The following is a 72,089-nucleotide window of genomic DNA, read 5'->3' as shown; positions in this document are numbered from 1 at the left end:
TCCTTGGGTCTAGGAACAAGAGTCTAGGTTTTGTTCCTTTCAATCTACTGAATATCTTCATTCATTACTTCTATCCAACTTTCATTATTCAAAGCATCTTTTATAGTTCTAGGTTCAAATTTTGTAAGAAAACACGTACCTTTCAGTTTGTTCCTTGTCAATATGCCTCCTTTGTGATCTCCATTATTTTTTCAGGTGCATGATGCCTTTGACAAATCTAGAAAGTGAAAGTTTCTTCCTTCTAGATTTTGGAGTTGCTTTACTAGATTCACCACGTTCAATGACTCTATGGAATTCTGATCTTTTCTCAGGTCTTACGGTGTGAGTCTTGGTTTCCTATGTTTGTGATTTGGGTTCCTCTAATTGTGACTTGACTTGCACTAACTATTGCTCAAGTTGCATTGGCTACAACTCGGGTTGCACCATAGACTTGGGTGAGTTAGGTAGCATTGACTACTGGGGTGGTGTTGTCTATTGTTGACCAATCATTATTTTCTTATACCTTGGGTAAAGTCTTCGGCTCATAGTAAACAATTTTTCTATAGTCTTTAGGTTCTTTGTTTCTTTTCTCTTCACTCTTTTCTGCAAATTGGTTAATTTTCATATGTATACTTTCTATAACCTTGTGAGTAGCAAGATTCAAACCTTTATATGCTTTTCTCTTATTGTAGTACCCTAGGAATACACCTTCATCACTTTTTGCATCAAACTTTCCATTCTTTGTTTCTTTCAAGATTTAGAATTTTCTTCCAAATATTTTAAAATAACAAACATTAGGTTTATATGCATACCATAATTCATAAGGAGTTTGATTTTTAACATTTCTTAGTTGAACTCAATTCACGGTTTGAACTACTATGTTGATTGCTTCTTTCTAGTATTTGGTTGCAACATTTTTCTATATCATCAGTGTTCTTGCGCAATCCATAATGGATCTATTTCTTCCTTCTTCTATACCATTTTACTGAGGTGTACTAGGTGCATATACTTGCCTTTTGATTTCTCTTTGATTGCAGAAGTCATTGAATTCATTAGAGTTGAATTCACCTCATCTATTTGACCTTAGACATTTTAGATTCTTTCCAATTTCTTTTTCAACTCTAGCCAGATACCACTTCAATTTTTGAAAAGCTTAAGATTTTTATTTTAGGGGAATCACTGTCATCATCCTAGAATAATCATGAAAAAAACTTGAAATGATTGTCTCCATTGTAGAACCCAATACCTATTGGTTTAGAAAGATATGTATGAACTAGTTCCAGAATTTCTTCAGTATTGTAATTCTTACGTTTGAAACTACTTTTGCCCATTTTTCTAATATGACATTATTTGCATATGGTCATTTAGGGCTTCTTTAGATTTGGAATACCTCTTACTCTTTTTTCTTTCTTATCATAACTATGTTATCAAAGTTTACATGACACATTCTCTTATGTCATAACCAACTTTCCTTTACATGTGAAAAAAACATGAAATTTTAGTGAGATCTAGATATAATAGATTACCTTTAGTTTGACTGCCAGTCCCAACTAGATTTTCTTTATTATCCAACAAATTGGTTTTCCCATTCATAAACTATACTTTGTATCTAATGTTGTTTAGTTGTACCACAATTAGAAGATTGTGTCTTAGTCCTTAAACCCAGTAAGAATTGTCACATTTAAGTCCATCAGTTAATTTAATGGATCATTTTCCTTTCATATAGCATGGTTCATTGTTTCCAAATCTAACACTTCACCATCATCTAGTGCTCCAAGTGTTCAAACTTAATTTTGTCACCAGTCATGTGATGAGAACACTGATCTATTATCCAAGCACCATTCTTGCTAACATGAGAGATAAGTGACATCTTTTCATTATCCTCAATATCCTCATCATCTTTAATAGCAATAAATACCATTTCATCTTCATCATCACAATCAGAATCTTTAATAATATAACAAGATTTCTTACCTTTATCTTTGTAGTCTTTGTAGCTCTTGAAATCTTTCTTTCCTTTGAACTTGTTGAATTTTCTGTCATCTTTTTTTCTTTTTTTGGATACCTTGCAACAATGTGACCAAATTCTTCACAAGAGAAACAAATAAATGGTATTTTACCTTTATATTTTCCTTTGCCTTTGGTAACCTTCTTGCAAGAACAAATTCAATAGGTTCAAGGTCATCCTCAGAATCTTCTTCTTCTTCACTGTCCATCAGTTTTCCTTTTGAATTTTCTCCCTTTCTACCAAGAGTTAGTTTAGCTTTGAACAATGATTCTATGTTGTTAAAGATAGTAAGATAGTTATCAAAGTTATCCAACTGAAAATAAGTTAATCTTCCCATTAGTGCATCCAAAGTTATATCATTTTTGGGATCACATCTCATCTCTTGAATAGCTAAAAATCTAATTGCATAAATAGGAAGAAGAGTTCTTAATATCTTGTTGACTACTATAGTATCATCTATTTTTCCTCCAACAACTTTGATTTCATTGATACTAGCTTTGATTCTTTCACTGTATTTTACAATGTTTTCATCTTCTTTCATCTTTATTTGATCAGACTAGCCTCTTAGACTTTCTGCATTGGATCTTTTGACATTATCATCTCCTCCATAGATCTTTGCTAGTTTTTACCACATGTCATAGGTAGAAGGGAAATATTTGACTTCATCAAATTTAGAATAGTTGAGAGAGGAAGCAATATCAATCAAAATTGTGTTATGATTATTCATGTCCACCATTTGATCCACTATTAAAGGCTTTAGAGGTGCCACATGTTGATTCTCTAAGAAGTGAAAACCTATATCTCCAATGGTTCCCAAAAATAGCTTCATCTGTTCTTTCCATGTCGAAAAGTTATTTATGTTAAGCTTAGGGATCTCTCTTCTATAAGACATCTTGATATTTAGCTTAGGTCTTTGAAACCTCTCTGGCAAGCACCAACAATTCTAATACCAATTGTTGGAAATATAAGAGGAGTAACTAAGAGGGGAGGGGTGAATCAATTACCAAAAAAAAAATTCAAATCCCTTAGATCTCAATACAAACTTCTCACTGTACTAAATTCTTGCATTGCTTGGTTAGAACTAGATATGCAGTATAACTCAATTAACAAAGTAGTCTTAATATATTAATGTGAATTAACCTTTAGTAAATTAGGTATAGAAACATAAATTATTAAGAAAATAATATGAACACATGAGACACCAAGATTTAACGAAAAACCCTGTTAGCATGAATGTTGATGATACTACATTGGGGGAGTATCCTAAGCATTAGAGAGTATTGACATGTTGCATTAATGGCTATGTTTGTCATTGATGTCACCATAGAAGTATGTCTATAAAGACTGGTAAGCTAGCATACATAGATCTTAGTTGTACAGATAATGTTTTGATTGTCTGGTGATGCACATCCATGGACATATTTGATACAGTGCCCTAATGTTAAGGTTCAATGCATAGTACCTGAGTGAAAGACATACACAAGATATGTTTGATTTATAGAGAATAGTACAGAGATAGAGAACCTAAGAATTAGTTTTTGATGTTTTTATTATATCATTTGATAGATATATAATTTGGAGATGCATGGTTAGCTAGTGACATAAGAGAGTCTGATGATGATGCAATGAATGTGCAAGCCCTAGTCTTGCATGTATGAGAAGTTTCATAGACTATGAGACAAAAATGCTATTGTAATTATGAATTAATTGGGAAAGCCTAAAGGCTGACTCAAGGAATTATTTTGAAGATACAATATAAAGAAAAGATATTTTCCCTTTTTGCATAATGTATATGGAAGTCATGATCATTGAATTGAGTACAAAGTGTGAAAAGGAGAAGAGTGTTTGGTGAATGTGAGTAAGCAATCCAAGCGATTATTGGATTCAAGATTTGTGATCTGGTTACAAGATTAGAAGGAGCAAAAGTTTGGTTGACAAGATAGAGAAAGAGGAAGGATTAGTACTATTCATTTCTATTATTTTGCAAGCAATAATACAAAGATCATTTGGACAGTGGGTTCATTGGTCTTGCCATTAAGCTATTTGGACAATGGGTCCATCTATCTTCCACAACTCATAACAAAGTTGGCACAACTCCTAATAGGGTAGAAATCTCCTAATAGGGATTCAAAGTCTCTTAACAAGGACTGATATGTACTGAATGTTTTCATAGACCCCTAGCAGGGTCCATCCTCTAACAAGAAATATTTATATTAGTACATTATCTTGTGGGTACCATCCCTACTAGAGATTTTTCCAAATGATCAAGGGTTTCCCTAGTTAACATATTTGGTGTTATTGTGTATGAGTGTTTGGTTGTGTTTTCTGATTATGTTGCTCATATGGTTAAAGTTTAATAAGGTTGTTAATTGTCATATTATTTGGATAACTAATTCACCGCCTTTCTCAATTATATTGGTGGACTATATATTCTAACAATTGGTATAAAAGATTTAGGTACTTAAAGTAAAAGGTTAATAACTTTAGGATATCAATAACAATTTTTTATAGAAAGGATAGTCCTAGATTTGATGGGGTCAGCTATGAAAGTTGGAGGGAGAAGATGAAGACTCGTCTGTTATGTATGGGTTTGAGTAATTGGATTTTGACTAACAGAGAAAAGGTAATTGTCAAAGAAGAGAAGATTGAAGAATGCAGTGAAGAAGAGAGAGATTTATTTATGTCTAACATGAGAGCCAAAGAAGCTTTACTATCATCTCTTCCAGAGAATGAATATAGTTAGGTAAAGTCACTAGAAACATCTCATAAGATTTGGACAACATTAGAATCTATTTTTGAAGGTGATATTGTAATGCCCCGCCTGGCGATCCTTGGAAACAAGGATTCAAATCAAGCCAAGATATTCTTTTTTTTACAAGTATGAATGCACAAGACAACATCATACAGGGATCACAAAGATCACAACGGAAGACTTCAACACAATCCCAGCAACCAATGAATCTCTGAACGCCACTACCCAACTGACACACCCAAACAAAAGCCAACAACCACCACAATAAGATGAGGGCACAAGAAATGACCACTCATCAACAAAACACCTAGCTGGGGTAAAATGCAGAATCCAGAAATTTGGCTAAGCCTGAAATCTTGAAGCCCTAAAAATTGGCTAAGTCTGGATTTCTGAAGCCCTGAAATTTCCTAGAATCCATAACTTATCTTTAAGAGGTCTGAAACCTATCTCAAACGATTTGTCACATATATTAAAATATATCTTAAGTATAAGGAATTACGATATATTTTAAACCCCGAAGGACTACAATAGAAATCCAAAAATTGAATTTCAAAAGAAACCTCCTGAATTCAAAATGCAACAACATAGGCTTGAAGAACGCCCAAAAGGGTATCCAGATCAACTCTCAAAAAGATCAGATCACGAAGAAAAGTGCCCGCTGATGGCACGCACAAGTTTTTCACAAATATCGTGCGACACTTTTTACTAAGGGAGGGCGACACTTCTCCCTTACTGAGTGCGGCACTTCTCAAGAAGGCGTGCGATACTGGAAAAGTATCGCGCGATATTTGTCATAAAGCTGTGCGACACTCTTCCAGTGTCGTACGACACTTCTCCACTAATGCGTGCAACACTTTATAGTATCGTACGACATTCTTTCTATGGGCGTGCAATACTTTATCAGTGTCGCACAATGCTGAACAAATGTCACCCATAGAAAGTAAAAACACTTCCAGAACTCAAAAACGGGGAAAAACTAACAAAAGAATCTCCACACCGGAGAGTACCGGATCCACAAAGGCTTGAGGAATGAACACTCAAGTGAAAGAACAACACAAAAAGAAGAAGATCAAACCATCTAAACTACAGTAGCAAAGAACACACTGAATATAAACATCACAGAGAACAAAAGCAACATCGCAATGTACATAATTACATCTCAGGAACAAAACAACCAAACTAAGTACGCAGTTCCTCCTAACAATGAATAGCATCATAAGAGCATCGTGGGTCCTAGCCATCCCCCGTGCGTAACATCCCAAGCCATTGACCAGATCGTCGGTACTGTCGTAATAGGGATGTCACTACTAAAAACATGCACAATAATAGCATAAGAAAATCTAACATGCTAGTGATAACGCATAAGATAATCCTACAGTAGATAACATCACCTATCACATACTAAACAGCAGTAAGCAACATATATATTGCTAAATCAAATAACATCATCTAATCATATGCTAAACATCATAATAAGGGAATGCGTCAAATAAAATAACATCATCTAAATATGATATACAAGCATCCCAATGAAAGAATAAATCACAAGAAAGCATACTCTGGAACCCGAAGTACCAAGTGAAAACATCTAGCAACGGTCGCACTAGGATAAGAGACTGTCTTTGTACACTAGTCCCTAGTAGTGGTGAAGGTAGCTACGCCTCCCAACCACGTGGCACCTGTAGGTCCACACCCGCCGTGCTAATGGAGATAATGATCCAACCACAAACACACAAAAGCACAACATCCAAGGCTAACACTCATGCCAGATAGTATGATGGCTGAACCAACAACCTAAGACAATGCAAGGAGTATAGGTCCTGGTCAGACACTCAATAGGCTACTATGTAGGGGCTAACATCCTGGAGAGTCGCTTGGCATCAAAAAGCCCAAGCTCGGATCGTGTGTCCTCAAACTTAAACGGGTGCTCACACATTGTGCCCTCAAACTTAATCGGGGGCTCACACATTTTACTTATCTTAAGTTTTATTAACAATCACACATTTTATTTAGTTATCACTTATTTAAAGCTTCCTCTGCCAACCCATGACGCCATGATCGTCGAGCTGTGAGATAGAAGCCCCCTCCAGATGCTACCCTACCCTACCCATGCTCATCCTACAAAAAGTGCCTGTGGGCATGCATACTCCCATCCCAAACCCAATGATCATAACTCCCAGCAAATTCACGAAAGATCGGGCCTCGCAAGTCACCCAACAAATGTACGCGCACTTACTCGTGTGTGGCGCACCACCATCACGAAGATCATAACACAAGGACAAGAATGAGAACACAATGCAAAGAAAACACCCAACTGAAAGCAACACGGGAAGGATGGATTCTACACGAATCCCAAAGCCAATAAAACCATACATCATTAAATCACTCAATCAACCTCAATTCGAGAGTATGGATTCTACACAAATCCCAATGATGCAACAAGACCAAACAACATGAACTCACTCAACCGGCCTCAATTCGAGAGTATGGATTCTACATGAATCCTAGCGTTCATGAACAAAAGCAAAGGTCTAAACGAAACCATAACAAGAAACAAATCACTCAACCGAACACAACTTCGGGAGTACGGATGCAACACGCATCCCAATGCAACATAAAAGTGCAAAAGTGGTCTGACTGATATCTAATCGGATCATCCAGGTCCACGACCCACACTGTGCCAAGAAAACTTGAGAAAATAGGGCGGCACGCAAAATGAGGTAAAAATCCCAAATTTTGGAAAAACTTCAAAATTAAAACCCATTTGGCCTTTGGGTTCAAAAACTCTAAAAATCCAAAAATAAATGGAATCAGACACCGTATGCAAAAACGGCCAGCATAACGGCGTAAAATCCCAAACCCTCATCCCAACAAACAGGAAAATGTTCAAACCCGCCCAACCGGGTAGAACTAGCATACAAAAATAGAGGGGAACACTAGTTCTTAGCTTCCAAACAAATGGCTACCAAAAACAGAAGTAGAAACGGAGCAGAAACAATAAAACAGGAAAGCCCTACCTCACAGCCAAAAGGGCAAAACGGGAATCTGAACCAGAAAATAAATATCTCGCAGAAGTAGCTGAAAATCGCAGCAATCCAAGGTTTCCCTGAGCTCGATCCAATGAGCTCAACCTCGCAATGATCCCACCCCCATAGCTCCCACAACGAACAAAATAGTAAATCCTCATGAAGAGGATTTTGGGTTTTACTCTCCAACTTTCCAATTTGAAAGTGAGAAGTGAGGAATTAAATTCCTCTTTGGATACTTATTCACTTTTCGGGTGAATAATCGATTAGGGCATTTAACCAGCCAATCTAGTTAAACCTCGAATCGGCCCAAACAAAAACAGGCTATTCCTATAAATAGGAATTCATCTATGGCAAAGCTGCCAGAAATTAAAATAAATCAATTAAAAAGCCCGAAAACCCAAAAACAAAGAAATCACCTAAACAACTTTCGCGACAATGCGAACCTCTAAATGCACAGACACGCTTACTAGTCTAATCACATAATGCAAATGAGTTCAAGTTTAATAATCACCGAAAGGTTTAAAATTAAACATTTTAATAAAAGATACGTCGACCATACAAGGACGACATTGGTAAAATATGAAAGGTTGAATCACTAACTCCATGTGCCACTGCCAGAGATATAAATCTTGCACACTAAACAACACGATCAAGTGCAATTGCATATAATAACATAGCCGAAGCAATAATGCGTTAAATCACCTAATTTACCCATTTAATTAATTATATTAAAATAATCTATTTACATCACTCACATTCACAAAAGGCATAGCAACGCAGGAATGAAGTAAATAACCATAGCATTAAATCCATCACATAACATAATCAAAGGTATGTCCAAATACCAGATAACTAGATAACATCATAAAACACACTATCATCTCAAAATGGCATCATCATGCAATATGATTAACTGAACAACATAGTAGTCTAATATCTATGATACTGGAATCAAAGAGTAACATTTCACCCTCGGGTCCTCTCAAATGTAAACATAACATGAGTAACAAATATCTCTCTAATCAAAAATAAAACAAGGTAAATGTCCGCAACACATAACCAAAGAATCCATCAAGAATAATCCATTCTAATTACTTAAGCATTTAATAATGATTGTTTACTCTGCATTAAAAAGGCATTTAAAACACATAAGCAAACATAGTCATAAACATGACTAACCACTACTACAGGAACCTAGTCCAGTGTACCATGGTAAAAAGTACACAGTGCAATCTCTGCACACATCTCAGGGTAATCATGGAACAACCTCATGATACCACATCGATCCTAGTAACCACTGGCACAAACCTCAGTGAACCAAAAGTCACATCATAATCTCAAAGATCAGTCAAAAGCATAAACAAAGCAACTGATATAGAAACATAAATCCAAACACCTCAATGGTGTAGACCACTCAGGGTCACAATCATGATCCATCACAACAAAAGATCATCAAGGTCGCATCCATCAGGATGACTTACAAAAGTCAAATGGGAGAGGCACTACAGATATACATACAAAAAGAGCAAGATTATAGAATTGGATATCTGCATTTCAAGATGCTATCATGATGGAAGATGAATCTTTAAGAAGTTGTATTGGTAGTATATCATTTATTATTGCACAAATCAAGACATATGATAGAAAAAAGGAAGAAGATGAGGTTTTGTGGAAGATATTGAAGACTTTGACACCACCATTCATGCAAGTAGCTTAGATGATTCAACTACTTATACCCTGTACTAAGGAGTTTACCAGGGAAATGTTGCTAGGAAGATTGGAAGCAACAAAAGTAGGTTTGAGACAATAAAGAGAATTGACAAGAGTGGAGACAACTTTTAGTGCCTTAAATGTTTGGGCAAGTTTGTCTAGAAGTAGTACACGAGATTTTTATTAGTAGCAACAGAACCAGATTTGATGAAGATAAAAAGTTTGAAGAAGGTATAACCCTCTTGTGAGAACAGAAAAAGAAGGTAAGAATATCTTTAAATGATGGACTTGTAATGAGTCTGGTCATTATGCATCTAAATGTCCTAAAAGAGAGAAAAAAATATAAGGGATTTTTTAATCCTAGAAGACCTAGGAATCATCTCTATGCCAATGAAGAAGAGGAATTTGATGAAAAAGGTCAGAGTGAAAGTGATGATGAGCTAGGATTTGTAGCTATTAAGGAAGATGGTCTTGATAAAGAAATTAGAGAAGAAAAGGATCCAATTCATCAAGTTGAAAAGAAATATGATTGGATAATAAATAGTGGATGTTCACATCACATGACTAGTGATATGAATACGTATGTTAAATTTAGGAACTATGGTGGAGGTATTGTTAGAGTTGGTAACAATCTAGCCTATCATAATACAGGAGTAGGATCCATTACTTTAGATGGAAAGACAAACACTAATGATGTTTACTTTGTTGATGGATTAAAGCATATTTTTTTAAGTGTTGAATAGTTGGTGGACAAAGGGTATCAATTACAATTCACAAAGAAAACTTGCACTATCAAGGATAAAAATGGTAAGATGATTGGAGCTAGAACTAGGTCCAGAGGTAATGTATTTCAATTGAATCCCACTAAAATGAAATGTTTGGTTGCAAAAGTGGATAACATTTGGTTATAACATAGGAGATTTTGTCATATAATCTTTGATAATATTGTGAAAGTTAGTAGCACATTTGCAGTTAGAGATTTGCTTAAGATAATAAAGCCTACTAATTTTGTTTAAAAATAATATATTTTGGCTAAGCAGAAGAAGGTATCATTTCCCAACAAGAAGTTCACAACCAAAAAGAAGTTGGAGAATGTTCACACAAATTTAAGTAGTCCATCTAGAACAAGAGGATTTTATGGTGAAAGGTATTTCATGATTTTTGTTGATGATTTCACTAGAATGATGTGGGTAGCATTTCTTAAAGAAAAGTCTAAAGCTTTTGAGAAGTTTAAGATATTTAAGAATAGAGTTAAGAATGAATTTGGTGTTAAGATAAAATGTTCGAGATTAGATAGAGGAGTGGAATCAACCTCTAGAGAGTTTAATATGTTTTGTGAAGAGAATGAGATCAAGAGACAATTATCTTCACCTAGGACACCTGGACAAAATAGGATTGTAGAAAGAAGAAACATATCAGTAGCAAAGATAGCAAGAGAAATGTTGTCTAAGAATAATGTTTCAAAGATTTTTTGGAGATAAGTAGTCAACACAATAGTATACACTATGAATATAGTACAAATCATAAAAGTTATGAACAAGACACCTTATGAATTATGATTTGGTCATTCTCAATTAGTTAAGTATTTTAGAATATTTCAGAGCAAGTGTTACATTAAGAGAGATGATGATATTGGTAAGTTTGATCCAAGAAGTGATGAAGGTATGTTTAGTGGCTATTAATTGGAAAGAAAGGCATACAAATGTTTTAATCATAGAACTAAGAAAATAGTTGAATGCACAAATATAAAGATCGATGATAAGTTTGGAACTAAGGAAAATATTTTAGATTACAATTCAGATGAAGAAGAAGATAATACTAGAATTATTAGATAGAATGTGGAGGTTTTCTTTGAGACTAACAATGATCTGCATAATGATGTACAAACTATCGAGCAATGAGGAGAACAATGATCTAAACCAAGAGATGAGATAAGAATTTAGTTGGAAACTCCTACCTCCAACAAAAAATGACAAAGAATCACCGTCTAGAGTAGATAATGAAAAACAATGACAAAGGTGTAATAAAAAAAAATAGGGTTAATGAGGAATTATGTTCAATTTCTCAAGTTAAACCTAAGAGTATAGATGAATCATGTAAAGATGATCATTGGATTCAAGAAATGAAGGAAGAACTAGATCATATTGTGAAGAATGAAACATGGGAATTAGTTTCTCAACCTAAAGAAAAGAATGTTATATGAACCAAATGGGTATTTAGAAACAAGATGAATGAGCAAGGGAAATTTCTAAGAAACAAGGATAGAATTGTGTGCAAAGGATATTCATAGCAAGAAGAAATAGACTATGAGGAGACATATACCCCTGTAGCCAAAATGAAAGCAGTAAAATTGTACTTGGCTTAAGCAATGAATAAGAAGTTCAAAGTATATCAGATGGATGTTAAGTGGACCTTCCTAAATGGAGAACTTGAAGAAGAGGTTTACATTGAGAATCCTAAAGGCTTCCCTCTAATAGAAGACAAAGATATGGTACACAAACTAAATAAAGCTCTATATGGATTGAAGCAAACACCTAGAACCTAGTATGCAAGGTTGGACAAATATTTGGAAAAAATTAGATTTGCTAAAGGTATGACCAAATAGTAACTTGTATTTGAAAGAAAGTGAGAATTGTTTATTTATAATAGTAGTATTTGTTGATGACATAACATTTGGAGGTAATGATGAAGAAAGTGACAAGTTTGCTAAAGAAATAAAGAATGAGTTTGAGATGACTATGATAGGAGAAATGAAGTTTTTTGTAGGGTTGAAGATTATGTAGAATAGTGATGGTATTTGTATGTCACAAGATAAGTACTTGAAAGATTTTTTGAAAAGGTTTGGATTGGAAAGTTGCAAGCCTATTGGTACACCTATGATAACTGGTCACATGTTATCTAGAAAGGATGAGACACCTACAAGTGAGAAGAAGAAGTATAGATCCATGATTGGAGGTTTGCAATATTTGACTCACACCAGACCAGATATAGAAAATGTAGTTGGGATTGTAGATAGATTTCAAGCTGATCATAAGGAGTATCATTATGTAGCAGTAAAGACAATATTCAAATATTTGAAAGGAACATTTGATTATGGAATATGGTATGAAAAGATTGAGTGATTTGACTCTATGTTCATATACTAATGTAGATTAGGTAGGCAGTATGGATGACTGAAAGAGAACCAATGGTGGAACTTTTTTTCTTAGAGGAAGATTGGTTTCTTGGCTAAGTAAGAAAAATATTGTATTTCACAAAGTATAGCTAAGGAAGAGTATGTTGCAGCAACAAATAATTGTAAAAAAGTTATGTGGATGAAAAAAATGTTGAAGGATATTAGGATTGAGTTTATAGAACATTTTATCATATACTATGATAGCACAAGTACAATAAGTATGTCTAAGAATCTGGTGTTGTATTCTAAGACTAAGCATATATCTATTAAGTATCATGTCTTGAGAGAGAAGGTGACAAAAAAAGAGATTAGATTGGAATATGTGAGTACTAAAGATCAGATTGTAGATATCTTTATGAAGCACTTACCTAAACATACATTTAGGTAATTGAGAGGTATGATTGGGGTTATGCCCCTATGTACTTTTGAGTAGATGATGCAAAGATTGCATCAATCTAGTGGTACAAAGCACTATTGTTAGATTGGACTAAACGTTGATGCTTCCTATATGGGGGAGTATCTATGATGAGTTGAGTCATTAAGGACTCTTGATGTTTAGTCCTGAACACTAACTTTGGACACTTGGGCTAGTTGAAGACTAGGAGTAGTAAATTGACATAATTAGGCCTTTGTCATTGATGCCAATGTGGGATAATATGCATGAAAAACATTTCCTAAGTATGTATGGGGAGAAGAGTGCATGAAAATCTCTACTTTATTAGGGAGATTTAGAAAGATTCATGTAAGAAAGGAGGAATATCTCTATGGGGGATATATGCAGCATAAGGAATTATGATGTATGGTGAGTTATTTACTATAAACAACTATTTTTGATCCTAAGAAGATGCAAAAAAAGGTTTTATTCCAGAGGTTTTCATATTTGATTGATAAAGATGATTTAAAAAGATGAGAAGAACAATAGTAGCAGAGTACTATTTTGGTACTTTGGAACTTAGATGTTTTTTTAGCTATGTTGCCATCAATGTCAAAGGGGGATATTGTTAGCATGAATGCTGATGATACTATATTGGGGGAGTATCCTAAGTATTGGAGAGTATTGACATATTGCATTCATGATTGTGTATGTCATTGATGTCAACATAGTAGTAAGTTTGTGAAGACTAATAAAGTAGTGGATAGAGATCTTAGTTGTATGGACAACATTTTGATTTCCTGGTGATGTGTATTCGTGGACATGTTGGATAGAATAACCCAATGTGAAGGCTTAATGCACAATACTTGAGTCGAAGATGTATGAAAGATATGTCTAATTTTTAGAGAGTAGTATAGAGAGAGCGTACCTAAGAAGCAATTTTTGATGTTTGTATTATATCATTTGACAAAGATATAATTTGGAGATGTGAGGTTAGCTAGTGACATAAGAGAGTCTGATTATGACATCAAAAAATGCACAAGCCCTAGTGTTGAACGTGTGAGAAGTTGCATCTGTGAGCCTACAACACTATTATAATTATGAATTAATTAATTATCTCATTATAATTAATTGGGAAAGGCTCAAGTTTGAATCAAGGAATTATTTTGAAATTATGATATAAAGGAAAGATGTTTTCCTTTTTTGTAAAACATATATGGAAGTCATGATCATTGTGTTGAGTGAAAAGTACAAAAATGAACAGAGAGTTTAGTGAATGCAAGTAAATGATCCAAGGGATTATTGGATACAAGATTTGTGATCTGGTTACAAAATTAGAAGGAGAAAAAGTTTTATTTACTTGACAAAGAAAGAGGAAGGAGCGGTACTATTCATTTCTAATATTCTACAAGGAATAACATAGAGATCATTTGGACAATGGGTTCATTGGTCTTTCCCTAAAGTTGTTTGGATATGGGTCCATTTGTCTTCCATAACTCCTAACAAGGTTGGAACAACTCCTAATAGGGTTGGAATCCCCTAATAGGGATTCAAAGCCTCCTAATAGGGACTTATATGTACTGAATGTTGTTATAGACTCGTAACAGGGTCCATCCTCTAACAAGGAATATTTATATTAGTACATCATCTTGTGGGTACCATCCCCACTAGGGTTTTCCCTCTGATCAAGGGTTTCCCTAGTTATTATATCTAGTGTTATTGTGTATGAGTATCTTTTTGTGGTTTTTTATTATGTTTCTCATATGGTTAAAGATTAATAGGGTTGTTAATTGTGATATTAGTTGGGTAGCTGATTCAACCCCCCCCCCCCCCCCCTCAGTTATATTAGTGAACTATATATTCTAAAAAACCCAATTTAGGAAAACCACCAATACAACTAGTTACAACTGTTCACTCTTCTAAAGTGATCCTTGTTAGGATCCAACCCTATTAAAGGTTACAAAACACACTATTAAGTGTGACCTTATTAGAGGCTTTGAATCACCCTATTAGGAGTGACCTTGTTAGAGGTCTTTACACACTTCAATCTAGAAATGACACCTTGTTAGAGGATTTAAAAATTGACTATTAAGTCAACACTATTAAGAGTTTTCTTCACTACTACAATTGTTAGAGAGTAAAAATGATTGACTTGATTGATGAAGTAACTGACTTTGTAGATTTTACATGACTATTATGGTTTATCGACTTGATCCTTCTTGATCAGAATATGCTTTGCAACTCCTTGGATGTTCTATCTTCAATCATATATCCTTCTTATTTTACATCTTTCACATTATTTCATTTCACATTTCAATCCATAACTTGAGCTTTCATATTAATGAAACCCAACATCAAGTTAGCTTGAATGCCCTTTGAAACAAATAATTAACATCCACTAGGTTGGCTTTCATTAACCATTTAATTGAAAAAGGTAATCTACTCTTAGTTAGTTAGTTAATACTGAAAATGAATCACTCGATTAATATTGAATTCATTTGGTAACTGACCTAACTTAGTTTACACTAAATTCCTTTGGTAATTGACCTAACTCAATCTATATTGATACCCATCATTGAATGACCTAACTTGATTTACATTGATTCTCTTTGATGACTAGATGAAATTGGTTCCTTTTGAATTCTACTTAGCTAATACTAGAGTCTTTTTCAGTGCCCAACTAAGCTTGGTTAATACTAGTTGTGCTTAGTTCGAGTGCAAAATTTTAGTAACATCAATGACAATATACAATTGAATAATTGATTTCAACAAAAGGAAGTGAAGCATTTGTAGTAGATATGAACAAAGAATTTGAGATGAACATGATTGGTGAGATGAAATATTTCTTGGGTTTATAGATTTTGTAGAATAATGAAGGTATTTTTATTTTTCAGACTAAGTATTTGAAATACTGGTTGAGAAGATTTGGTTGAGAGAGTTGTAAGCTTGTTAGTGGACCTATGATAACTAGTCACAAGTTATCTAGAAAAGATGAGACACCTACAATTGAGCAAAAATATATAGATCTATGATTAGAGTTCTACAATATTTGACTTACACAAGACCTGATATAGCTAATGTAGTTGGTATAGTAGAAAGATTTCAAGTTGATCCTAAGGAATCACATTATGAAATAGTAAAAAGAATTTTTATATATTTGAAGGGTACACCTAATTTTAGACTGTAATATGATAGATCAAATGACTTTATGCTATGTGCATACATTGATGTAGCTTGGGAATGAAGTGTGAATGACCAAAGAGTAAAAGTGGTGGAGTAATTCCTTAGAGGAAGATTAGTTTCTTTGCTAAGAGAGAAATATGATTGTACTTCATAGAGTACTACAAAAGTAGAGTATGTTGTAGAAGCAAATAGTTGCAATTAAATAATTTGGATAAAGAAAATGTTGAAGGATATTGGGATAGAGTTTTCACAACCTTTTATAATTCATTGTGATAACAAAAGTACAATAAGTATGTCAAATAATCATGTGTTAATGCAAAGACAAATCACATATCTATTAAGTATCACCTTTTAAGAGAGAAATTTGTAGGGAAGGAAATTAGAGTAGATTATGTAAACACAAAAGAGTAGATTTTAATCATATTTATAAAGCCTTTACCTAAGGATACATTTGAGTATATGAGAGGTATTCTTAGGGTTATACCCTAGCATACTTTTGAGTAATTTATGTAGAGAGTTGCATCATTCTAGTGGTAGCAGACCACGACTTTATTATCTGAATTGAATGCTTGATACTTACTCTATGGGGAGTATTTGCATTTGAGATGAGTCATGAAGGACTTTGGGTAATTGGCATATCAATAGTATCATAGGACACTTGAGCTAATTAAATACATTGAGCAAAATATTGACATAATGATGTCTTTGTCATTGATATCAATGGGGGAGAGAATACATAAAATATCTCCTATGAATCAAGGAGAGAATGAACTCCTGAATATGGGGGAGATGATGTATGGAAGATTTTATTGACGAAGAGGATTTGAAAAGATGATTTATGAAGAATATTTGAAAATATGAGAGTAACAAAAACATCATTGTTGTATTTGGTATTCATGGAACTTCAATGTTTTTCATTTTTATTTCCATCAATGCAAAAGGGGGAGGTTGTTAGCATGAATAATGATGATATTCCTATGGGGGAGTATCCTAGTATTGCTGAAGCACTTGAGAGATTTTTATAGTGGTTACATGTTGTATTCATGATTGTATTTGTCATGATGTCAACATACTAGTGATTTTGAGAATAGTCACAAAGTAATAGATAGAGATTGAGGTTGTACACTTAGATTGTGAAAGATGAGGTTATGTGGAGTTATGGACATGTTCTATAGAGTGTCTTGACGATTTTAGTAAGAGCACATGTGGAAAGTCAAAGACTGGTGATCATTATTTGTGATTTATTGGAGATCTTATTCTGATAGAGTTCTTGAGAAGGAATTTGGGATATTTTGATTATATCTCCTAATAGAGACATAATTTAGATAAGAGTAGTTAGACATGGGTAGACGACATGTTGAAATTGGCATTGTTGGCCACACCAAGTCAAAATTTTCACATGTGAAGAAATTGAAAAGATAGAGAATTCACATTTTTGATAATTATGAAAATATGATGTAACATGTATTAATGAGGTCCTATATTGTGATTATAAATTGAGAGAGGCTTAAGGCTAACTCAATAATGTAATCTAGGACTTTGTATAAAGGAAATTTTGTTTCCTTAATTGAAATCTATATGATTTTTTATGAAATTATATGTAAAGAATAATGTGAATAAGCGATCTAAGTGATTTTTATGTGATGTGAGTAAGTAGATTTGGTGTTGAGATTTGAGAAGTATTTGGTATAGATGAGGCATGATAAGAGAAAAAAGAGAGTATGAGTTTCTGAGATAATTTATATTGGTATTATTCTACAAAGGATAGTATGAAGATCAGTTAGATAATGAGTTCAGTGATCTTGCCCTTGAAGTTGTTTGGACATCAGGTCCTTCTTCCTTCTATAACTTCTAATAGGATTGGAACAACTCCTAACAGGGTTGGAATTTCCTCAAAGGGATTCAAAGTCTCCTAACATGGACTAATATACACTGAATGTATTTCATTTGCTCCTAACTAGGACCATGCTCTTACAAGGAGCTTATTTATTAGTACGTCATTTTATGGGTATCATCCCTACTAGAATTTTTCCTCTAATCAAGGGTTTCCCTAGTTAACATATCTGGTTTTATTGTGTATGGTTATCTTCTTATGGTTTTTGTTTATATTGATCGCATTTTTGAGAATTAATAAGGTTAATACAAGTTGTTTTGATTAGGTAATTGATTCACCCCCTCTTAGTTATATATCTTGGTGGACTTTACTTTCTAGCATCTTCAACAATCAAATCCTCTTCATCAATCAAATGATATGGTACTCTATTGAATTAGCATAATGTCTAACCAACTAAAGTTTGACATCAATGAAAACATAACAACTAATATGAATCTTTTACATGTAACAATAGCATTCTCAATTATATTATCACGTGGGTCTGAGAATCTGCCCTTTTGGTATTGATGACAACACATAAACAGAAGATTTTACATTAGAAAACATTACATATAAGATGATTAAATGGATGCATTGAAAATTATATAACTTTTCATCTCTCTGTCTATATTTTGGTTCTTAGCAACATATTTCAATCTTCAGATTTACTCGGTATGTATCTTCAACAACTTTATGTTCCCAATTTCTGAATTTCTCCATTTCACAATTCACAATTTATCTATTTCTCCATTTCCCTCTCATAGGGTGTTCTTCATTGTCTGGTAGGAACTTCATCGCTCTCCCTTTATTCATTCTCCCCGTCTTTTCATTATTCTCCCCCCCTTTGACAATAATGCTAATGGTAAATATAATTCCCAATGTGAAACTTATAAAATCTTGTAGTAATACCTTGTACCTTTCATGTACTATTTACATCAATTTCATTACAATCACTTACACATCTTTAGGAAACATCTCTAAAGAGTGAACTCTTACATCAACTTCACAAAGATATATTTGATCATCCATGAATTGATGTAATATACATCTTCATTTAGTAAATCTTGGATAGGGGAAGCACCCCTAGTTTAACTCTTAGATACTCAAAAAAATCCTTAGGCAATGACTTGGTAAATATGTCTACATTTTGTGCTTTTAATTCACATATTGAAGCCTTACTTGCTTCTCTTGTACTTTCTCTCTCAAGTAGTGATACTTGATAGATATATGTTTGGATTTTTCTTGCATCACTAGATTCTTTGATATATTTATCACACTAGTATTATTACAATAAATAATAACAGGTTCAATTACCTCCTCTTGCATTCCTTCAAATAGTTTCTTAATCCACACAATATTAGAACAATTAATTGTAGTAGAAACATACTCAACTTCATAGTAAATTGTGAAATCCATCTTTGTTTCTTGCTCAAATATGTTACTAATCTTTCTCCTAAGAGAAATCTCTACCACTTCTATTTTTTTCTATCATCCACATTACTAGCACAATATGAATCAGTGTAGACATTAAGTGTAAAGGCACCATATTGTTTGTACCATAATTCAATATTTTTAGTTCCTTTTAGATATCTAAATATCCTTTTAACAATAGTATTATGAGTTTCCTCAGGATTAGAAGAAAACCTTGCAACAACTCCAACTACATGAGAAATATTTGGTACACTGTAAAACATACTGTAATTTACCAATCATTGATCTATAATATGTGTCATTTACCTTAGTGGTAGTGTCTTTCTTTGGCAATTTGTATCCAATCCCCATAGGTGTATTGATTGGCCTTGACTCATCCATTCCAAATGTTTTTAGGATTTACTTCACATACTTTGATTGGGTAACATATATACCATATTATTTTTATTGAACTCATAAGACAATGAAAAAAATGATCTTAACAAACATAGATATTTGAAATTCCTCTCTCATTTGATCAAAAAATTATTTAGATAGAAAATCATTATCACCAAATATAATATCATCCAAAACAAAATAAAAAATTAAACATGTACTATCCTTCAACTTAATTTTTTTCATGATTGAAACATCTCCAATAATTTGTTTAAATGAATGATTCCTTCTCATATATTTGTCTAGTATGGGTTCAGTTCTTTGATTACAAGAATTATCTTTACTTGGTTGGGGTTCTCCATATTGCTTGGGTTTTACTCTTTCTAACTTGAGTACTACATGTTGATGCTTAGTGACTCTTTATCATTGCTCAGGAAATGTATCAATAACATCTTCATAGGCATATACAAACTGATTGTAATCACCTAGTTTCTTTTTTATTTCCTCATCATTTGTATCTACAAATTCATCAATTCTTACATTTTCACTTTAAATAATTGTATTTGTAGCCTTGTCCAAACATTTATATGCCTTACTCATAGAATAATATCCAAGGAAAATACTTTCATCATCTTTTAAATCAAATTTACCATTCCTTTCATCTTTATGAGTGTAACATCTACTTCCTAATATCTTGAAATAACTCAAATTAGGTTTATTACCATACAAGAGTTCATAAAATTTCTTGTTTGTTCCTTTCTTTAGTTGAAATTGGTTGAGAGTGTAAACTACAGTGCTAATGACTTCTCTCCAAAACATTTGGGCAATTCCTTTTTCAATCAGCAATGTTCTTGCACAATCAACAATAGATCTATTCATTCTTTCAACAATGTCATTCTATTGTGGTGTCCTTGGTGCTGAAAATTGTTTGTTAATATCATTTTCAACACAAAAATTAGTAAAATCAATAGACATAAACTCACCACCTCTATCAGATCTTAAACATTTCAATTGTTTACTGGTCTCTTGGCTATAAGGTAGGAATTTTTTGTTTTAATAGTTTTGGCTCAGTTAAGATTCTATTTTTTATTGCTTTAGGGTTAGAGGTTGAGAACTAGTGCTCCCCTTCATTTTCACATGTTTACTTGGCCCAGTCAAATGTGTGTGAGTAATTGGGGGTTTCATCTTTGGAATTTGGAAGATTTGAGTCATTATACTTGTTGTTTTTGCATATATGCTTGAAACTCAATTTTTTTTAATTTTTGGGAGTTTGGTCCCCATTTGGATAATGGAATTTAATTTCATCAATTTTTGATACTATTTTTTTAGCAATCTTTGAATCACCTAATTTTGCATGCCACCCATTTTTCTTAGGTACTTCTTAGCACTGATTTTGGTCATGTATTCATAATTATATGCTAGGTTTCCAATCCAAGCATGTTTTTATCTTGTCTTCATTCGGATTTGTGTTGAATTCATAATCCTAACATTATGCTTGATTGAGTGTGTTTTTATACATGGTGCTCCTTGTTTTATCATCCAACCCTTGTTTAGCATTGTTTTAGTGTGGATGGTTGTACACACACATGAGCATGTGCACATGTATATGATGAGATCTTGTGAGAACCAAATTTTTTGATTTAGGCCTGTTGAGAGACTTTTCATTAGGGTTAGGTTGGGAAAATAAATTATCTATAGGCACTCATCATGTGATGAGAATGGGTCTGTAGGGTAGACACATCGAGTGCCTTCTCTCGGTACCTTGGACTAGGGCTAGCAAGATATCATGAAGGGATTTAAATGAGTGATAACCAAATAAACTAATGGGTAGTAAAACTTAATCAAGATAAGGTCACACGTGAACATTCTTTGATGATTTAGATCAAGGGTATGACGTATCTACATTTTGTAGTCTTCTATGGAAAATTTTGTGAGGGAACACTGTGATGATTTCCTTAGAGATTTGGTCTGCACCAGATATAGCTTAGGCTTGTTCATGGAAAATGAGCTACACACTACTACAATCCCTACATAGTTATCCCATAGAGTGTCTAACCAAGACCTGTTGTATTTTATTATCTCATGATCTTGGTTTTAGTCCCTTGTTCTGCTTGGCAAGATTGTTAGCCTTAGATGACTATTATTTTTGTTTGGGGTTAGATCACTATCTCCATCAACAAGACAAGAGTGGGCCTATGGGTTCCACGTGGTTGGTAGGCATAGCTACCTATAACATTGTTGAGGAATGATGTAAAGAGTTGGCCTTCAATTAAGTCTAGAGCTTGATGCTTCATTATGATTCTCCATTGTTTCAGAGTATGTTTCCTTGTGATTTATATTCTTTTGATATCAAGTTTTGAGATAGTATCTTTTGGTTCTTCATTCCTTTCCACTGTGATATTTCTTATGTCTATATATGCCTATTATATTGTGGTTTAGATGGATAGATGTTATTATTTTGACATTCTAGTATGTTTGGGTTATTTAATCTTTTATTTGTGTTTTCAAGTGATCACTCCTTGACTTTGGCTATTCAGGTACTCCCAGTGTGGAGGTTCTAACCCTACTATGATTTTGACCTAGCTGATTGGCCTCGTGTTCTAAACTTGGGTGACAGTGGAACAAGACTATATGATATTAGCCAAGTATCATATTGCATTGCTAAAGAGTATCATATGATATTGGTACGATATAGTTTATTCTACAATACTAGATAAGTATCCTACCACACTTGTACATCCTATTTTATGACCTTATAAGGAATATCATCTAGCTATATTGGGAAGTATCACGTTGGGTTATTTTGAAGACTTGTTTGGCCAAACAATGAGTACTTCCTGACTTTTTTGATAGATTTTGGAAGCTGATTTGGATACCCTTTAGGGAGTTCCTACTCCCTATATCTTGACCATTGGGCTACAAGATGTTTGAGGGTTCATATGTTGTTCTTGAACTTCATTGCATTTTCTTAAAATGGTTAATTGACTTGTCTACTTTAAACACCTAGGAATCTTGGATGTTTGATATAAAATCAATATCATAATCGAATGCTAGTTTTAAAATGGGAATGGCTATTGTATGCTTAACTGATGTAGCTGGTTAATGAACATGTTGGTAAGTAGTAATTCTTGGGGTGTCTTTGGTCATTGGTTTAAGTCATTCATCCATTGCATTCTTGTGTAGCCCATATTTCAACATTTGGATCTCTATGTTACACTCCCACTATTATAGCGGAAATTGAATATCTTATGTATTATATCATACTTAACGGTTTGTGGCTTTAAATTCATGTACGCTTTTAGAATTATCTAATCCTTGTCTTGTTGTTCCTTTAAGGATGTCGCTTACATGTAGACTAAGTTTTCAAAAGAATAACTTATAAAATTACTATGGAGATGAACATAATGAATAACACCATGAGGAGAAATGTAAGGAAGAACAGGAAATACAAGGAAATAATTAGGGTGGGATTGAGTTGTTGGTGCCTTGGCTACAAGATCTTATAGTTTAGTTGGGACCTTAAGGAGAGGGATCATAGGGAAAAAACTCCCCCATATGAGAACATGATAATAGGGAGGAGTGAGAGCATGAGTGTGAACTTTCCCACATACCACCTAGTGGTAGAGGCTACTATAGGAGAGGTTGAGACTAAGATGATGAGGATACCATCAGAATTGACATGATGACTGACCTTCAACAATCTTAACTCTCGTACTTTGATGGTAAAGGAGTTGGCCTCAAGGCTGAGACTTGGTTACTAGATTAGGGTGTTTCTTTTCTAAAAATCCTTATGCAAGAAAGATAAGAGATTTTTGTGCTATCATGCAGTTGAGAGGCCATGCATTTATGTGGTGGAACATTGAGAGGCAAAATCTCTAGACTCATATAGTGGATCTAAGATGGGAGATCTTTAAGGAGAGGTTCAAAGAGAAGTTCCTATCCCCTTAGTATAGAGAGCTAGAGGTTGATGATTTACATGAGATTAAACAAGGAAAATTTCAATGGAGAAAGATCATATGAGGTTCTTTGAACTGAGGTGATATGCAAGATATAGCCATGACAAGGTACTCCTTACCCATCATTACATCAAGGGTCTTAAGGACTCCATCATTGAGGATATTAATTTTCATCATCCTAGGACACTTGTATTTGCTTCTGAAAAGGTAAACTTTTTTTAGAGAAATGTGGCAAGAGGAAACAACACTTTAGAAGGTACATAGAGTCATAGTGTACAGTCTATAGAGTTAGGTGTACCTTCCTCTTAGAAATAGTTCACTGGAAAGACTCCTACCCGATCAACACTTTCAAGATGTGGGTGTAATCAGAGTGTTAATCAATCCTTCTTCTAGGGCCATAAAAGTGGTTCGAGTTGAGGTACCATAGGTGGGAAGGAGCATTACTATTCCTAGGGTAAATAGTATCAATAGTGTTAATCCACTCAGAGGGGATGCAATGATTCAAGTAGAGGGAGTAGCCAACAATCTAGTGCTCCTCAAGGATATGGTTATAGTTGTGGGGCCTATTTCTCTTGTGGTTATCTTAGCCATAGGGTTTTAGGATATCATTAGAAAACATCATCAAGACCTAGTAGAGGTGCAACAATGTTAGACCCCATAATAGGGGATGTAGGTAGATCCCATAGAGTCTTTGTGATGGTTAACAATTGTCAAATTGAGCATTAGGATACCATAGTCAAGACTATAGGTACATTACATGACTTTCAACCTGAGGAATTTTTGACTTTGGTGCTTCAAATTATTTTACTTTATCATCCCTTATTCAGGGATGTGGGCTAGTGGAAGTATAAAAGGTAGATATGTGACAAGTTGAGTTAGCCACAAGATCCAGAGGGTTTGTGGATTTCTTGGTTAGTGGTTGTGTATTGGACTTAGGAACCTTCACCACCATAGTTGATCTTTGTATCCTCTAGTTAGGATAATATAAGATCATGTTTGGTATGGATTAGTTAGCCTCCAATCATGTGAGTATTTATTTCTGATAAAATTTTGTATAGTGTGTCAATGACATAGGTGGGAAGTTTGAACTTGTAGGGTTTTAGAGACCAGTCTTACTTCTAATGATCTTAGCTAAGAAAATAAAACAAAATGTGTGACATGGATGTCAGATATTTGTAGCCTCTATCAATCAACTAGAAGAGGTTGAGAGTCAAGAGGTGTCACTCGAAAATCACCTAGTCCTCTTCAAGTATACGTATGTGTTTCTAAATGACATACTAGGTGTTAGAAATAGGGAATACTAGGGGGGGGGGGGGGGGGTGAATCAATATTCTACAAACTTTTGTCACCAATTGGATATTATTAATTACTTTGAACCATGCATAAGAAAGTAAAAAAGTAATTTTGAACAATTGTAATAACCATGCATAAAGAGAACTCATAACACCATATTTTGTTAACCAAGGAAACCCTGGCCAAGGAAAAAACCTTGGTGGGGATGATACCCACTAGATATTATATTGATATATATGTTTCTTGTTAGAGGATGGACCCTGAGGTGTCAATGAGAAAATTTAGCATAGAGATTCATTGTTAGGAGACTTTGAATCCTTGTTAGGAGTTGTACTACAATGGATGCAAGAAGAGATCACTACCCAAACATTCACTTCCAATTACAAGAAGAGCTCACTACCCAAAAAAGTAATTAGTTGTTAGTTATATAGGTGGTGTATCTTCATTCTTGATTGATATATGTCCTTAGCTTGATCTCAGATCACTAAATTAGTTTCTCAAAAACTTTTCATTTATCACTTCACAAAATGTTTGCATATCACTTATCACAATACAATTTTACACTTCTCCCAAGATTTCCTTTCTATAAATATCATACCTTTTCAAAAATTACTACTAGGTTGGCTCTTAAGACCATAATATATTTTTCCAACTTAGAGTAAAAATCTAGGATGTCAACCTTAATTGGTCAAGTAATTATTTTGTAAACAAAATAATTCATTTTAGGGACTTTAATTCCATTGTTCTATTTCACTTGGTAAATCGTGAATTTCTCTTTTTCGTATTGTTTGTATTGATGTATGATGTTATACACATCATCATTAATTTGTATATAGTCTCCATCTATCTTCACAGTCATAATATGATGTCAGTAACATTTTTCATATAAAATAATGTACTGTTGCAAACCAATTTTATACTTAGACAATTTTCTAAGTACCAAAAGCTAAGTATCTTTATTACCGAGGTTTTTTGCAAGTAAGTGCATCATGTTTTTCCATTAATTACAATAATTACATCAATATATATATATATATATATATATATATATATATATATATATAGCCAATTGTCAACAATCTTCCCCTTTGGCATTGATGGGAACAAAGTAAGGAAAATTGGATAAGTTACAAAAACTTAACACAAACTTAAAATACTTATACTATTATATTACAAATGCTCAATTGCTAAATCACTCTCCCTTTGAATATGATTGATACATAGATAACCTACTACACAATTTTCTTCTACAACTTCTCCCCCTTTGACGTCAATGAAAAAAGTCAAAAAACTATGAAAAATTTGTCTGTCTGTTGTCAAAACACTATCTTGCTACCTTGTACTATTAAAATATCCATACAATCATCAAATTTGTTTTCAAATTGTTCATACCTTTCTCCCATGTGTCATTTGCTTCTTCGGTAGTAGTGAGGATTGCACATAAGGCATATGATGTAATCTCAATTTCATTAAGGTCAAAGTAGGTAAAGTTTTCATAAGTGTCTTTTTTCTTTGACACATTCTTCCAACTGTCTTTCAACGATTGATATATTCAGAGTAATAGACTCTGTAAATTTTGATAGTCTTCTCACCATTAGTTCTTTTTCAAGTTCCAGTTTCCTAATGTCTATGTGAACACTAATAACTTTTCCTTCCATTCATCAACTCTACAATAGGGTTGCTGTAATTGACTATTTAGAGCTTCTAGGTCACCTAGCTTCCCTTGAATCTTTTTTATCCACATCTTTGGTCAAATTATGAGATAAAGTATAATTTATGTACAATACCTTGCCAACTTGTTGACATCTTTAGAGTTCCTTGATACAAGTATCAAGACTCAAAAAATTATTATGGATATTCTAAAAAATGGTGCTAAAAAGGTTAGCATAATGTGAAATTTGAGCCTTAGACTCAGCAACATTCAAAAAATTTGTAAATTCATCATCAAATGATTTTATTGCTACTTCAACTCTCTGTTTAGGGTTTTCTTTAGTGTGTTTGGCTAAGAAGGTGTTGTGTAAGATATCAATCACCTCCATTAATGCTCTTTGTAGACTTTTGACCTTATTGTTCTTCTTAAATAATTTTTTTAAGGATGAGATCAAGTTAGATTGATCATCATCATCATCTATAAGGTTTGCAAGAGATATAGGAGAGGATGCGCTAGATGCTTTCACCTCATCTTCCTTTAGTTTCTTCTCTATTTCCTTCTTTGACTTTCTCTCTTCTTTAATCGGTCTTAACTAATCTTGCATATCTTCAAAAAGGGGCTCCAACTGATTGAATGGGTCTTCATCAATGTTAATTGTAACATTTGTCTAATCAATCTACATAGTATCACCACTTACTAGTACTTCCAAAGTTTTCTTTTCAGTTGAAGGTTTCAACTTTAACCTACTCATGATTTGATTGATGGTTGGTATAATTTTACTTCTAATAACATTCTTTTCTCCTCCCATGAATAAAAATAGCCTCAGCTTACTTTTCAAGTAAGGTGCTAGTTTCTTCATCAATTTCTTGATTTCATCTTCATCATCTATCTTGCACATAATTCTTATCATTGACTTCCAAAGTTCCATGTCTTCTTCATGAATTGGTGCCTTCTTAGCTACAAGTCTATCATAGACCTTCTGAATCATCATTCCTTTAATACTCTCAAGTTTCAAGTTATTCAGAATCATATATTTCATAGTAGAGATATCAATCTATTCTTTCTCCATATCATTGTACAAATCATAGACCTTATCCATCTGTATAAAGTTCCTTTCATTAACAATAGATATGTTAATCTTCTCTATCTTTGGTTTCTAGGGTTGCCTTGTTTTACTTGTTGGTTTCTTGCAAATAGTGACTTTCTCTGGCTATTTTTCTTCTTGTTTCTCTTCTTCTTCTTCATCACTGGAGTCTTCAATTTCCAATAATGTCTTCTTTCTCTTCTTATGTTCAATAGCTTGCTGCTTGAATCTTTTAGACTTGTGAGTCTCTACTAACTTTATAGACTTCCTCTCAGGTTCAATTGGTTTCTCAGCTAATACAAAAACATAAGGAATGTTCTATTGTGTGGGTGTTTATGCAATAGATACACTAGATGCTTGCCCAAATGATAGAGGTGTCACATACATTACACCTTATTCATCAGTTTGTTTTAGTCTAGAGATAGTTTGTCTAACTTCTTGAGATTCTTCTTGTGACATACCGACCTCAAATAATTTTTTCTTTATAATAGATGCAATCTTCTTATGAGATGCCTTTTCTAATGATGCTTGGTAGGGTGTCTAGGTTATCTCCTCATATGTTCCAAATCTTTATGATGCTTGATCCATATTGAATTTCAACATTAAATCAATATAACTGATAGCTGCATCATCACTCAATTCATAACCTGGGGGCTCAAGAAATGTTTCCCAAGGTTCTACTACTTCAATGTAGGTTAATTTAGTATCCACCAAAAAACATATTTCATTCTTAAATCTGTCAACAACTATAGGGGAAATTCTGAATCTCTATTTCATTTCATTCTGAAATGTTCTCACAATCAAATTTCTATTGTCCAAGTTTATCTCTGTTGGATGTATTTTGCACACATCTATTATCTTGTCCATAGTGCATCTTTCACTGATCATAATATCAATAACTGATAAAAATGGAAATCTCTTAAGTATATGAAATAAAATATGATTAATCAAAGACTGGAATCTATATACACCATTCCTAGTTCTCTTAATTTTGTCTACGTTCTCAAGAAGTTGTACTCTCATAATTTCACTCAAATTCACTTGTTCTTTCTCAATAGATGTCTTATAAGCTACATAAATGAAGCCTACTAACAATTCATTATTCTTAAAACTTGCACATATAGAATATGCAATGATTCTACTCAAGAATCTTACACCATGTTGTCTGATGGTGTTCATCACCATTGCTTTACCATTGTAAACTACCTTAGTATAACTTTCAACCTTTTTCTTAACTATTTTCTCACCAATAGGTATACTTCCTTGTTTGATAAGACTAATGACTTCATGAATAAGATCGATAGAGATGTTGACTACGTTGTCTCCCATCCAAATCTTTCCATTATGGATTCTGCTTAATATGATCTATGTCCATTCTTATGTATCGAGTTTGCAGGAATAATGATATTTGACTATGTATAATTATTTAAAATGCTCAAATCCAAGCTTAATAGTCATATCATGATTGAAAACAATTTCCATATCCTTGTTCATAAACTCACTTCCAATAGTTTCAAACTTATTCCATAGATAGGTTACTACATCTTCCAATAACAATACATTGTTTAGAGTAACTGATAAGGTTGAATTAGGATTTTCCTCTAGGATTTTCATAGAAACAACATTTAATTTGGGTCTCTCATCATTTTCAACATTTAGAACAACTGGCATATCCATGCTTACACTAAATAAAAATTTATTGAAGAATTTCTATGCAGAGAATGATAAAATACCTTTTTTGGAGTAGGGTTTTGCTCAAAACCACTTTTTCCAAATTTTTTATGGGTGCTCTATGCTTTTGAGATGATCACTATGTAGAAATAATCAAGTTCATACTCTTTTTATTCATTGGAACTTGCATTAATTACGTATTTTTCTTAATAAAAAAAACTATTTATTTTGCTCTAAAATGAAATATCTGCTCAAGATCAATTGTTTGATCTTCAAATGCTATTCGAGGTTCACCATAGCTTCTTTTTATCATGAAAATGTTCCACAAAATATTGCTTCATGAAATTTTCTATAGAAACATAGATTATATCTTCTATCATAGAGTAAACTTTCTCTATTATAATAGTAACACTTATTTCCTTTATAACTTGTTTCAATAAGCTCCAAATTGCAAGTGAGCTTAACTACAATCAACACTCATTAAGATATGTCTTCTCTCAACCTCACTATGAGTAGCTCAATCTCTAAACGAAGTTTCCTATTCTGGTGTTGTGAACAAGCTTAATTCAACTTGGTTGAATCAAACTCGATTATTGACTTTGATTTTCCTATATCACCATCATCTAACATTCCCTCTGAAATATCTAATCCTTTTACAAATGCCTCATTGATTTTTTCTTGAAGTTCACTAACTACTTTTGTTTTTTCTTCATTGTCTTTCTTAGTTATGGAGTTACTCTCATGATTTCTTCTGTCATTTTTGAAGTTCCTCTCATTGTTTCTTCTATTTCCAAAGTTTCTTCCATGATTCCTTCTATCATTTCTAAATTTTCTTCCGTTTTTGCTTCTATCCATTCTATAGTACTTTGTTGTATGTCCAAAGTAGTTGCATAACTGACATACTGGGGTTCTACTTCTAGGATTATATTGATCAATAGGTGCTTGAAAATTCAGTGTGCCCAAAGTTGTTACACCTATAACACACGATCTACTTCCTTTCTTCATAAGGTCTACTTTCTCTTGATGTTCTTTCATTAGATCTTCTTCTATCTACAGGGTTAGTGTTTTTAGAGATTCTACTATTTCTTCTATCATTATGATATTTAGGTTTCCTACATCAATTGCATTATGACCAATACCATGACAATTATGACAGTAAAATTTTGTAACTGATTGAATAATTTATTTGTAAAATCTCTTTTCATATGACCTATTTTATTACATGGAAAACATTTACCTCTAAATTCATATCTAGTTTCCTTAGGAGATTCCACTTGCTTAGGTTCATCCAATTTCTTAGTTTCCTTCTAAACTTCTTTGGATTTATCAAAAGATTGACTGGATATAATCTTATCATCAGACTTATCTTTCTCTTTCATATTTGATTTACTTTAAGGTTTCTTTGCAGACATGTTAAATAGATAACCAATACTAGTCTTATCATAGGTAGATCTTTGTATTAACATAGATTCATCAAGACTTTCTCTGCTAGTGTAAAACTTTTCAAGCCATTGCTTGCACTAAGTTAGTTCATCTTTCAAAATAGTATTGTACTTATGAAGTTCTTCAAAATCTTCTTTCAATGTTTCAAATTTAGATGTCTTCTTTGCTAGGCTTCCTCTAAAATCTGAATTTTTAGTCTTCAAATCAGATTCAATTTTACTAAGATCATTCTTCAAAATCAACTTTGAATTGGTAATATTTAAGTCTTGCTTCAAGATATTGTACACTATTTTCAGTTTTGAATATTCATCATCACTAGTAGATTTAGTAGATTCAAGATTGGATTTGAGATGTTCAATCTTGTCCTTCAGTAGTCCATTTATGTTTTGGAGTCTTCATATCTATCTTTTAGCTTATCTCTTTCTTCAATAAGGAGATCAATTTGTTCAAGTGCCTCTTCAAGGTTCTTCATCAACTGTTCCATATCCATAGGATCTTACTCAAGCTATTAAGTCTCTTCTTTGCAACTGTGCTTTGATACCAGTTGTTAGAAATAAGGAATACCTAGATGGTGGGAGGGGGGGGGGGGGGCGGTGAATTAGTATTCCAAAAACTTTTTTTGCTAACTAGATATTATGAATTACTTTGAACCATGCGTAAGAAAGTAAACAAGTAAGGCTAAAAAATAGTAATAACCATGCATAAAGAGAACTCATAACACCATATTTTGTTAACTAGCGAAACCCTTGCCAAGGGAAAACTCTAGTGGGGATGATACCCAATAGATAATATATTGATATATTTGTTCCTTGTTAGAGGATGGACCTTTTTAGGAGTCAATGAGAAAATTAAGTATAGAGAGTCCTTGTTAGGAGACTTTGAATCCCTATTAGGAGATTCCAACCCTACTAGGAGTTTTAGTATAGTGGATGCTAGAACAGCTCACTGCCCAAACATACACTTCCAAATACAAGAAGAGTTCACTACCCAAACAAGTTATTAGTCCTCAATTATATAGATGTTGTATCTCCTTCCTTGACTGATCTTTTTCCTTAGCATGATCTTAGATCACGCAATCAAATTCTCAAAAACTTTACATATATTGCTTCACAAAAAGTTCTCATATCACTTATGACAATACAATTGCACACTTCTTCTCGCAAGATATCCTTTATATAAATATCATGCTTTTTCACAAATTGTTGTTAGGTTGGCTAAGACCACAATATAATTTTCCAACTTAGAGTAAACATCTAGTTTGTCAGCCCTAATTGGTCAAGTAATTATTTTGTAAACAAAATAATTCCTTTCCTTTAATTATGTTGTTCTATTTCACTTGGTAAATCATGAATATATCTTTTCCATATTGTCCATACTAATGTCCAAGGTTATACATGTCATCATCAAAATGTGTATAGTCTCCATCTATCTTCAGTAGTCATAATATGACATTAGAAACATTTTTCATATAAAACAATGTACTATTGTAAACGAATTTTATACTTAGACAATTTTTTGAGTACCAAAAGCTAAGTATCTTTATTATTGAGATTTTTAGCAAGTAAGTACATCATGTGTTGCTATTAATGAAAAAAATTACATTACTACATATATAGCCAATTGTCAACACCACATATGTCATTGCAATGCAACAATATATTTTGCATTGAGCTTATCCTAGGAGTGGAACCTATTTCTTGAGCACCTTATTGCATGAATACTCAAGAGTTGAGTAAGGTTTGATTGTAGCTAGAGGAATTATTGGACAAGGACCATATTCATCTTAGTGTATCCTCATGGGGTGTACGAGTTATCTTTGTTAAGAAGGATGAATCATTGCAGTTATGCATTGAATATCAAAAATTGAATAATGTGATGGTAAATAATTGCTATCCCATGTTGGGGATAGATGAATTTTCTAATCAAATGAAGGGAGAGAGAGAGTATTCTTAAAGATTGACCTTAAGTAGGGATACCATCAGCTTCAAATCCATGAGGCTAAAATTTATCAAACAAATTTTTGTACATTCTCCCTTTGGTTTGACCAATACACCATCGGTGTTCATGTGTTTGATGAATGAAGTATTCCACACAAACATCAATTAGTTTTTCCTTGTGTTTCAGGATGACATACTGATCTACTCTAAGATTATGGAGGAGCATGAGGTCCACTTGGGCCATGTATTTTAATTCTTATATGACCATAAGTTGTATCACAACTTGGATAAGTACAATTTATTCTAGTATCAGGTCAAGTATTTAGGTCATGTCATTATAGTTGAGGCTATTACAATAGATTTGGATAAAATTAAAGTTATCATAGATTCAACAACACTCAATAGTGTTCCTAAGGGTTTCATGGGCTTGGAGAGCTATCACTATTAATTCATGAATGATTTATCATGAGTGGCTCTCCCTATCACTTCTCTTTATTAGAATGGGAAGAATTATATTTGGATCGATTATCATGAGTCAACATTTGAGGCTCTTATGGAGCATTTGACTAGTGAGCCAGTCCTTGCAATTCCTAGTCTAGTAGGTGATATTGTGGTGTTCACTGAAGCATCATTAGAGGGTGTGGGAGTATGCAAGATGGTCGAGTGATTGCACATGAGTCTAGGAAGATCAAGAGCCATGTGATGAACTACCCCACTCATGATTTGGAGCTAGCGCTAGTTGTGCATATGCTTGTATGATGGATACATTTTCTTTTTAGACATAGGTTTGAGCTACATAACAATCATCATAGGTTGTAGTATATCTTTACTCATCTGAACCTAAATGTATGACAACATCATTGGATGGATTTTTTGTGTGGGTACAATTTTGATGTTCATTACATCAAAGGCAAAGAGAATGTTGTTGTTGATGGCTTGAGTAGGAGAAGGTGTGAGGTATTAGTTTTGTCCTTGGGAGTGGATTTTTGTAGTTTTATCTTAGAGAATTCTCCTAGAGACACATGGTATCAGATGGTTAGAGCAAAGATTGAGTCTAGAAATACCCTCGAGAGGAACTTTTTTTGCTATTCTTTAGAGTTTTATGCATTTTTGTGATACTTAGAACATGTGTATGTTCTAGTGTTAGGTGACCTTCATTCCATAGTTTTGTCAAAGGTACTTTGTGCACTGTTGTACACATCCTAGGGCCAAAAGATGCATATTGACCTTAGACAATTGTACATTTGGGTAGGGATGAGACATTGTACTATTCATTTTGTTTCTTGATACCTTAAGTGATAGAGAGTGAAGGTATAACATCAACATCCTATAGGTCTTTTCTAGTTGCATTTCATTCTAGAGTGGAAGTTGGACAAGGTATCTATTTATTTCATCATAGGGTTCCCCATGTTATCATGTCCGCATGATGCTATTATGGTGATAGTGGACAAGTTGTGTAAAGTAGAACACTTTTGACCCATGAGAGCATCTTACATAACTACTTTGTGCGCTCATGTTTTCTTGGAGCATACTATTAGGTTGCATGGGATCCCTCATGATAATTTTTGATGGAGATATAATGTGTATTGTAGAACTATATATGTTTCTACGACATTGTTTAGGTGCACAACTTAATTTTAGTTTGATTTATGACCTAGAGACTAACTATTAGGATGAAACCACAAAAAAAATAACAATTACATGAAAATATAACCAATAACATAAAATAATAGATCACACAGAAGAAAACACAAGATATCAAGATTTAACATGGTTCACCCAATCCTTGGGCTACATCCTCCAAATAGCAAGGCCAATATTATTACAATCTAGTGATTACAACTTGATTACAATCTGTAATCCCTTATAGCTCAATACTGTTACAAGAAGCAATTTTTGTGTCACACCTTATGAAAACTGCTAACCCTAAGTTCTTTTATACAAGTATTTTTAACACTTTAGGGTTATAATTAATTATGACATGTTGCCCATAAAATGCCAATAAATAGCCCCAAAATAATTTCTTAGGGGCTCCGCCCCTAAACCCCTGAAGAATTTTGGAGTATGTATAGTACTTCCCTAATTAGTCATGTTGGCTCCCGATTTAACAAAATTTGAACAACCAAGTATGCAAGGCAAGAATGCGTCTACGGACAGCTATCTCTAATAATGGGCACAATTTACCAAGAACCTGGGCCAACTATAAGGCATGACCCTTCTTCTACTTCAGGCTCTGCAAAACCTAGGCGGGTGAACCTCTTTAGATCTGACATATGGAACCAGTGTAATAAACATAATCAGGATCTATGATAGCAGATGAAATCCCTAATTCTTCTATGCTTAGCCAAGAGATCACAAGCATGAAATAGCTAAGAACATGACTCATGAAATTGGAAAGCTAAGTGCGGGTTTTACTTTGAATACCTTTCAACATAAAATGAAAATGATTTAAAAGATTGATGACAACAAGACCCAGGTATGAGCAACAAAATTTAATGATCCTATATGTGATCAGTGCCTTATCTATTGGGAAATTAAATGAATTATAACCATACATCTCCTAGAAATATCAGACATATTACTACATCTAGATCCCTGATCTATCTTTCACCTTGTGAATAGACATTTGCATCAAAATGAATCTCATACTCAGAATATCCCATCATGAAATCAGTAAACCCTGTGATAAACACCAAGCGTTACATGGCACTTTGTTCCATAAGCAAGTTATTTCAATCACATACATCACTAAATGAGATGCAACCTAATCTATGGTCTTTGATCATAAACTAGAAAAGATTACAGATCCACAAATAGGAGACAAGATTCAAACTGAATTTGAAACCATTGCTGCTCTTTATTTGCTTTCCTTGAAACCAAATACATGAAATGTATAGAAGATAACTCATAAATCACCTAACAGACCAGAACTATCTGCATAAAACATGAAATGTTGTTCAATACAATAGAGAAATGTTGGGTTTGTGGCTTTCACAACCTGAGTAGAGCTCCAAGAACTAGAAATTGAAAACCAACCAATAACCTGCTTCAGAGAAAAAGAAAGAATATGTACGGAGAAGGCAATTCCCAGATTCAATATATAGCTGACAGCTGTCCCTTCAGAATTCCTTCCCTTGAAGACCAAAAACCTCTTTCTAACTTCTCCTTCTAACTAAAAATCAAATCCTTTCATTTTGGCTCATAAAATATCTCAAAATGTAATGATGAAAGGATGTAACTGATTCTAGAGTTAAAATGAATTCACCATAAAAGTGAAAATTAGTTATAAAGTGGCCTTCAGAATGCAATGTAACCTTTTATGCTTTTTTCCTCCACAATCAAGCTTTACCAAGACTTCAAAAATGCCCTATAACTTATTTAGATGCTCAATAATCAAATCTGTTCTTTCTATTACTAATGCCCCTGATTTCACAAATTGACCTATAGCTCAAACTGGTGAGCACCTGTGTAGAATCTGACTCCAGAAACAGAAAATTCAGCTCTTCCCAATTTTGATGGTATATTGGAGTGCATATCTAGCCTCTCGAAAACACCCAGAAAGTCGATTTGAAAAAAGCTCCTCTGTTACAGAACTAAGGTCTGCAATATTTTTGAAAAATTTAAAATTTCAAAATTCAAAGAATTCTAAAGTTCAAACTTTAGAAAAGGGCCTCATTTGAATTTAAAAAAATGATGCACGTCACTCTTTTAAGAAGATAATAAAAAATTATTATTTTTTATTACTTTCAAATTTCCCTATCCTTCCAACTCGGGGTCAACCCATGTTTGATCGAGCCTTTCTGCCATGTGGCAGCCTCTGATTGGCTGACCACTGTTCATCAGATGCCACCTCATCACTCCTGGGACCTAGTGCCACGTGTCAAAAATTTGCTTCCCTACATTATTTAATGTTCGCGCAACTAAATTTTGTGAGGAAGAGCCAACCGCATGATCGTGCCATGTTTCGCGATCCTATGCGCCTGCCTTAACCTGCACGTTCTTGCCACATCACTACGTCTGCGTCCCAACATGGCACGATTCTATGTGCCTGCCTTAACCTGCACGTTCCCGCCACATCACTACGTCTACAACCCGTGCTGCCACATGTCGAAAATGCGCATTCTCGCATTACTTATCGACCTTGCAACTTAACATTGTGAGAAAGCGCCCTCCGCAAGATCATGACACATGGCGCAATCTCACACATTTTGCCACATCACCAAGCCTACTTGTCTGTCCAAAATTATGCCTCTATCATGCTGACATCACACCTTAATTGTTCCTTCAACTGGCCAACCACAGGCTCACCTACGGCTAAGGCTTCAAAAGCCTTTGTCTTTTTAGACATCTCACTTTTTGAGTGTTGTTATATGTAAGCTTCTAAAAACCCCCTCGACTCATGGATGTGGGATAAAGATATTTAACTATTTCTCTCCTGCATATTACCCTTACTCTGTGACTCTCTTTTTACTGATCAACGACTGGGGTTTTGAACTTGGCGTGTTCTAGATTGTTAGCCGACTCTTCTTCATTTTGTGCGTGGGACATTTGCCTTTTCTTGGAACACTTCACACATGTGGATGCTCCTTTTAATTTGTGTGAATATTGTTGCTCAGCGGCTGGGACTTGCTTGGAGTTCTTTATGGAAAATTCTCCTTTGGATCTGTAGTTTCATTGTTCGCAAGGCATCTTTCTTCATGCAGTGTGTGGACACTTTATTCTCCTCTGTTAGCGGCTTCATAACTTGGGGATTTTTTATTTTAATGTGGATTCCTCCCTTCAAAACTTGGCATCTCTTTCCTTGGGCATGGGTCTTCTTGTTTGGTCTGTGGGTTCCTTCATTTTTATGAATTGGCGGCTTTATTTCTTACTGGCGTAGATTTCTTGTTGCAAGCTTTGGCTGAGTCTACTCCTTTTATAACTACCTGCTTTCATTGGATTTGTGTGTTCTCTTTAATCACGTCTTCTCCTCCATTTGTCTACCGCTTTGTGTTCTCCAAACAATGGCTCCCAACTTCCATCCTCTTGCTTTTAGCCGGCTACAACTAGTCTTTCCTTTCAATTTTCTTGCGTATTCATAAACTCCTCCCCTGTTCGAGTGTTGACTCCTCTATAAATAGCATTAAAATCATTGCTTCTCCTTCCAATAGCTACCTTGATCTGCAGCTCCCTCTCTGACATGCGGTGTGGAGGTTTTAATGGAGCATTGACTGTTTATTTTGATATGCTCTTTTGTTTTCTCAACGCTTTAATTCCCCTATTCATTCTCCAATGGCATGACATCCTTCTTTCTATTGTGGATGCCTCTTCTTTGTCTTATCTTGGTGCTCAAATCTTCCTTTAGCCTTCAGTTGGCTCCCTCCCTCAAGTGCGTGTTCTATTGGTTTTCTTTATATTCAACAATTTTCTCCCTGTATTCTACACCCATTACATATCAATGCCACCTTGTACCATTTGAAAGCCAATAAAAATTAAAATAATGCTTCTATCCAATATGGATGGTCACATATCGCTCTTGGTTCTATTGGTATCACAAGGTGTGGTTTAATAGCAACTACACCATATTATGTTCACCATCTTCACATATCAATGCTATTCAGTTTGCCAACATGGGCAACGATCACATGGTTGCAGGAGAGTGAAGAAAATGGATGCCTCTGAAAACTGCTCATTAAAGCTCATTAAAGTTCACACCAAGATTTAAGCACGAAGAAATTTAATAAATTGGGGCCCATAAAATATTCAGAATAAGATAATAAAAATGTTCCCCTCCTCAATATCTAATACAAAATTCTTCGGACCTATAGATACCTTTGAACTGCAAAGCCATGTTGTTTTGAACAATAATATAAACTTAGTCCAGTTATCACAAATCTGATGAATTTAGCTGGGCCCCAAAGTGTGTCCAGCTAAAAAAAAATTTGTTTCCAAACCACTAATATTCCAAACTGATCTACAGAGATCTTCAAACTGATCAGAACTAAATTCAACCACTGATTAATCAATCAAAAAACTATTTTACCATTGATTTGCAAACCATGAATTTGGTGTCAGCAGGTGTCTTAACTAGCCTTAAAAACTGACCCGAACCTCTAATCGGGCTCTGAAACTGAGGATCTCTGTTCTCTCTGGCATGTTCAACAGGCCTGCCAGATCTCGTTGCATGATGACATTAGGGTCAAAAGATATTGACCTCTGAAGTTGCCAACTTAAATTCACTTGCAGATAAACATGTTAGAAAATTGGAAAGTGCATTTGGAAATGGCTTGGAAAACTAGACAAACGGGCACATGAGTTAATGAAAACTAGGGAACTAGTAGATTGTCATGAGGAAAGTACGATTCTATGATTTGGGCTCTTGAAAAATCATGAGGCATATTTGGCAAAGGTCTAAAGTTGACTACCTAGATTTGCAAGACATAGGACATCAGTGAAATATCATTTTTTACGAATGGAATGACCCTGGAAAAGTGTGAAGACGGATTCGTTTTGACTTACAAACTAGCATACTTAAAGTATTTTCAGAGGACTACATAGAGGTATAATCCATTTGATCTCACCAATTACAAGTTTTGAAATATGATATCATGAACAGGGGTTCTGACGAATCTACAAATGCTGACAGTAGTAGAAAGTTACAAATTGCGTTTGGAATCGCGTCTAAAAACTGATCAAATAGATTCGTCATAAGTTGAAACTTGAAACATGAGAAATCTCTGAAGTCTAAAATGCAATGCAAAAAGAAATTTAGTATTTTGGTCAACTGGTCAAAAGTTATAATACGTCAAACAGGGCTTCCCAGAAACGTGTGCAAATTGCAAAATCATGAAAATAGTAATTGACCAACTTTGAGGGATTCAAAACCTAGTCAGACGGTTTCGAAATGACTCAAAATCTAAAACATAGGTTCTCAGGTATGGACGCTAGATACTTCCAAAGTGGTGAGTCACAAAACCTTTCTAGGTGCGAGATATTCAATTGCAAACGCAGACTCCTGTCGCTGTTTGACATAGGTGAAAATGCAAAAATTACACAAACTCAAAATAGGACTTCACGGAATGGCTTGAAATGTCAATTTAACTCCATGGAACAGGTAGACGCACTAAATGGAAGGTGTTAGAAACATTAAACACCTCTTAGGCCTCAAACTGACAACCGGGTACACATGCACTTAAAAGCGTTTATAGGACCAAATTTTCTCAATGGTGCTTAAAATTGACCTTGCAATTTTTAGCACCAACAAGTCACAACAATCTAACAATATCCCACTTAGGGACTGATTAGTTTCCACACTAAAATACATACTCCCACATGGAGATTGATCCTATAGCTATGTTGTTACTTGATGAGACTCCCACTAGATCAAACCACCCTAGACTTTGTTATTCTTTTATTCCTGTTCAGTCCAGAAGACCAACCAAAGCTAAAGAGGATTTTAGCTTCTCCCTTATTACTACCTTTGTAAACATATCTATTAGATTGTCATCTGTATGTATGTTGTCAAGCTTTAATTTTCCATCATCCAAAACTAACCAAATGAAATGGTATCGCAACTGTATGTGTTTTGTCTTTGAATGCAGAGAAAAATTCTTCGCAAGATGAATGACACTCTAGCTATTTTTAAACAAATAATTATCCCTCTAAGGGTGTTCTGATTCTTCTAAGAAGAATTGAAGCTATATCATCTCCTTAGTTGCCTTTGTAGCAACAACATACTCTGCCTTTGTAATGGATAAAACATTAACTTTTTGCAATCGAAAAACCCATCTCACAATTTCCCCACCAACAATAAATACATAACCTATAGTACTCCACTTGGTATTAATATCCCCTACTAAATCTAAGTCAACATATCCTTATAAATTAGTAGTAGAGCCCCCAAAATGTAAACACTTATTGGATGTTCCTCTTAAATATCTGAGAATCCATTTGACTGCATTCCAATGCTCAATTCTTGGATGACTCATATATCTACTAATGACTCCCACTACATGTGCAATATCTAGCCTTGTACATACCATAGCATAAATCAAGCTTCCTACATCTAAAGCACAAGGCATCTTAGACATCTCATCCTTCTCTTCTTGTGTCTTGGGACACGTCTCCTTAGTCAACTCCAAATGACCAGGTAAAGGTGTGCTGACAGCTTTAGCATTCTCCATAGTGAGACATTGAAACACCTTCACAATATAATCATCTTGAGATAATGTCAATTTCCTATTCTTCATATCTCTAAAAATCTTCATACCAAGGATTCATTTTGCTGCCCCCAAATCCTTCATAGAAAATGCATGTGCTAACTAGCGTTTCAACCCCTTAATATGATCCATGTTAGACCCAACTACAAGCATATAATCAACATATAAACATAAAATAATGTAGCTATTATCATCTAGCCTCTTAAAGTAAACATAATGATCTGAATGACACCTACTATATCCATGCTTATGCATAAAACTATCAAATTTCATATACCAATTCTGAGGTTCTTTCTTCAAGCCATATAAACTTTTCTTCAGTTTGCACACTAGCTTCTCCTTACCTTTGACCTCAAATCCCTGCGGTTGTGCCATATATATCTCTTCATCTAAATCACCATGAAGAAAGGTTTTTTTAACATCAAGCTATGCAAAATGAAAATCTTCAGTAGCCACAATACTTAAAACAATACAAATAGAAGTGATTTTAACAATAAGAGAGAATATCTCATCAAAATCAATGCCTTTTTTTCTATGCAAATCCTTTTACGACTAGCCTGGCTATAAATATTTTCTTACCTCCATCCTCTTCTTTCAACCTATAAACAGATTTATTCTATAAAGCCCTTTTACGTGCAGGCAACTTGCATAAATCTAAAGTCTTATTTTTCAGCAAAGAGTCCATTTCGTCTTTCGTAGTAGGCTCCCACTAAATATTAGTATCCACAAGCACAAATTCATCATAACATTTAGGTTCACCAATATCAGTAAGTAAAATAGAATACAAAGAGGGATAAAATCTTTCTAGAGGTCTACTTAGCCTTGTTGACTGTCTAACATTCACTAGTGTGTGTGGTATTTGTTGTTGTAGTTGTTGCACATCTTGAGGAATTTCTGGAACATCATCTTTTGGAGTATCATCCTATTGGCACTCAAAATTGCGTTCCCATTTTGAGCAACCATTTCAAGTTTTGAGTCAATTCAAGCCCTATAAATGCCCTTTTGATGAGATTGTACCTGACTATCAGTATGAGGCCTAAATGGTGTTCAATGCTTCTAGCACCCTCCATTCAGCATGTCCACTTGTTCCATGAAGTTAAAACCTCATTCCAAGTTTTTTGGCGAAGTCCTATTTTGAGCTAGTTCCAAATCTGCATTTTCACCCTTAGTGTCAAATAGCGATAGGAAGCCCTGTTTGATGTACTATAACTTTTACCTAGTTGACCCAAATGCTAAAATTCCTTTTGTGTTATATTGTAGGCATCAGAGACTTATTATGTTTAAATTTTTAAGTATTGATGAATCTGTTTGATCAGTTTTTGAATGCGATTCCAAATGGAATTTTCTAAAGTTTTATTGGTGTCAATAAGTACAGATTCATTGGAACTCCTGTTTGTGATGTAATAACATGAAATTCGTGATAGGTCAAGTCAAATGGATTGTACCCCTATGTTTTTCTCTGAAAATACTCCAAGTGTGTCAGTTTGCAAGTCATGACGAATCCATATTCACACTTTTCCAAGTTAATTCCATTTGCAAAAATTGTTATCTGTCATTATTTTCAATCTGCAAAATCCAAGTAGCCTACTTTGAACAACTATCATTTGTGCCTAGTTATTCATCATGAGCCCAAATCGTATATTCATACTATCCTCATGACAAAGAATGAGTGTCCCAGTTTTTGTGTTTCCAAGTGTCCGTTTGCCCAATTTTCCAAGCTAATTTCAAACCCAGTTTATTATTTTCTGACGTGTTTTCATTTAGGTGATTCTGAGAAGGAAACTTTGACATTGAATATCTTTTGACTGCAAATTCGTCATGAGACAAGATTTGGCGAGATACAAGAGTGCGGAGCAGAGAATCAGTGTGCTCAATCTCAAGGCCTGGTCAGTTGTCTGGGTCAATTTTTAAGGGCAGTCAACGGACCTCCTGACACTAGTTTGATAGTTCACAGAATGTTGGTAAAATGAGTTTTAAAGATTAATCAATTATCGAGAATGGATCAAGAGCTAAATATGCATATGAAAGACACCATGGTCGGCACTTAGGACATGCTTTTGATTTTCAAAGTGGACCTCCAAACTGGCTTGGTGCTAGACATATATGCTTCAGTGATATGGGTGCTCCTCAATGGGATGTGTCATTTGAAGAAGAAAGAAAGATTTTCCTGACAAACTTATCTTCCACATAAACTTTTTGGGCATTGATAACCCACCTTCATTCTCAACTTTTCTAAAGTTGTCATGCCAATGAATGAAAAGGAATTTCATCAGACATCAAAAGGACACTCACAAAGAGTTTGAGAAGCTGTATAAAATGAAACTCCCCATGCTAGACAAGAAGTGAAGAGGAGGGGTAGATTTTCCTATGACAAGAAGATCCACGGCTATTAAAACAAAGCCCTGCCAGAAGATAAGGCAATCAAATAAAAGATTAGAACAACACTTTAAAAGGGGTTCCACACAGTTAACCTCATAGCTGCTAAGCACATGCATCCTCCACGCATTTTAAAAAGAACTCCAGGCTGGTCAATATAAAAGGAAATCATAGGAGATTCCAAGTTAATAGCAACATGTTGAAGGAGTTGCCCATAGAGGGGTGCAACCAAATACATAAAACAAATTCATAGCAGATTAAAAGGATTCCCATGGCTTTGAACAATGGAATTAGCACATGAATGGAGGAAGGAACATAGCTGAAGGAAGCAGAGGTAATTTCCACCTGAAGCAAGAAGCCACGCATAGCTAGAAAACACAGGTAATAGTCCATAAAAATATTAAACGTGGGCAATTAAGTGGCTACAATTTTAAGGCACAAAGGAGGTGCCATTAACATTAAATAACATCACCCGAAGCAAATGAAAGTTGCTGACCAGTTAGAGGAACCCATTGAAAAATGCAGTCAAAGCCTTCAGATAGCTCATGCAATACAAGTAACAAACCAATAAGTGATAGAGCAAGGCTGCTCCAAATCAGAAAACAACCTAGCATATGAAGAAAGAAGCCGCCAAATGGATAAGAAAGGCCTATGGATTGGCAGGAAAGTGGTGTTAAAGAGAGGCCTATGATTTTCAAAAGAAGAAGGGTTAACTTTTATCCCATATTCTTTGTGTGGGAGAATATTTGATCTTTAAATACTATTCTTTACACTATACATGGTGTATTAAAGAGAAGAGACTTTTGGAAGCCACTTGGTGTGTGGTGGGTCTGGCCTGTGCTTAGCTGGAGGTTGTCAGTCAACTAAATTTTAAACAAACTAACCAGCGTGATGAGGTGGTAGGAAATAGATCAAGGAAGGAGATTGCGACACATGTCCCAATCGAGCGGGTGTTGCTATCTTGCCAATGCTAAGTGCTCACTAGTTAACTATGGTGACATAACGAGGGTGGAGATGGTGCTGACACATGTCATTGGGCTCGAGCAATGAATCAGATTGCACCAAGTGGCAATGAGTAGGAGGTGATGTGACAAGATCTAGACAAATGAAGGAGATCATGCCATGTGGCACATCTGGTGGTCCTCGCTATCTCGCCACGCGAAAGTTGCACGAGAATTACCATAGCGACATAGCGAGGGTTGATATGGTGATGACACATGGCAGATGATGTAGATTAGGCAGACCAATCACAGGGTGACACATGGCACCCGATCAAAGGAAGGTTGACCATGAATTTGAAGGCAAAAGAAAAAATAATAAAATATTTTAAATGCCAAAATTCAAAATGCTTTTCAAAATGGGTGACGTTCAAAATTTTAAATGAAAAAGGGGCCTATTTCTAAAATTGAAACTTTAGAATATTTAAATTTTAAAAATATTCAATTGCAGACCTGATAGTTATAACAGAGGGGCATTTTTCAAAATAAGATTTTGGAGGTTTCCTATAGGCAAAACATAGACTACACTATACCGTTGGAATTAGAAAAGAATGAGATATCCATTTTTGGAGCTTTTTTTTGCATAGGATGTCATTGGTACATGCTACAGGAGGTTTTGTCTCTCTGATTGTTTTGTATGTTTTATCAGGTGTTTCAGGTCACCACTTGTAGAATTCAGTGAAAAAACATCATGAAAGTGTTCAGTAATTATTGTATCAGATTATTTTGAGCTTTTGTATTGTTTTTGGCTTCAATTTGGTAAATTGGCACATATCTGGGTTCATTAGTAGATATTTGTCTTTACTAAGATATTTTTCATTTGGAGAGGCAAAACAAGAAAGATTTGATTCTGGCAGTTAAAGAGAGAAGGTAGAAAGATTATTTTCAACTTCTTGAGGAAGAATCCTGAAGGGACACATGTCGATTGCACATTTGATCCAGGAATTCCTTCAACCTATATCTTTCTCATTCTTTCTCATTGTAAGGGTTCCAATTTTTTTTGTGACTGAGAAACCAATAGGTTCTAGTTCTGGGGAGAAAATTTGCACATTATTGTGAGAACATATTTCGGTTCTAGTTTTGACATGTTTCCTTGACTGTGATACCATTCTTCAGCATTTCTTCTTGTATGAACAACAATTAAGTTTTATGTAGATAGTTTTGGTCTGTTAGGTAATTTATCAGTTAAATTCTGTACATTTCATGTATTTTGTTTCAAGGAAAGCAAATAAAGAATAGCAATGGTTTCAAATTCAGTTTGAATCTTGTCTCTTGTTTGTGGATCTGTAATCTTTTCTAGTTTGTGATCAAAGACCATAGATTATGGAACAAAGAGCCATGTAATTGCTTGGTGTTTATCACAAGGTTTACTGAATTCATGAAAGGATTGTCTGAGTATGAGATTCAAATATGAAGCAGATGTCTATTCACAAGGTGAAAGATAGATCAGGGATCTTGATGTAGGAATTATGTTAGAGGTTTCCAGGAGATGTACTATTGTAATTCATTTTAATTACCCAATAGGTAAGGCATTGGTCAGAGATAGGATCATTAAGTTTTGTTGCTCATACTTGGGTCTTGTTGTTATCAACATATTAAATCAATTTCCCCTTTTATGTTGAAAGCTATTTAATGTTAATCAGCACTTAGCTTGCTAGTTTCATGAGTTATGTTTTTAGCTATTTCATGCTTGTGATTCTTGGTTAAGTATAGAAGATTTAGGGGGTTTTATCTGCTTTACATTAGATTCAGTGTATGCTTTGATAACTGGTACCATATAAAGAATCTATAGGTCCACCCTCCTAGGTTTTGCAGAGATTGAAGAAGAAAAAGGGTCATGCCTTATAGTTGGTCCAGTGTTTGAAATGACATGTTGAAAATGGGAGTTAGCTGCCCCTAGATATATCATATTCTCATTGGGATAATTGAAAACCCTCCAGTGTTTTCAAACACCAACACATCCAATACTATATATTTATTTGACTTCCTCTCATGTTGCTACAATAGATCTTTTTTTGATGAATAGTCCTATTCTATTAAAAAAATGTACTTAGAATACAATTCACAAAAAGGGGGTAACAATAGATTTTTGAGTAACACTTTCTCATTGAATATGACATCCCTGCTTCTTATAATTTTAAGATTTTCAAAATCCCAAAACTTATAACCAAATTCAACAATTTCATAGCCAAAAAATACACATTTCTTTGACTTAGCTTCCAGCTTTGTTGTATTTTCAAAATCTATATGAGAAAATGCTTCACAACCAAAGGTTTCGAGAAAAGAATAACTCACCTTCTTACCAATCAATGCTTCCTTTGGAATACCACAACCCAAAGGAGTAGAGAGATCTCTATTAATCAAATATACAATAGTATTGACAACCTCCACCCACATGTCTAAGGGCAACCCAACATGCAACCTCATGCTCCTTGCACACTGCATTATAGTCCTATTCATGCATTTAGCCACTCCATTTTCCTATGGAGTCCTTGGAACAATTTATTTTCTCTGAATACCACTAGTGGAAAAATAATATTTAAGTTCATGACTATAATACTCACCACCATTATTAGATCTGAGACATTTTAATTTCTTACCAGTCTCATTTTCAACCAAGCATTTCCATTTCTTAAAAGTTTGAAATACATCATATTTATGTCTAAGGAAATAAATCCATACTTTTCTAGTTGCATCATCAATAAATGTAACATAATAATGAGAGCCACCAAGGGAAGATACCTGAGCTAGTCCCACACATCTTTATGGACAAGCTCTAATTTCTCACTTTTATTTTCCTTCCTAGTCTTCAGAAAACTCACTCTCTTTTTAAAAATAGTGTGATTTTTTATTCAATTGTGTGTGTTTTTTTACATCAAAGTTTCAGATCATACTACATGATCCATCATCAAGATGAGAGAGTGCAAGAAAGTAAATATTTGGAGACTAGATCTAACTCAAGAGTTAAAAATCCATCACTCTCTTTTGTTTTCCATACACACAACTTTCACAAAAATCCATATTAACACATTTCAGACCTGTTAAAACTTGCTTTGAATGAAGTACTTTCATACCTTTCTCAATCATGTGCCCAAGTCTATTGTACCACAACATTGTATCAGAATCTACAACAACAATTTGTTCTCCCTGCTCAATTGCAGCAACTATTCCTAAACATTCATTTTTCTCTAAAATAATCAAATAGAAGGAATAGTATGACCTGTACAAAGATATAAGGTGCCTACTTTCACACCTTTTCTACTATAAGGGAACCTTTTGAAACCTTCCAATTTTTATCATTAAAAGTAACCACACAACCCTTATCACTGAGTCACCCTGCTAAAATTAATTTCGTACTTAGCATTGGAACATGTCTTGCCTCATGTAGTAGCCAATGATTCCCATTCTGCAACTTAATCTTAACTTTTCCCTTTCCAACAATTTGACAGGGTTTATTATCCCCGAGATAAACAATCCCAAAATTTCCTTGACATAATCAATGAAATAACCTCTATGAGGTGTAGCACGAAATGAAGCACGAGAATCTAAAACCCATGATTCATCAATACTTTATAAAGACAGAAGCAAAGCATCCTCTTTGGATTTGTTACCACATTTTCCTCCTTGTTCCCTTTTAGTTTATCTCCTTCATTTTTCTTTCAAGTCCAACAATATTTCTTCTTATGCCCTAGTTTCCTATAGTACCAATAGTCACCTAGTCCTCTCGATTGAGACCTCTTCCCCTTTGACTTTGCTCTTGATTTCCCACAATTTCTGAAAAATTTTCCTCTCTCAATCATTCTGCTTCTACTTTGTGCATTCAAAGCACTTCCTGATGTAGATCCACCTGAAGTTTTCCTACGAGTTTCCTCACTCAAATAACACCGATCACATCATCATATTTTAGGGTATTAGATCTAGAAAGATAATTACTCACTGTCATTACCAAGCCATTCCTGCTTTCAGGAAAAGAACACAAAATCAAGAAAACCCTAATTTCTTCATCAAAATTAATACCCACAGAAGATAACTAACTAGTAAAAGTAGTAAACTCATGTAAATGATCTATAATAGATCCACCTTTTCCATCTTTATATTAAATAAATGCTTCATGAGAAATACCTTATTTGAAGTGGAGGGCTTTTAATAGAATTTTGTTAGAATCTCCATCAACTCTTCTGTCATCTTCACTTTTGTAATGTTGAATGTGACCAATGCTACCAGACATAACTGAATGCTTCCAATTTCCTTTCTGTCTAAATCCTCCTAGTCCTCATTTGCCATAGTTCCCTAGTTCTTAACTTTTCCTTCCAATGACTTCCATAAATTCTTTTGATAAAGATAGTTCTCCATTTACATCTTCCATAAATGAAATTTTTTCCCATTAAAATTTTCAACCCTCAACTTATCCTCGTCTTCCATCACTCCCACTCAACCATGAGACTTCCACTCAAACATGAGACTTTCCTACAAATGATTACTTAAAAAACAACCTTTCTCTAATACCACTTGTTAGGATAAAACCATGGACATAAATAACAATTACATGCGAATATAACAAATAATAGAAAATAATAGATCGCACATAAGAGAACACAAGACACCAAGATTTAATGTGGTTCACCCAATCCCTAGGCTACATCCACCAAACATCAAGTCCAATATTATTATGATCTAGTGGTTACAACCTAATTACAATCTATAATCCCTTACAGCTCAATACTTCCACAAGAAGCAATTTTTGCATCACACGTTATGAAAACCCCTAACCCTAAGCTCTTTTATACAAGTATTTTTACTGCTTTAGGGTTATAATTAATTACAAAATGTCGGCCATAAAATTTTGATAAAATAACCCCAAATTTTTTTTCTTGGTGGCTCCACCTTTGAACCCCCCATGAATCATGGAGTATGTACAATATTTCACTAATCAATCACAATCTAATGTGAACAGATAGATGGAGATGATGAATCGGGTTCTAGGTGACATGCTTCACATTTATGTGCTAGAAAGATAGGGAAAGTGAGAGGGCTATTTGTACATGGTGGAGTTTTCCTACAAATATGCATACCATAGTTCTCTTGGCATGCCATCTTTTTAGGCCTTGTATGGTAGACCATTTCGTACCCCATTGAGTTGGGATCAATTGAAGAATTGAGTAGTTTTGGGTCCAAAGATGCTTCATGATATAGAGAACTATATTGTTCATATTAGAGAGCATTTTATTACTACCCAATAAAGGCATACAAAGTATGCAAATACCCATAGGTTGGATCATCATTTTTCTATTGGTGGCTGGGTGTTTTTGAGAGTGCATCTGTCGAAGAGCCCCATATGTTATGGAAAAAGGCTCTAAGTTGGCACCACATCTTATTGGACATTCTAAGATCCTCATGCAGATATGTCCTATTTCTTATTGTATAGAATTTCCACCTAGCCCATTGTGCATCCACAATTTTTTTCATGTTTCTATCTTGAGATAGTATATTCTCGATGTGAACCATGTACTTGATTGGGATACTATATTGGTCAAGGATATGCATCTTTCTTTTGAACCCATTCATATCTTTTAGCATCAGAGGCTAACCCTCAGAGATTAGGACATAGAGCAAGTAAGGGTCCAATGGGACCCAAATATTGAGACATGAGATACTTGGGAAGATGCCATATAGTTGAGAGAGATGTACCCCTATCTTTTTGCAAGCTTCCAGGAGTAAAGGTGTACCTAGTGGGAGAGGACATATTGCCTCCTCTATTCGGATTATATACCATGGCCTATTTTGTTCAATGACACTCCATGATATTTATGTTTATGTGCATTTGAGATTCTTTGATGATTTTACATTATTTTGATTGCCAATATTTTAGTTGATAGATGTTAGTTGCTCCATTGTTTAGTTTGATCATATCTGCATGATGATGCTAGTGATGTGACATTATTCTTTATGATGATGTTTGGTTATTGTATTAGGATATAATTTTTTTTTTATAAATATATGGACTTTATCAGATTATAGTTGACATGTTTGTGCTACAGATATTTATATCATTCTTGCAATAAACTTTTATTATGGTACAAATGAATTTTTAAATAGATTATTTTAATGAAATTAACTAAATGAGTATTTACACAATTTTTTGCACTATTACTTCTATTGGAAATCTTAATGGGAATAAGATATTGAGGGGGGTGGGGGGGGGAGTGGTTAATCAGAATCTATGATACTTTTCACTGCTAAAATAATTCACACCTAATCCATCGCATATCTCAAATCTTATGCCATATAAACAAAAACATGTAATGCTAAAATGAAATCTATCTAAGAATAAAATCCATGAAAATCAATAACACATAACACAATAATTTTGGTGACACAAAAAGCTTTAATATGAAGGTAAAACTAGGGTTGGGATGAAACCCGCAAATCTTCACTGTTGCAACAAAATAGTTAACCTGTTAGGGTTACAATTTTGATCATATCAGATTGTCTACCCTATGAGGGGTATACTCTATTAAAAGCATTTAAGACTATTAGGTCTTACCCTCCTAAAGGATTTTTCACTAACAATCATGTAAGGACTCTATTAGGAGATTTGAAATAGGTTTGTTAGAACCACTCCATTAAGATATTCTCCCTAACTTAATCTGTTAGAACTAACTTAGTACATAACCCTTCAATTTTCTTTGAAAGGATATTACAAATCTCCTCTCTCCAAAAATCTAATATATTTGTTTAGTCCTTTATTGTTCTGGTTGTACTATCTTTAAACTCCTTCTCTTTGTACTTAGCTTGTTCACTTCTTCATTTCCATACACATATATGTTTCTCTATATGATTCTCACTCACACTACTCTTAGGCCCTACCCTTCTTAATTAGATAATATTCGAAGGTTCTAGATTAGAATCAATGATCCATATTTCATCCTTTTTCCATTTTCCATTCTAATATTTTGATTGGTTGATTTTATTTCCTAGGGATTAATACCATCTAAAAAAATGTGTAAGCTCCTCCTTAATTATCTCTTTGATCCTTAAATATCATGTAGAGGTTAGTTAGAATGATATACATAAGTGTTTATGAAATCAAAAACTTATATGTCAATACTAGTTTACTTAAAGCTTGAATTTTGTGATGCTTGGTCATAACTAATATTCATGCTATCACTCAGCCTCAACATATTTTGTTCACTTGACAATAAATGACTTTCTACTTTCTCAATCTCAACTAAATTACTTGGCTTATGTGCTGCCTCAGTCTCAACTAGGGTACTTGGTAACGTTTGACTTTCTTAACATGTGTTAACAAATAAACAAGTCATTTCCTAGCTCCGCCTTCTCCTGATGGCTCGATCATAGTGATGACCATCCAATGCTACCTTGGAAATGACTAAGTGTTACACACTAATAGGAAACTTAGGCTTAGAGATCAAAAATCTCCCCCTTTGACATTAGTGGCAAAAACACTCTGTCATGACATATATTTTCATGCAAAAAGTAATACTCTCCTTGATACTATAATTCAATCTACAAAAATTTAATCTCTTCTATTCAATATGTACATATCTGAAATCTCTAAACTCTCTAATATTGTTTCATTTGATGATTTTGTCTTTGATTTATGTTATATTATATATTTCTCCTTGTTATTTCTAGAAATTTCTCCATTATTTCCTCCCTTATATATTTCTTAGTGTATTTCCCCTTGTTTTTTTCACTTATGGCTTTGGGTTTGTTGGGGCTATCTTGTACTCATCAAAAAATATTTGATGAGTAGCCAAAATTGCTTCAAATCCTCTATTTCATCCATCTCTTGTAGATTCCATGACTTGAATATGAATCTCTACATTGATAACTAGATCAATTAAGCTCTCAACATTTGAAAGATGTGTATTTTTATTCAATTTACTCTAAGCTATAGACAATTACTTTTAAATGATCTCCAAATGTAGTAAAACCATGAATTGAATAGAAATCAATTTGGTCCTCATACCACTATCCCTAGATAGTAACTTGGCTAACCTTTGTTGACCAAATGTCAACTTATTATATGAAGGTGATCTTGAACTTGCATCCTTGCCCAATGAATGTGAACATGCCTTCATATCTGCTTGAATTATATCAATTGATCATTGATTCTCCAATGTGAAGAACTCAACATTACAAAGTTTCATATATAAAGAATGAATAATCTTGAAAATTTCTTCCATCTATTTGAATAAATTAGAAAGCTCTACTTGTCTATGTACAAGTCCCCTAGAGACTTTCTCCAAAACTTTGTGCTTGAACTTCCTCTCAGACCATTACATCAATTTATCATTGGTCTCAATAGCATCCGTTTGAAATTTGTCAATTATATACTTATTGATCTAAAATTGGATGTTGGCTATTAACATCAGTGATTCCAAATGCATCAACAAAAATGTCTTTAATAGTATGTAATACTTGCTTCTTTTTGTGCTCTCTTCTCAGTTCTTTCTTTGCCTTATGGATTAGAAAATTTTACAACAGTTGCATTTATTCCATTGTTAGATTTTTTAAGTCATACATGGGTAAAGTGATTACCTCATCTAGACTTATTGAATCTTTTGTTATTTCTTTTGATTGTGCCACTATCTGAGATCGAGGGGTTGTATCAATGGGTAGTGAAAACTACAATTGTTTACCAATTTCAATTGATCTAGATATTTTTATATACTCCTTTTGAGTAGATACAACCTGTTGTTCAGGTGTAATTATTAGTATCTCATTTGTCTTAGGACTTGACAGTTGTATAAGAGCTTTCATAGCCTCTTCTTTGGTTTTCTTTCTTTCTTTTATTGTTTCTATTTCTTTCTTTTCTTCAACCTTCTCAACTATTTGGCCCGTTGAAATATAAGTAAATTATAGGAACACAATTAGAGCCTTGCCTAGTTGCTTGACACTTGTATCATCAATTTTTGCACTTTCAATCCTTGGGTAATCCTTGATTTGTAGTAATACTGGATTAGTCTTTGGTAGAGATGTATTTGATTCAACATTTTTTAGGTCTTTTTCTATCAACAGATTCTGATCATGTGGTGATGAATAAGAAATGTCCTTAATTGTGATATCTTTTTGTTCACACCCTTCTACTAATTGCCTAATTTCTTCTACAAGCTTTGCAACTTTTGTTGCATCATACTCTTCTTCTTTAACTTCTCCATCTCTTTCCTTTTCTTCCTCATTTTATTTGTTAGTCGATGGAACAAGAAACCAAAATGCTTCGTTCCATATAATTATGCTCTCTTTCTCAACTTCATGAGCTTTATTCATCAAAATTTTATGAGCCCTCTCCTTAGGCATAAATTTCTTCACAAGATATTTTATGGCAATAGACATATGTGTCTTCCCTAAATATGATGTTGTTTGTGATAAAGTGGTTCACTTAATTTGCCTTTTTGTGGATAATGCCCACTTCCACTTAGCAGCAACTTTATTATACAAATTTTCTAGAATGCCTTCTCCTAATTCTATGGGTGTAGATTTCAATTGTATCATCATGTCTATCATATCTTTTTCAAGCTTCTCCTAACCTTCTTTATTTAAAGAATTAAAATTTATATCTTTAAATCCTGTCAAACTTGTTGATTTAGTAATCTATTGACATACCCTATCTACAATTGTTAGAGGTGGTCTCGATACAACTTAAATTTTTATTAGATTCTTAGACTCTATTTATTCATCATCTTCTTCCTCCTCTTCTTCAACTAATCTTCTCTTCGGCCTCTTAGGTAAGTTCTTCTTAGGTGAATTGGTTGTTTTCCTCTTTGCTAGACTTAATTTTGTCTTTGTAGCTAGGGGCTAAGTTGTCTTTGATCTTGTTATTATTCTTCCTTTTGGCTCTTGGTGTGTAGCAACCTTCTCCACACCTTTCTCGAGATCGTCCTTCACCTTTGGATCAATAATTATCACTTTCTTATACTTTATTGCCTTGGGCTTGGCAACAACTAGCTCTTTACATTTAGATTCCTTGGCTTCAGTTGTATGTTGTGATCCTTCCCCTTCATCATCTTTTCCTTGAAGAACTTCGATTGTCTTTTTCTCTTTTTTTTCTTTCTTGGGCTCACTTGTCTCTTTATTTATTTGATCCTTTATTGTTTCATATGTGCTGAATGGCTTGGCATTCAAATCAACATCTTTTGAAAAAGGTACAATCACTACTACTATGACTTCATCATCATTTACCTCATAAGGCATCAATCTTAACCATGCAACTCTAGGTAGTACAACCTCAGCATAAACAAAATTTGTGTCTACCGTGAAATATATATCATCAAAATATTGATCTACAATGAATTTTGGAATCCTCATAGGATTTCTCATTTTATTCATGAACTCCTCAAAATAATTATCCATAATTGCCTCAAAAATTTCTCCTAGCTGACTTGTCAAGTCATTTATTTTCTCCATAGCTAGCCTACTCCTATCCCATGCCATTTTTCTAGTGGTAGGAGATGAATTCTGTATCAAAAATTACATGTTTTATTCTTCGCTTTCCTTATAGCTCCAAGATTATCTATCAATTGTTGTAGTTATAGCTTGGAAAAATCATAACTATGATCCTTTTAAACAAGTTTGTAGCCTAGGTTCACTGCAATGCATGGCACACTATTCAATTGGCTCAACTAAATTTTTTTTATGTGCAATCACTCTTACTAAAAATTTGATAACAAGGTCATCAATCCCATCGAATGACACTCCTTGACCATACTATTTATCTTTTGTTGATTCCTCAACTTCATTTCTTGTTGCACATCTTATTGATTTTGGTCTGTCTAGGGTAGGATATCTAGTTACTCAACATATGATAGCCTTGTTGATCTTGATTGGAATTTATTTTAACCATACTTTCATATCATGAAAATGGCTTAACGTGAGCTTTATCCATTTTTCCTTGATTTTTTTGGAAAACCTAGGGCATGGGTAAGCCCTTTCTCAACAATAATCTTATGCTCATCTTTTAGTACTCCATTATCATACAACTTCTTGTAAGTTGTCCTCATTTCAAAACCTCCAACTTCTTTGATTTTGCACATGTAATAGGTTTGTACATCTTCAATTGTCAAAACCTTTGGTTGAATTGATGATAGAGTGCAAATTTCATCTTTCATTGCTTCAAATTTTGAACAATCCATAGAAATGGGTGGGGGACACTGGTTGTTCCTCACAATTTGTGCATTTCTCACATTCAATATTTCACTTGCATTTTTAAATGATGTCATTTTGAACTATGGTTTTTAAAAAATAACTTTTCTTTGATAACCTCTAAAAATAACTAGCTCAAAAATAAAAGTTTGACTTACTGAATTCTGGCAATCACCAATTGCACACAATGATTCGCTCACTTTGTTGCTAAATTTTCCTTAATCACCTCAGAATCACTTGTGCACTTGAATTCACTTGGTAAAGTGAAAATGAATGCCCAAATTTGATATTAGCTTCAATTTTTCCAATTAGGTCTACAATAAATGCATTTGTACTCTAGTAGATGCATAACAACTATCTTGTCCTTTTGCATTTCTTTTCAAATACTTAGTCACCATTACCTTTCTTAGCCAATACCAATACATCAACTTGACCATCATAAGAGCTTGGTCTATATTGCAGTGTTTGGTCAACATAGACTACATTACTGATACTTGACACTTGATAGTAAAAAATATTTCATTGCCCAATACTTCTTTTAGATTTGGTCCTAATGCATCTTGATTCATGTTGATATGGAATTTTAACTATTTATTTGTTAGGAACTTATGTATGATATTTCATTATGTATACAATCCCTACATACATTCTTTTTCTTAGTTAGATGAGGTGTGATCACCCAATCCATTGGATTTGGTAATCCCAACTTTTCTTTCTCCACTTGTTCTGACTTCTACTATCTCTTTCCATGTTTTCTTAACCTTAAATTTCCCTTTCTCTTTATTGATTCCATTGTTAGGTGTTGGTGCTTAGGTCCTATAGTTCTTCCTAACATGTCCAACTTTAAGACAACTAAAATAAACTATCTTTCCATTCAACCATTTCTTATAGTTATCTCTAAAATGTGTCTTTATTCAATTATCTAGAATATACCCATACTCTCCACAATAATGACAATTATACCATGTGTTGTAATCTCAATTGTAAGAGTTACCTTGCTTAGGTGCATGTGTTTTTTTTTGGATGTCTAATTAGATTTTTCCTTGGATTTGAATTCATGAGCTCTTTGTCCATATTTCTCACAGTTATAACAATGTCCTTCAAATCTAGATGTAGTGGATGCATCACTTTTCTTTGATCTACATTAATGTGCTTGATTCTTGCACTTAAAATAGTAACCAGTAAACTAAGGTTTAGGGTTTTGAATACCATTTTTACTCCTACATATTTTAGTAGTATGTCCAAGTTTACCTTCATGATGACAAGTAGAGTTGTCTTTGGATTTTTCATTTCTCTTCTCTCCATTCTTTGATGAATCTACTACCTCAATAGATGAAAAGTGCTTCACATATCCTAGACCAGAAGTATCACTAGATGACCTTGGTGATCTCATCAGTTCTTCAAACTATTGGATAGATTTACTTGGTTTGTTCATTCTTTCAAATATTTCTTTTGTGGATCTTAACTCATTTCTTATCTAGTCACTTTGTAATCTCAGATTTCTGATCTCCATGTCCTTTCTATTCAATTCCTAATTTGCATTTAGAAAATTATTCATCATGTCCAACTAATATTTTGTGAGCTTCTCCACCTCCAATGATATTTCTTCAAGTCTAGAAGCCATTTGTCTTTTGTCTTCCTTAGTCATGGCTTTGCTTCTTCTTCTTTCTTCTTTTGTTCAGTCACTTCATATAATCTTAGTGATTGAATTTCTTTTTCTCTCTTGAGTTCATTGACTTCTTTATTCAGAATGTTGTTCTTCTCCAGTAGATCTTCTATTGCTACATCACTATAATGGAAAATTCTTTCCTTTTATTTAAGGATTTCCTCAACTCTTCCTTTGTGCCTTCAAGTTGTTGCAATATGATTTGGATTTCAATCATTTGGTTCTCAATGATATTTCCCATTTTCTATTCCTCCATCCTCAAGATTTGATCCTCTTAAGTTGTTAGACTTTTTCAAGAGAATTTTTCTCTAATATTAATTGTTGGAAATTATAATGGGAACAAGATACTAAGAGGTGGGTGGGGGGTGAATCAAGATCTATGATACTTTTCACTAATAAAATAATTTACACCTAATCCATCTCATATCTCAAATCTTATACCATATAAACATAAACATGTAATACTAAAATGAAATCTATCCAAGCATAAAATCCATGAATATCAATAACACATAACACAATGATTTTGGTTACCTAAAAAATACTTTAATATGAAGGTAAAACTAGAGTGGGGATGAAACCCACAAATCTTCACTGTTGCAACAATAAAGTTAACTTGTTAGAGTTACAATTTTGATCATATCAAATGATCCACCCTATGAGGGGTATGCTCTACATTAAAAGCATTTAACATTGTTAGGTCTTACCTTGTTAAATGATTTTACACTTACAATAAAGTATAGACTGTGTTAGAAGATTTGGAATAGGTCTATTAGAGAAACTCTATTAAGAGACTTGTCCTAACTCAATCTGTTAGAACTAATTTAGTACATGACTCTTTGATTTTCTCTCACCCTTCTTAAATAGATAATAGATAATCCTCTGGGGTTCTAGATAAGGATCAATGATCCATATTTCATCCTTTTTCCATTTTCCATTCATATTTTCTCATTGGTTAATATGTTTTCGTAGGGATTAATACCATTTGACAAAATGCATAATCTCCTCCTTAATTATCTCTTTGATCCTTAAATGCCATGTAGAGGTCAGCTAGAATGATTTACATAAGTGTTTGTCCAATTATAAACTCCTATGTCAAGACTGGTTTACTCAACACTTGAATATTTTGACACTCAGTCATAACTAACATTCATGATGTCACTCGTCCTCAACATATTTTGTTCACTTGGCAATAACTGGCTTTCTGCTTGCTTGGTCTCAACTAAATTACTCAGCTTATGTACTCCCTTGGCCTCAACTAGGGTGCTCGACAGCCTTTGACTTTCTTGGCACTTGTTAACAAATAAACAAGTCCTTTTGTAGCTTGACATTCTCTAGATAGCTAAGTAGTAGTGATGACCATCCAACACTGCCTTGCAAATGACTAAGTGTTAGACAATAATAGACAACTTAGGCTTAGAAATCAACATCTTCAGATATATTATTATTGTTCATATACATTTGATTAGATTGTTTATTATGCAAGACTTATATCCCTAGTAGTAGCATGCGAAGTTAGTGATTCGACTCTTCATATTGAGCTAATGCCATCCCTCTATGGATGACATATTTGCGTTAATTAAAGCAATAAAACCTTTGGTTAATTGGTAAAATCTAGATTGATTATGCATTTTTTATTAGACCCCTGAGTGTGTTTGTGCATTTAGGAATCCAAAGTGGTTACAAAAGTTAATATTGTGATTTAATTGTTTAAAGGGTATTTTATATTTGATTTAAATAAATTTCTATTACTGACTAATTTCCCATAGTTAAATCCCAAAGAATTGGGTTTGCTAGATTTATTTAGGTTAAGGGAGCTGATTAGATTATTTAATTTAAATACTCTAAATTATATTAAATAATCTAATTTATATATCACTTTTTAAAAGTGAAAATATTGGCTAAAAGTTAGTTTATTCTCACTTCTTACTTTTGAAATTATGAATTTTGGAGCAAATCCTCTAAAACCCCTTGTGATATTTTTATACCTTTGTTCATTGGGTGAAATGTGCTCATCAGATCATAGCGAGAACAGACTTGTTGGATTCATAGTGGAAAACTCCTCTTTGATCAATCTTTTCATCGATGTTGTACCTATGCTTCTTTTTTTCTCGTCTCTTTCCATTTATGCTCTTTTCGCTATGAGGTAGGGTTTTTCTATTTTAATGTTTTTGGCCCATTTAAGCTTTTTTTTTTTTATTGCTTTAGAGGTGTAGGTTGAGAACTAGTGTTCCCCTCCATTTTCACATGTATATTTGACCCAGTTGGGTATGTCTAAGCAATTGGGGGTTTTCAACTTTGGAGCTTAAAAATTTTGATTCGTTATTAACAATTTTTGTATACAACCTTGGAACTTGATTTTAAATTTGATTTGTGGGAGTTTGGCCCCCATTTGTATAATGGGTTTTAATTTTGTTGATTTTTGACAATCTTAATTTTTAAGAAATATTTGCATCACCTTGTTTTATATGCCACCCAATTTTCTTAAGTATTTCTTGGTAGTAATTTTTGTTGTGGATTCCAAATGTATGCTAGGTTTCCAATATAATTTTCACCTTGTATTCATTGAAATTTGTGCCAAATTGGTACTCTCAACATTATGCTTGGTTGAGTGTGTTTTTACACTTGGTGCTTCTTTTTTTCTCATCCAACCATTGTTTAGAATTTTTTAGTGTGGATGGTTGTGCTCATGCATGAGTATGTACCTTTGTGTATGATGGGATCTTGTGAAACCCAAACTCCTAGATATAGGATAGTTGAGAGATTATTCATTAGGGTTGAGTTAGGAAAATGCATTTCCTACGGGCACTCGTTGTGTGATGAGCATGTGCATGTATTGCCTAAGGCATGTGGAGTGGTTTCTCTTGGTACCCTAGACTAGGGACAATAAGGTATCATGAAGAGGTTTGGGTAAAAGCACATATTTGTGTCACCTTTTCGGACCTCTAAACATGTTTTGGTCAAATCTCATTCCTATATGAAACTCAAATTTTTTCAAAAACTAAAAACACCCTTCTATAGATCTCGGAGTCAATATTATCATTATATAAATTTCATAATTTTTTGATTAGTTATAATATTTTATAATTCTAAAATATTGTTAGGCATTTTAACATTTAAGAAGATGCTCCCTCAAAAAAGGAAAACAATTGTAAATCATATAAAAAATATTTAAAATTTATATTTAGCTCTAGAGGAGAGATTCCTTTTCCAGAATATGTAATTTTTTTTCAAAAAGGTGTAGAATTGATAGGGAAGTTTTGGTGGGAGGAAAAAATTATTAGTTTATGATAAGATCATCTTTGTATGTATGTATGTATGTATGTATGTATGTATATGTGTGTGTGTGTATGTATGCATGTATGCATGTATATATATGTGTTTATGTATGTATACATGTATATATATACACATATGTATATATACATGTATATATATATACACATATATGTATATATATGGATGTATGTATATATATACATATATGTATGTATATACATATGTATATATGTATATCTATACATATCTATATATATATATATACACATATATATACATACATATACATACATACATACATACGTACGTACATACGTACATACATACATACATACATACATACATACATATATATATATATATATATACATATATATATATATATATATGTATATATGTATATATATATACATATATACATATATATATACATATATACATATATACATATATACATATATATATATATACATGTATATATATATATACATATATATATATATATACATGTATATATATATATATACATGTATATATATATATATATATGTATATGTATATATGTATATATATATATATATATGTATATGTATATATATATATGTATATGTATATATATATATGTATATGTATATATATATACATATATATATATACATATACATATATATATATACATATATATATATATATATGTATATATATATATATATATATATATATATATATATATATATATATATAAGTATACACACACACACACACACACATCAAAATCTAAATTTTTTTTTTTGTTCCCTAGCTGTACATGTCATCTATAACATTTTTTTAAAATCGTAGTGCAAAAAAAAGGATTTGCACATACTTGTTTGATGGGAACTATAAGCTATATTTTTCACAGTTAAAAAAGGATTTCAATTTTTTTTTTAAATGAATAAATTTACTCAATAAAATTTAGCCATAAAATTCACCCAATTTAACACATTTGATTATCTTACATCATCTTGAAATTCTAAGAACAAATATAACTTTTATATCGTTAAAGTTGAACAATTTGCATTTTGGGATCCTTTTTCTTTATAAAAGGTGATACAAGTTTGTGATATTGCTCATTTATCTGAGTGATATAACCAAATTAATTAATGTGTAATAAAATTTAATCAAGATAAGACCTAACCTTAATGTTCTTTGATGCATTGGTGCAAGGCTGTGATGTTTGTACATTCTATAGTCTTCTATGGAAGCTATCACGAGGGCATGGTGTGATGGTTTCCTGATGGATTCATTTTGAACCAAATATAACTTGGGCTTCCCAATGCAAGGAGATCTACACTCCAGTAGAGTCCCTACCTAGTTATCCCAATAGAGTGTCTAACCAAGACCTAATGTATTGCATTGTCTCATGATCTTGGTTTCAATCCCTTGTTTTTCTTGGCATGAGTGTTAGCCTTGGATGATTGTTCTTTGTGTTTGAGGTTGGATCACTATCTCCATCGGTATGACAAGAGTGGGCCAATGGGTTCCATGTGGTTGAGAGGCCTAGCTAGCTATAACTTTGCTGGGAAGCAATGTATATTGTTGGCTTTCTTCTAGTTAGGTCTAGAGATACCCCTTAATAGACTTACCTTTCTCCCTATCTCCCTATCTTCTCTCCTTCATTTATCTCTCTCTCTCTCTGTCCCCCCCATTCTATCACTCCTCTCAATTTCACCCTATATCTCCCTCCGTCACTCCCTTTGCATGCCTTATTTCTCTCTCTATCTCAACCTCTCTCTCTCTCTCTCTCTCTCTCTCTCTCTCTCTCTCTCTCTCTCTCTCTCTCTCTCTCTGTATCTCCCTCTTCCTCTCTCACTCTATCTTCATATCTTCCTCTATCTTTCTATTTCCCCATTTATCTCTAGACATGTATCTTACCCTCGAGTCTATCTCTAGACATTTCTTCACCTCTCTCTCTCTCTCTCTCTCTCTCTCTCTCTCTATATATATATATATATATATATATATATATATATATATATATATATATATATATATATATATATCTCACACACACACACACACACCTATTGATAATGGAGTATAATTATTTATAATGTAGATATTTTGTTTAATTCATGTTTAGATGCATACAAAAGAACACTTAGGGTGCGTTTGTTCTTGGAAGATGACAGGAATTGGCTTTTTCAAGATCTGGAATTGAAATTTTTTGCGTTTGTTTCAAAATTGGCAAAATGTAATTAGCATACTAAACTTCCAATTTTGCCTCAAAACCAGATTTTCCAACTTCTTACTAGCAAGTAGGAATTGAAAATCAAAACCTGGTAATATTTTTTAAGGAGTGTAAAAACAATAGATTGGACTATTTTTTGAAATTTTCCTTCAACTCCAAGCTCACACATAAAAATGTGTCTTCACATGCGTATTCCGAGTGAAACAAATGGTTCAATTAAAATCCCAAAAATTGGAATGAAGATTTGCAAAACCTTGATTTGGCTAAACCAAGGTTTGAAGAAATCCTGATTTTTTTAATTCCACGAACCAAACGAACCCTTAATTAGTTTGAAGATATCACTTCTTTATTAAAATATTTGTTCTACAAACATCATTTGTCAAATAACCTATCAATCAAAATAAAACTAAAATTTTACCCTATTAACTTTCCGCACCTCTTAAACACAACATTGTAAATTATTCTAGTATCACCTCAAATATACAAACTCAAATCTAATTATCAATTAATTTTGTAAGTAACAATATTATTGATGAATTATATAAATAATAATTATTTTATTTGTAAACTAAAAAAGATTAAATAGAAAACTAATAAAATAAGGAAAAAGAAGAGGTGGACAATTTTAGATGAATTTCAAATTTTAGACTTGCTCTCCCTAAATTATCTCATATTTGAGAAGTTTAATTTCTTGACTGAGGAGTCATTTCCACATGGGGTGGATTAAAAATTCAAAGCATTGAAGGTGCATTTAGATTCTATATGGAATTGCTTCTGAATAATTGATTTATGCATAAAGATTAACATTTTTTTGTATTTAAATTGAATGATTTTTTTTTTGAACTATATATTGAATTGTTTCAATTTATGAACATTAAGTGTACTTGGGAGTAGCATATCACCAATTTTCAATATTGAATTCCCTCAATATTTATTGAAAGTTATGGCCTTATTAATATTTGAATGTTTGAAGTCATTATTATAAAAATAAATCTAAAAAAATTGAAATTTTGATTTTTTAAATCGATAAGAAACGGTAATTTGTAGTTTAGACGTGACGACAATGTACATGGGAGGAAGTGACTCATTTCCCTTATATCAAATTTAATATGAATTTGGAATTTGAATAATCTAAGACTCAGTACTAAAAGGAGGCCATTTCATGATTGCAAAAGACAAGATTCATCTAATAAAGTAAAAATATTGCACAACAAATAAAGTAATATAAAAATGGTCCCACTAAAATACAAATAAACCAAACTCCACAAATAACGAAAGTTACGACGCAATCGTAAATTTCAACCAGTTAATAAAAATGGTCAAATTAACATAAAAAATTAAAATAAAGGATGACGAAATGAATGCTGACAACCGAATATCGACTGTTTCCATAAAAATAATTGTGAAATGCTTATCATGGTGTTGAATTCAAAGTAATTACCAAATACTGTCAAATGAGCAGTTTCGTATGAGGCGTAAACAAAAGAATCCCTTCCCAGTCAAAAGTCTAAACAATGTCAATAGCAGGAGACATCCAGAATTTTCCACAATCTCTCGAATCTCTGAAGGAAAAGAGCATATCTACCCAAATATCTGACTAGGAAAGAAATTAAATTGGGCCAATAAGTGTTAGTCAACTGAAACATGTTTTTATTCTCTAATGCCTAAATACGGAAAAGATCAAAGCTATAAACGTCTGGTCAGAAGCCGACATTAAAATGAGCTCCACAGATCGCTTCCAAGAAGACCAAACTCAAAGACGTGCTCGTCATCTTCATCACGCGGACCATAATTTCCAGCAACAGATTTCTCTAACACACCGCTCTGTAAAGAACGACAAACATTCGTATCTTCAGAAGAAAAACGCGCGCATTCGTGCTGCACAAAATCGTTTATTTTGGTCTCCGTTTCAGCCACCGATACAGCAGCTTCGATTTTGACACCTGAAGTCGAAGCTTGGCCCGGCTGGAATTCGACCTCGTGACGTCGTGAAGAAGAAGGACATTTTTTGGCGGGGTCGACGTCGTGGGCGGAGCCAGCGGCGAGCGCGGCCTTTTGAACTGACTTTGGGGAGAGCGCAACGCCAACATTTGCGACATTAGAAATGGAGTCTGCAAAATTAAGGCGGGCATTTGGGCCGCGCAGGCAAAGAAGCGCAGTATCGTACGCTCGAGCGGCTGCCTCTGGCGTGTAATACGAGCCCAGCCAGATTCTGGACCTTTTTCTCGGCTCTCTAATTTCAGATACCCATTTTCCCCAGCTCCTCCTCCTTATTCCTCTGTACTTCCTCTTCTCTTCTTCTTTCTCCATGTCCAAATCCTTTCAACAGAGGGAAATCAATGGTGAATATATAGCATAAGCAAAGTCCGGATTGGAAGGCCGGCGAGGGCGGTGAAGACGTGGCAAATGTGTTTCTTATTAGTTCAGCGCGGAGACTGTTTATAAACGGGTGTGGGTGATCCTGTGGAAGCTTTTTGTTTTCAAAGTCAATAACACGCACATAGCGCTACTAAGTGGCCCCGTGATTGGGAAGTTTGGGCATTCGTAATCTTCACGTTTATATTGGAGGTTAATTTGGACGGTGGACAAACGTAGGTGATATTTATATTGGTCGGCCAATGCTTCGTTTCGAATTCGGTGATACGGAAGGAATTTCAACTTTACAGAGTTGCCAATTACCGCTCATGTCCACGTCAGATTTGTTGCCCCACAAAGCGCTCCACTCAAAGTGTAAATGCTTCTAGAAAGTTGTATGTGATCATACAAGGTCATTTCGTTGACCCATACGTAGCGTCTAGCGATACAAAATTTGATGCTTTTTATTTTTTTCCTTCAATTTTTCTATATCTCCAATCATTTTGGATTCTAAATACCAAGGTCAATGATATCTTCGAGGGAAAATGTATATTATCAAGCTTTTACTTATGTAAATGGTTAGTCATTTGGTTGGCTTATAATTGGTCGCACACAACTTTTCTTCTTCTTAGGTTAATTGCCTTCCTCTCTTTGAAGTGTCAATATCAAGGTGGATGTCAAAATATGAATATTATTTTGTTTGAAGGTAAATATACGTTACCAAGCTTTTGCATATACGAACGGTTAGTAACTTTCCTCACCCATAAATATTCTACATATTTGTGTATATTTTAATCTTTACGGAGGACCAGTATCAAATTGGATGTTAAAATGTAAATACTATTTTTTAGAGGTAAATACATATTATCAAGATTTTCCATGTATAAATGGAAAGTACTCTTATTGACTCATAAATAGTCATACACAATTTTTTGTTTTCAATTTGTCCCTATTTTTTCCTTTTCCCTTTTTTTTCCCCTCTACAAACCACAATTATTGAGGTGAAAGATATTCGTCAAAATTTGAATATTATTTATTGGAGCTAAATATGTGTTATCAATTTTTTTCTTATGTGAAGGGTCAATCACGTTGTTGACTCATAAATAGTCACACAACTTTTGTTTGTTTGTTTGCAGTTTCTCCTTAATTTTTGCATATCTCAATCTCCATAGACCAGAAATATCAAGGTCAATGATAGTCTCAAAATGTGATTACTATTTACAAGCAAGAGTTGTTGACCCATAAATACTCATATAATTTTTATGAATGTTTTTCTCCTTTGTTGACCCATAAATAGTAATATAACTATTTATTTCTCAATTTCTAAATTATTGATGCATATCTCCATCACTATGAGTCATAAATATCAAGGTCAGTGATATTCAAAACATGAATACTATTTATTGGAGGTAAATGTGCATTATCAAGGGCTTTCTTATGCAAAGGGCTAGTTATTTGGTTGACCCATGAATTGCCTCAACTTATTTGTGTTTTCATTATTTCCATTAATTCCCCCCTATCCCTATCTAAGTTTACTCAATAATATTTTGAAATGTGACTACTGCTTTTTGGTGGTAAATTGTCATATTTATTTTAGGGCTTGGTCTAAACAACATAATTTATGTTTTGACTTGTTCGGGTAGTTCATCTTAAATCACATAACAATGTGGGTCATATTGGAGAAACTGGTGTAATTTGATAGATCAATTACCTAAAAGAATAAAAAAGTAGAATTTGTGATGTGGTTTATTTGAAATCATCTCAATTTGATTTGTATTAGAAAAACTAGTATTTAAGTGAACCACCTAACAATATCAAAACTTATAATGCTTTTATTTAAGCATAACCATATTTTAAAACTTTCTTTGTTAAAAAAGAAACCTTACAAAAGTAAGATAAAATAATTATAAATATCTTGTAGTTAATAATAATATATAATTTAATTAGAAAAGAAAATAATATTTCTTTCGAGTTAATATAGAGTACTCAAATAAAATTGAGATTTAATTATAAATATCTTTTAGTTAATATTAATATATAATTTAATTAGAAAAAAAAATGATATATCTTTCCAAGTTAATATAGAGTACTCAAATAAAATTGAGATTTATTAAATATAACTAATCAATAGTAGTAAGTTAGAAAATATATGTTTATAATTTAACGATACATAAAGTAATACTTACATTGATAACATAATAATTTGATGTTAAAATGAACAAGACTTTGAGATTCATCTCTTATAACATATGAAAAGAAATACTTTTTTGTTTCAATTAAATCTATTCAAATTATATATTAAATACATTTCTTCTTATAAATCAAGTTTACAAATCTTGTTGAAACCAAACTCTTGAATATATATTTACAAGGTTTACTTTAGTGGTGAATATTTGCCAAATGGCGAATCTCACTCATCAGGGGCCCTAAATTTGGAGAAATGATTTGCACTTTTGGGATGGCGATGTCACTCGCAATTTATGAAAATTGGACCCCATGCTCAGGCCAATTGCCAATAATGATACATAATCATTTTATTTCAACGATGACTTTGCCAATGGAATCTAATCTTTCCACATGGTAAATTTAAATATATTTTCCTACAAGAACTAAGGCATGTCTTTATAGATGGTCACATTCACCAATCTATGGTAAAACTTTAAGTCGGGTTATATGTATAGTAAATAGATTTGACAAGTGTCTCTATTTTGGAGAGTTTCTAAGGAACCTTTTTATCCTTCTTATCTTTGGCCAAGAATAGATTATACTGTGGATAAGTGTCATTATTTTAGAAACTTTCTCAGAAACTTTTTGTACTTTAACCTTTTAGTCCAAAACAAGATTTATACCGTTGATTTAGGATCATCTAATGGACATTAAAAAGGTTTATTGTATCTTGGATGATACAAATTTATGGTTTCTAGATATTTTTACTTTTAGTCATGATTTTATGAAATAATTGAAGATTCGCCACGGTTTTACAAAATTTTCATACGATAGAGAAAATTGCCAATAAAATTAAAATGTTTCCTATTTTGAAAAAAAAAAGTCAATACAAATTAATATTTTGTTGAAGTTGATGAAAAATCAACCCCACAACTCCCAAGAATTACTTGCATGCAAACACCTATCATAGAAAGAGAGAGGCAAAAAGCTATGGAGGCAGGAATTACCAGATCCATAGATGAGACATTCTTGATGAGCAAAAAGAAAGATTGCTAATATCAAATAATGAATTATCTCAAGTTAATGTCTACAACGAGAGATCGTCCTTATAAAGGAGATCAAAACCCTTAAATAGGTCTAAACTAGGTTGCATCAAAATAATTAATAAAAGAATTAATTATTAGATGCCTAAAGTTTAGCTTAAGAAACTAGAGTTAATTAGGAAATATCTAATTACTCTAACACCCCCCCTTAAGATAATCTTAGGGAGTAGCTAAAAACCTAGAAACTACTGCTAAAAGAAGAAATGGGTCCTGGCAAACAAAGCCTATGAGGTACCCAAGCACAACCAAATCTCTGTAAAGAGGAGAAATAGAGAAAACCACATGGGAAAAAATCTACTCCAAAAAGAGATGGAAAACATGCTAAAAGAAACTAGTGAAGGACTAAAGAAGCCTCCAAACTAGGGAATGTCCCAGAAGATAGGAACAAAGATGATCACGTAGAACATCACTGAAGCATGTAAAAGCTACAAAGCTATGTCAAAAGATGATTGCTGATTTGAAGAACCTCCACTAAAATAGAACCTGACCAGGTAGAGAAGACTGCAATTTGCATCGAACCAAGAGACAAACAACTAAACTCGAAAATATAGATGGTATAAAACACTAAAGCCTGAAGAGTTGATCAATCAAACCAAGGAAACATGAGAAACAACAATAGAATCCCCCCTAATGTAGATAGGGTGAGGTGATAGGCAGATGAAAAGGTGGGCCAAAGAATCTCCTACAACACAGGAACTAGACACATTGAGAGTGAGGTACAGACACCAATACAAGCACGTGTCATCGACACTACATGAGGCAAAAGAGAAAGAGGGCCTATAAGTGGAAAACAACTATCCCCCCATATCACTTTATAAAATAGTGCGAGTACAAAAAATCACAATGATGAAAAGGATCTCGAAACACAAGAGTGGCACTTTATCTCAGTGCATTGCTTTAGATGATTCATCATGACTTGTACTATCTTTTGTATTAGTCTTATGTCTCTTATGATCTATTTAGACATCATTTGTATGCATTCTTGCAAACACACTGAGATAAAGTGCCATACTGCATTTGTATTTTTGTTTTAGCTGTTTGCCTTCTTTTGCCTTCTAATTCGAGTAGTGTCATCTGAGGACACTCGTATAGATTACTGTATTCTTGGGATTCATCATATCTTGTGCCTTATTTTACATACACTGCTCTGATACCATGTAGGATTTGAGAAAAAGCGCACAATAAATCCACGAATCCCAAGAAAACTTGCATGCTGAAAACCTATCATGGAGAAGAAAAAGACAAGAAGAGGCAAGGGTTTGATCTGAAAAACTCAGATGAAGAAAATATTATTCAACAGATCTTCATAATGAAAAATACAAAGAGATCAATCCTTATAAAAGGAGATTGAAACCCGAAAAGGGTAACCTAAAGCCTAAAAAAGCTAGGTTGGACAATATAATTAATAAAATATTAATTATATCCACCTACAAGATAGCTTAAGCAAACTAGAGTTATAGGCAACTTATTTATTTAAATCAAATGGATTTAATTAATAAGTGTCAACAAATAATTACTCTAATATTTTTTGCCCCTAAAATAGTGTTGGATTCGCCACAATTTTATACATTTTTCCAAAGGGGCGTTTCTAAAAGTTATTCCTATATCTTTATACTCCAAACTTAACATTTTATAGAATATTAGCTATTAATATTGTCTAATAATTTATTCTACTCTGTATTTTCTAAATAATTTGGATGGTGATAATGATAATATCTTCATTAAGTTATCATTTCATGAAGTTGTGAAGGTGTAACACCTCACTTGAGAACCCCAGAGAAATAAATCTAATATGTTACAAAGTTTACTAAGCTATTTTAAAAAAAAAGTTTAAACAGAATCTAAGTAATAATGTGGAAGCAATATACACAAACACAACATTTACATAAATGCAATTACAATACAGATTTCATTCCTAAAGGGTTCCTTCATGTTGAGCTACATTAAGAAGTTTATAAGAATTAGGTTAAGTCTCAAGTACAATGTCCTAATCACAAGGAAATAATAGATACATCATCTCATAAGTAAAATCATAAATACATCTAATGAATAACATCCACTACACATGCTACAAGGTATGCAAGAATACATAAAAGTACATTAATATACAATATAATATCCCATAGGATCTCAAAATACATGATACATAGATACATCAAATGAACAAAAGTCTCCAAGATAAGAATAAGAATGATAAAGATATAATTGCATCAATCAACATCCAACATCTATAAATTTGAAGGGGACCCAAGTGGTAAGAAGATACTATCTCTTGACCACATGGTCACCTAGTCAAGCTCCCACTGCCACCATGTAGGAGAGATAATGTATGATTCATACACAAATAATCAAATCATAAAATAATCCTAGGAAAGGGATCATGATAACCAAATCTACCTCAAGGGTAACATAAACTATTCAAGAAGAAGAGATAATGAAACTAAAAGATAGTCATTCCAATGCCAACATCACACACCAAGTCAACATTCATATACCAAATATAATATAATACAGTATCAAATCATGATAAAGTCAATGAAAGATGTCCACCTTAAGTCAAAGGCCATATGTCTAAGAATAATAATTAATAGATAATAGTTATCATCAATAAAAGTAAATTACCAACTTGATAAGAACATCAAACAATAAGTACACCACCAATAAATAGATGACACTCATCAATAAAAGTCAATTCTCAATAATAAATGACATTGAATCAATGAGTAACAAGTCACAATAAATACATCATCAAAAGTAATATCCAACAAGGACACCACTAGAGGCAAATATAAAAAATCCATGAAGGAGACTTAGGCTACATACTAGGGAGTGTCATCACATGGTCAAACCACTTGAGTTACCCTTGATTGGTCTGTCATTAGACTTTGGACCCTCAAACATTGAGTTTCCCTAGACTAGTCACTCTAGACCCCGAACCCCCAATGTGACACATGTAGAACCAGAATACTCTCTCATGAAGACGAGGAAAACTAGTCATACCTCTTACTAGGTATCATGTAACACCTTGCGACGGAACCCAAAAGAAATTAACCTAAAGTTTTACTAAGTTTTCCATTTTTTTTTTTAAATAACAATTAAAAAACAACAAATAAGTATAGGAAAAGCATTAACTCACATACATACAACCATCAAACAAATTACATCTCTTAAGGGTCCCACAATGTTGAATCACATTTAAGTTTAATTAAATACTAAATCTAATACATAACAAAACACATCAAAGAATACTACAAGTATGAATCCATTTAAATAATATACAATTATCTCAAATGCATAATCATCCACTATACAATTCATAGGGTATGAAAGACTAAAAGAATATGCATCATAAATAATAATCAATATTTCTTAAGATCTATGATAATACAACTAGAGTATAACCATCCATCACAATACACAAGAACAAAATGAAAGGTAATACAAAACAAGGAACTCTAGGAATGGCATCGAACTATTAGATCTCAATAGTATAGGAAAAATGCACTACCACTTGACCTCATAAAACCTAAATGACCCACTCCCATTGCACTGAGGAGATAAACTCAAGTCCCATACAAGATAATAATCCCAGAAGGGAAATCCAAGATCTAGGTCAAGGAAACCCTAAA

The 72,089-nt window shown here is 33.5% G+C and overlaps 1 protein-coding gene across 1 annotated transcript; it reads right to left on the bottom strand.

Annotated features, from left to right (window-relative positions):
- Positions 1 to 64,465: 64,465 nt before the first annotated feature.
- Positions 64,466 to 65,172, bottom strand: LOC149569038 (ethylene-responsive transcription factor ERF012-like). The gene has a single exon (XM_089817685.1). The coding sequence runs from the start codon at positions 65,144 to 65,146 to the stop codon at positions 64,550 to 64,552; it is 597 nt and encodes a 198-aa protein (XP_089673811.1). The 5' UTR covers positions 65,147 to 65,172; the 3' UTR covers positions 64,466 to 64,549.
- Between the last annotated feature and the right edge of the window lie 6,917 nt (positions 65,173 to 72,089).

This window comes from Cupressus sempervirens, chromosome 3, assembly GCF_028749045.1.
Source record: "Cupressus sempervirens isolate cs-2001-9-10 chromosome 3, ASM2874904v1, whole genome shotgun sequence".
NCBI lineage: Eukaryota > Viridiplantae > Streptophyta > Pinopsida > Cupressales > Cupressaceae > Cupressus > Cupressus sempervirens.
This window is presented reverse-complemented; position numbering and strand designations above follow the sequence as displayed.

Coding starts and splice junctions, on each gene's coding strand:
- LOC149569038 (XM_089817685.1), bottom strand. CDS start 65,146: ATGGAGAAAGAAGAAGAGAAGAGGAAGTACAGAGGAATAAGGAGGAGG.